At 37.5% G+C, this 72,089-nt stretch overlaps 1 protein-coding gene across 4 annotated transcripts; it reads left to right on the plus strand.

Annotated features, from left to right (window-relative positions):
* The first annotated feature begins 18,701 nt into the window (after positions 1-18,701).
* LOC306842546 (ubiquitin-conjugating enzyme E2 Q2-like) lies at positions 18,702-35,748 on the plus strand. Of its 4 annotated transcripts, none has more exons than XM_079373481.1 (13): positions 18,702-19,092; positions 21,902-22,006; positions 26,972-27,094; positions 27,638-27,694; positions 27,793-27,927; positions 29,511-29,595; positions 29,668-29,728; positions 29,830-29,920; positions 31,825-31,883; positions 32,061-32,109; positions 32,419-32,514; positions 32,649-32,715; positions 34,568-35,748. In XM_079373481.1, the coding sequence occupies exons 1-13, from the start codon at positions 18,934-18,936 to the stop codon at positions 34,597-34,599; spliced, it is 1,119 nt and encodes a 372-aa protein (XP_079229607.1). In that variant the 5' UTR covers positions 18,702-18,933; the 3' UTR covers positions 34,600-35,748. The 4 variants fall into 4 exon arrangements, with proteins under 4 accessions (XP_079229607.1, XP_079229604.1, XP_079229606.1 ...); XM_079373478.1 differs by having other exon boundaries at positions 18,730-19,092; positions 27,790-27,942; XM_079373480.1 differs by having other exon boundaries at positions 18,730-19,092; positions 27,790-27,927.
* The last annotated feature ends 36,341 nt before the right edge of the window (positions 35,749-72,089 follow it).

The following is a 72,089-nucleotide window of genomic DNA, read 5'->3' on the forward strand; positions in this document are numbered from 1 at the left end:
AAAACACCAGCGATGAACTCACTCATGTTTTTAGGGAAAGGTCATCACTCACTTGACCTTCTTTAGCTGTGGAACCTGTTTATAAATATATATATAAATATATATATATATATTTGAAAATAAGGAAAATGGACAAACAAACAAAGAAAGAAAGAAAAGTGCAGAGTTTGTTCACATTTTTCTGTATAAATAGTTGGAAATTTAAGCCTAGAACAACCAATCAATTACTCTGTGTTTTTAATAGTTCACTGTAAAAAAATAAATAAAAATCCATTTTAAGGTAATTTGTTTAACTCAAAATCTCACTTGTGAAAAACTTGACCACTTAAGCAGATGAGTTATATTTCATAGTTCAATATGTTATAATTTCTACAAAGAACTTTTGTAAAAAAAATAAAGCTTCTTTATTGATGGTTCCATGAAAAACCTTTAACAACTATGGCATATTTACATGGCAAGGTTCTTTATCATGAAAATAGTTCTTCAGCTTATTAAAATGTTCTTCACATTAGGAAAAACATGATTCTTTTCACTGAAAGGTTCTTTTGGGAACCCAAAATGGTTCTTCTATGCCTGGCATCATTGTGAAAATCCACTTTTAGAACCTTTATTTGTCATTAAGAGTGTATAGTACCCTCAGCATTTTAGATTCTCTCATTTCGCTCATTATAGATGATTTTCTGTCCTGTGCTGATGTATTCTGGATTTACAGAACTGAGAAGCTCATCAATAGCCAATAGGCTTTAGTTACGCCAGAGACAAGAACACTGATTCGCTTGTCATTTGGAGGTGGTTTGGGGGAGGAACATACCATTACAGGGCATTTGATTGGACAATAATCGTCAATATTTTTACCCCCGATTTCATAGATAAGGTTTAAACCTAATCCCAGATTGAAATCTAAATCTGAGCTGTTTCAACTACTCTGATTGACCTTAAAGTATAGCAGTTCCTTTATTTTGTCTCAAAATGCACACCAGTAATGTTTTTTTCTAAGGCACGTTTATAAACAAATGACTTAAATATCCTAATTGAACTATGGCCTAATCCTGGTTTAGTCTAAGCCCTGTCTGTGAAACAGGCCTTAGTGTTTATTTCTTATGTGCTGCTATGTTAAAAGTTTGTTTCATATTTATATTTGCTTAATTTTCCCCAGCCTTTAGGAGTGCATGAGCATGTGCATGACCTGAATGTTAACAGACGCAGACTAAAAGCCACAACAACTCAATTAAAGACCTCATAAAATTAGTTTATGTAAGAAAACAGAGAAACGTGTCCGTGTGCACGTGTGTGTGGGGTGATGGAAGAGAAATGAGTAATCAGAGAACTGCTGCTGTAGCAGAGCTGTGGCCGTGTGGACATTCAGAGCGAGATATATATCAAACGGGCAGTTCATTACCTCGAGTGCTTGGCTCCTATAGCAGAGACAGCAGCAAATACAGAGATATTGATTAAAGCCTGAGCAGGAAAATCCACTCGTACAGCATGCGATGGGATGAACACGCGACTGCACTGTGTCTCTGTGTGTTTATGAACTTATGTGATCAATAAAGACACCGTACATACTGTGTGTGTGTGATTACAGTAATGGATGTACAGCAGCAGCGATAATCATGCGAGGTGATGGCGATGATCAGTTACCGTATGGACTGATTGACATTTATTTGAGGAGTATAGAGGTAATGCTTGCAAGCATGTTTAATTATTTATTTCATTTATGAGCAAAAAGAAGCACCTTCTCCTTCCCAAACAGCCCTCAACATTTTTGACTGGCTTTCATGTATAGCTTAGATTTATAGCTGGATTATTAAATTTACACTTTTTAAAGATCATATTGGCTGGTTTCCTTTTATCACAATATCACATTTAAGGGTTGAGTTTTAAATCATTTCACTATTTTTGTTTGAGTGGTTTAAATAAAAATTCCATGTGTGAAAAAATGACTAGTTTATTAAGAAACATGACATTATTTTTTTTAAGTATTTTTAATTTTTGGAGTAGGTTTTACTAGAAAATACTATTTCAGTATTTTGACTTCAAAATTTCACGTTCAGCTCAATGTTACTTGTTTTAATTATTTGTGAAACTTGCTATCAATTTCTGAGGGAAAATTGTTTCACCATCAACTTTTTTTAGTGCAAGTGTCATAATTTTTTTCCCCTTCTCTAATCAAAATGCTTCAAATTAAAGATGTTGAGTATTATTGTTTCAACTGTAAATTAATTTGTGTTCTTAATTTCACTTAAAAGAAATGGATTTGATGAATTGTTTTGAGATTTTATTTAGATATTCTCATATTAAAGCATTTGATTCTGTGATAAATAACAGAAATCTCTATTGTAAAGGAACATTGCAAAAGATGGTTAAAACAATCGATATTGACTTGAGTTAGATTATTATCTCCATCTTGTTATGTATCCTGATCATTTTTGTGTCATTGTGTAAATAATGAAGAAAGTTAATGAAGTCTGGTCTTGCCTTTGATAGAAACATTTTCCTTTTTTTAGATTACAACTCCACACTGTCAGAAAAAAGAGCAAAGATTGTACTTTTAGACACCTTATTTAACCCTTAAGGTGCATTTACGAAAGATTTTCACATGCATACTTTTATTTATTTATTTATTTAATTTTTTTAAGAGCCACAGAATTTGAAAAGTTCTACATAACTAGATCCTAATTCGTTGTTTGTATATATATATATATGTTCCTGAGACACAAAGTAAATGAAGAGAGGTTAGTCTCTTAATAACTGTCTCTGAAAGTGAAAACACTGAAGTGCACTTCATATTTCTTAATATCCAGCACTCTGTCCTCTATTATTGTGTTAATTTGCTCTCTCTTCTCACCTGTCTGATCATGATTCAAGCTCTCATCAGCATCTGAGATGCATGGATCCATTAGGCCTTTAACAGGTTTTAAAGATTGCTGCTGAAACACATTGATGGGCTGATCAGTGGCACTCATGAAGAGCAGAGACTCCAAACGCTTCCTCAACCAAACCCTTAATGACGGATTCATTCACTTGTACCGCCTGCTGAAGTGCCTGCCTAGAAATACAATCAAATTCACAACATCTTTTCATTTGAAAACACATAATTGCAGGCACAGTCCCATTAGAATATGATATGTTATGTGATATTTATGTTATGTGATACAGATCATTCATGAGAGTCTGTCTTACATTAACAGGCCTGTAAAGCAGATTCTGTTTGACATCATTCATTGCCACAGATTTACTGACAGCTTTAGCTGTTTCATACTGAGCCAGTCACTCTCTCAGCCCTGAAATACACACCTAAATACATTTAGATGTGTGTGCAAATGTCATAACATGGACCAAAAAAAAAAAAAAAAAAAAAAAAAAAAATTCTCCAAATATCTTAACTTGTAATTCCTAGAAGAAAGAAAGTCATATAGATTTGAGACTGATATAATAACGATGCCAAAATGTTTTTTGAGTGAACTGTTCCTTTATGATTAAACAAGCCTTTGTTTCTGTTTCTAGTTCCTTTTGTTCTAAATGAAATGAAGCTTTTATAGACCAAATAATATCTGGAAATGCCCCATAATGACAAAATCTTCCGTCTTTAAGGATGTTCTGTAAGACTTTACAGAGTATTTTACAGCGTGCTCTGAAGGCGAATGCAGCAGCGTTTTATGTTCATACTGAACATGAGCGTCACACCAGGCTATTAGAAATTATAATGCAACCAGTAAAAGTTTTACAAGTCCACTGCATTGATGGAGAGCACTTATCGCAGTGGAAATGGTGACAGAATCACTATATGAGGCAGTTAGTGCTGTGAGTGCAGTTTAACTGCGGCACAAGGACAGAACAGAGCCTTCAGAACAACAGAAAAACATCCACGTGATCTGGAAGTGACTTTAAGGGCCAATCACAAAACCACTGATCTTAATCACCCCACAGCACACTAAAGCACTGCAAAAAATGTTTCTTCCTTAGTATTTTTCTCTTGTTTTCTAGTAGAAATATCTAAAAATTATTGCATAAAGATGCATTTATTTGACAAGTAAAATCACTTAAGATATTATGTCTTGTTTTCTGAAAACATTATCCTAATTTAGTTAGTTTTTGCTTAAAACAAGTAAACATATCTGCCAATGGGGCAAGAAAACTGATCTTAATTCAAAGGCTAAACAAGATTATTTTTCTTGCCCCATTTGGCAGATATTTGATAAGTTCACCTGAAAATCATCATTCTGTCCTCATTTAGTCCCCCTCATGTCATCCAAACCTGTATGACTTTCTAATGTGGAACATTGAAGAAGATATTTGGAGAAATGTCTCTTTGTTTTACTTGTCTCTAGTGATGTCAAATTCTATTCCCATTTCCCATTTCAACCAATCAAAGCACAGAAATCAGCATCAGTTATATATGCAACACATTGTATTTCTCAAACTGATGTAAACAGAACTCAGTCGAAATCTTTCACAAGACTTTATGCACAAACTGAGCTTTTTGATGTCTTACTGATGGAACTAATGAGGTTCTGTCCTCGGGCATAAAGGCACAGAATACAGCGGAGAGGTTAATGCGTGCTGCACGTTTCATGTCAGTCTTGCTCCTGACTTCATTTTGAACTTATTGATCTCATTAGGAGATGTAATAAAGCAGAGTCACTCAGGTCATGTCCTTCACTCCAGTCTGACTCGCTTTGACGTTTCTCGTCACTCGGACTGCTTTGTCTTGCCAATCTTGAGCTGAATTACCTGTTTGCTTGACTCCTGGACGGTGTCCAGTCTTAAAATGTGTCTGTCCTTAAGGAATCGGTCCATTAGTGCAGTGCTGAATGAGGTCAGGTCTGTTAAACAGTGATAGTCTGTGTGATTCACGTCTGTCTCATTAGTGTCTGTCCTTAATCAATCAATCAATCAATCAATCAATCAATCAATCAATCAATCAATCACTTTATATTTCAAGTTATTCAACTACAGTCATTCATTTTAATCTCAATCTATTAAACAGAACATTTATTAAATGTAGAAGTCCTTCTGTTGATTGGATCTACTTAAAGTGAGTGAGAGAAATAAGTTTAAAAACCTAGACAATATTGTACTATATTTACCAATTATCCTGTATTGTTTATAATTTAATGAATTATTATTATTATTAATTATACTGTAACATATTACTGAAAACATACTGAATGTTTAGGTGGAATAAAAAGAGGACATTTGTATTATCTAATGAAATAGTTTTTTTTTCAAAACTGGTGGTCAATTTAGTTTTTTTTATTAATCGTTTCTGAAAGAAGTCTCTTCTGCTCATCAAAGCTGCATTCATTTGATCAAAAATTCTGTAAGAACTGTGAAATATTATTACAAATTACAGTTTTTTTTCAATTGCTACCTGTCGGGGAGTCTCTGTCACCTGTCATCAGTCACCATCACCATCACCTGGAGCACTGATTACCTGCACTTTCCTCAGCTCGTTACACTCCCTTTATCTCTGCACTCCTCTCAGATTGTCTGGATACCGTTCACGACCCTGAACTATGCCAGACTCCTTACCTGTTGTTTCAGTCCCTCCAGCGTTCTCCTATGTCTCCGTGATCCCAATTATCCACAGCACCCGTTCATCCCCTGGATTCCTGCAACAAACTAACCAACGATTATCAAGAGCTAAAAACCCCAGAACTTTCTATATCCACTCGTACTCCTCTGCCTTCAGTCCTCACCTTATCTGCATTGCCAATAAACCCTTCTATTTACCTGCATTCCTCGTGTCTCTGGCTTGTTTGGGACACTAACGACCATTGTTCAATACTGAAACCACATTTTCACAACTGTTCATACAGTCTGCATTACCAACATGAATCTTGGCCAGACAGTTGATCTTGCCTCCAAAACTCACTCAGAGCTGGCCATCTGTCCAGGGGGTTTTCCTGCCTGTGACCCAGGAAAGGCTCCAGACTCATGACCCTACATAGGACAAGTGCTAGGGAAAATGGATGGAATAAATGGATGGATGTTCAGTACTGTGAGGGTTCCAGCCCTCTCTCTCTCTGCCACTCTTTTTTTCCCCATCAATGTGTCTTCCCTGATCCATGATCCCACACCAAATCATTCCAAAGCCATCCATTTATCAAAAGATAGCCAAAAAAGAAAGACGACGACTAAAAACAGGATGTTTGGCTTGGCTTTCAGCAGAAATTGCATTTAGTTGTGTTTGGAATAATTAATCAATTTCATAATTATTCTGCTAAAATTGTATATTTCAATATAATTCCTGCAGAAATGGACAGATTTGCTATCGTTCTGATTTGAATGTGCTTTTATCAGTTTTGAAAGCAGTGTGTTAGCATCTGAAAAATGTGCTGAAAATGTACAGTGTTTTGCAGGTTGTGGAGTATGAATGACAAAAGTGTTTGTGGATCTTGAAAAATGATTCTCGGTCTGGTCCACATATAGACTTCTGTATCGCTGAATGTGTGATCAGTTTTGAAAATGTGGTTTCAGTATTGAAAAATGCTTTTTAGCAATTGAAAAAAACTGTAAAGTAGCTGTTTTCTATGTGAATATGTGTTAAACTGTAATGTATTTCTGTGATCTGCAGCTGTATTTTCAGCATCATTACTCCAGTCTTCAGTGTCACATGATCTTCAGAAATCATAATAATATTTACTGCTCAAGAAACATTTATTATTATTATCAATGTTAAAAACAGCTATGCTGCACAATATTTTTTTTGTGGAAACTGTGATAGTTTTTATTTCTCAGGATTCACAGATGAATAGAAAGTTCAAAAGAACAGCATTAATTTGAGGTTTAATTTTTTTGTAACATTATAAATGCCTTTGCTGACACTTTTGATCAATTTAATGCAACCTTGATTAATAAAAGTATTAATTTATTATTATTATTATTATTTTTTACTTGCTCCAAACTATGATTTGCACAAAGATATTCGGCAGCACAACTGATAGTGATAATGAGCGTTCTGGCAGTAGGTGTAGTGTGTGTGTGTGTGTGTGTGTGTTTCCCTGCGGTCTGTGTGTGTGTGTGTGTGTGTGTGTGTGTGTGTGTGTGTTTCCCTGCGGTCTGTGTGTGTGTGTGTGTGTGTGTGTGTGTGTGTTTCCCTGCGGTCTGTGTGTGTGTGTGTGTGTGTGTGTGTGTTTCCCTGCGGTCTGTGTGTGTGTGTGTGTGTGTTTCCCTGCGGTCTGTGTGTGTGTGTGTGTGTGTGTGTGTTGTGGACTGACTGCTGTCTGTGAGATTGGATCGGTCCGGCACTCTCAGACTCTGATGACCAGCTGTGAAACACTCTTCCTCTCCTCTTCTCTCACCATATGTTCCTCCTGCTTCTCATTACTGTACCTGTGAAAACTCACAGAGAGAAACAGCTTTCATCTCAAAACTTTACATTTATTTTCTTCCAACTACAAGCAAAAGGCACAGAGACGATGTCAGCAAAACAGAAAGAAATTCATGAAAACACTGTAAAACATTTCCTTAACAGTTCAGTTCAGTTGCTGCTTTATTTTATTTTTTTAAGTATAATCAACTTACTCGTACAAGTTATTTCAACTTAAAAAAGCCAGCCTCAGAAAGCACATTACCATAGAAGTATAATTACTAAAATTTCAATTTTTGTAAACAAATTCCAAAAACAATCATTTTACACTCTTATGTTATTATTTCTGATACTTATACTTCTAATTTCTCATCATTGACAGCAAATCTGCAGTAAGGTGTATCAGTAAATCATTTCAGTCTTTTCATGGCTTTAATTGTGTGTGTGTGTGTGTGTGTGTGTGTGTGTGTGCACCTGGTATTCATCACGTCCTGGGGACCAAATGTCCCCACAAGGATAGTAATACCAGTAAATCTTAATCTTGTGGGGACATTTTTTGGTCCCCATGAGGAAACAAGCTTATAAATCATACAGCATAAAGTTTTTTGAAAATCTAAAAATGCAGCATGTTTCCTGTGAGGGCTAAGTTTAGGTGTAGGGTTGGTGTAGGGCAATAGCACATACAGATTGTACAGTATAAAAACCATTACGCCTATGGGATGTCCCCATAAAACATGGAAACCCAACATGTGTGTGTGTGTGTGTGTGTGTGTGTGTGTGTGTGTGTGTGTGTGTGTGTGTGTGTGTGTGAGTGTGTGTGTGTGTTTATCAGACATTTTTGGAGACTGAAATCACTCAGTCATGATGAACTGCAATTGTTTGTCTGGAAACTACTTTGTGTTTCCTGAAAAAAAATAACAGCACAAAGGTTTGGACTGAATTTTTTTGGAATAAATAATTTCAGTAATACTTGCATAGAAAAGCATTCAGCAGATGCTGTATACACTAGTGTGACACCTGTTTACCGTCATTGCCCCCTATTTTAGAGTTTAATGTGATTTAACACAGACGCTTTGAGAAAGTCACAGGTCATCACAGGAAGGGAGCAGATGCTCTCAGCGTGAAGCTCCTGTTTCTGAAAGACACACCACTTCTTCATCAGAGTCCAGCCGTCTCTAGAGAGACTCACACCGACACATGGGTGTGTGTGTGTGTGTGTGTGTGTGTGATTTATTTGTTATAAAGATCGCATTGATTTACATTACAAGCATCAGAATTTCAGCACAGAAATATCCGCATCTGCACCAAATTGCATAGTTTGAGTCTCTGAATAAAATTGAGCTGTTTTTCCTCCATATTCTCACTCTATCAGAATATATGAGTCATACAAGCCTAATGCATCAAATATGATACAAAATATGAAACACAAAAGCAAAACTATTTTTTCCATTTCACAAAGTAGATGTTATTGTATATTTCAGGGTTAAAAGAGAAAATGAGTTTGTGTTGGTGTCGTCTCTGTTCTTTCCTTCATTGATGTCTCTGTCCTGTTCTCTCTGATTGCTCTGCTGTAAATCCTGACTAAGCTCTGATTTAAGCCAGGTCTGTGCTCTTAGCTAATTGGCTTAATCCAGGTCTGTGCAGCTCGTGGTGGTCTGACAGGCCTCTCCAGGCCTCATAAACTACATTAGCTGTAGCGCTGATGGATTGCCAGAGCCGCTGCTGGTCAGGAAGGAGGTAACACGCTTCTGTGCTGTGTTTAATGCACACTGCATGCTATTCTGAAGGAATCGTTAGTGAAACAGTACAGGTATAACAGATGGGATCATGCTCATTACCTTGTGTTTGATTCAGCAAGTGCCACCTCTCGAGCAATAAAAATGCTACTATTACTTTTTTTTCAGTGTATATTTGCTAAATTTTCAAAATTATATAGCCTATATTGTTTTATAAAACCCTGAAGTCCAGAAGTTTCATCCAAATTTATAATCTTACAAATACATTTTCAATAGAAGCAGTAGCAGTAGGCCTAATTTAATTTAGTATTTTATTTAATAATATTTTTTATATATTAACTTTGTGTGTGTATTATCAGATAATCTGGCTGTATGATTAATAAAGAGTAAAGAAATTGAAGGCATTGTATTGTGGGATACAGTGTGTCATCTCTGTAAGCTCTGTTGTATATTTGTATATTATACAGTGCAAACTGCATACTATATACTGCAGCAGTATATGATTGTATGATAGTATGCTGTTCCAAACAGATGAATCGCTGTTGTGGTTTATGCTCAGACAAACATTACAGCAGCATGAGACGAGATCTGACAGATCACAGACACGTGTCCATGTCATCCGTGAGCAAAGCAAACAGACTTTGGCACTGGATCTGATTATGGCTGTGTTTACTAGGTTAGAGACGGACCCACTGGCCCACATTGATGTGCTGATAAACATTATTCAATCACAGCGTCCCAGTGCACTGCATTATTCCATTAGCCAGCTGTACTGCTCACATACAGCCATATCCTCATAACACAAGCATTAGAGACTGGGCTTCACATCACCTGAACGTTTGCAGAATAATCATGTTCTGTGAGCCACATGAAGAGAAAGAGCTTCAGTCCAGCTGATCAGAAACTGTGGTTGATAAGATAAGGTCATCTGCGCAGCTCGTGTCTGAGGTTGTCGTGGAGCAGCTGAACTTTTACAAATTGCATTTACATATTAATGTCTCTCATGAGTGTCATAAAAGCACGTACATGTTGTTTTTCGTTAAACTAAATGATGGAGCACTTCCTGTCCACAAGCAGTGGCATCTTTTAAAATCAAATGGGACTTTTGTGTCCAAGGGACTGATTTTTATTCAAATAAACAGATTAATTTTTTTTCACCCTCTCTTTTATATGAGCATCACATTAAAACTCTTACCAACTTTTTACAAGTATTTATTTATTTATGTCACTATTTATTTATTTTTTGTAAAAAGTAGAAAATGCATTTTTCATTTTGTCAATTTTTTTGTCAATTATTTATGTGCATTTACTGTTGTACTTTCATCCCAGACCCAAACTTTCAATCGTTTAAAATAATAATAATAATAGTAAATTAGGCTAATTAATTAAAATATGAAAAATAAAATTTTATCATTTTAAGCTGTGATTCTTTTTGTGAAAATATTTTTAAATTTTGTCTGTTTAGGACATAATTTTTAGCACAGCGAAAGCGTTTTATTCCATTATTCCAAAAATTAATTTCCAATGTCATTTCCACCACAGAATTAATGGTGAAAAGACTACATTTTCTTTTGATGTGTTTATATCTATATATTCAAGAGATTGTGTGTCTCTGCCGTAATTGAGCCTTTGAATCGATTGTATTGATGGATTGAGGTTTCTGAGATACATGAAGACTGAAACACAAGGGCTTTTGCTCAAATACGTCACTGGTTTATCAGTCTGTGATGGTGAACTGCATCAGGATAATCACTCAAAGATAATGATGATGGAAATATAATGACAAAAAAAAATTGCACAGCAAAATATTAAGAATATATTGCATACTGAAATATGCATAAATAAATAAAGTGAATGCAAGTAACACACTGATATAAAAGTGGGATTTTGCGGTAGAAAGACTGTATTTTACTGTAAAATGTACCTCAAAATCTGTTTTATTTACAACAGCAAAAATGACCAAAACCAGTCTGTCAAATGATTTCATGGCTACAGTCGTTAGGGCCACAGGTCTGTAGTCATTAAGTCCAGTAATGTTGTGTTTCTTTGGGACGGGGATGATGGTGGAGCGTTTGAAGCATGAGGGGACTTCACACAGCTCCAGTGATCTATTGAAGATCTGTGTGAAGATGGGGGCCAGCTTTATCCCCTTTTCTGTGAGCATCTTCTTTGGCCTGACGGAGCCGTCTGAGCTGCTAGCAAATTTCACAAAAAGTAACACAATTAATTAAATGTGAAATTCTGAAGTAGAAAAAGTAATAAAACACATCCAATAATCTTAAATGTATATACATATAAATATTTATATATATTTCCAGTATCAGCACGAGTGTGGAGTCTGATCATCAGACGCTGTAATGTTCTGGCTGTAGGACGAATGAGGCGGTAAGGCCGTGTTTTAATTAACCTGCTGACTGAACGCTCAGAGGATGCCATACTCACATATAAATCACTGATGGCAATCCCAGTCTGCCTCTTTATTAAACCAGACTCCATATATTCAGCTGACAAACTGCATGTCAGCGCTGAGATCATAAAGAAGCGGCACGCACTCGTTCTGTACGTCAGGCCGTGTCTCGTGAGGCGGATGGGATTTTCTCTCACACTGTCTGTGTTGCTTCACTTTGCTGCTCTTCTGCCCAATAACTGAGCATGCTAAAATAATGCCTGGGATCGTTTAACTGACGTGTGATTGTATTGTACACAGTTATCAGACATTTGAAATGTCAAGTGTTTATGGAATTAACAGATTTCTAATAGACACAAAACACTCTCACACACACACACACACACACACACACACACACACACGCACGCACGCACGCACACACACACACAGACACACACACATACACACACACACACGTTGGTTTTTGTGGTTTATGGGGACTCTCCATAGGCGTAATGGTTTTTATACTGAACAAACTGTGTGTGCTATTGCCCTACACCAACCCTACACCTAAACTTAGCCCTCACAGGAGACTTTGTGCATTTTTAGATTTTCAAAAAAACACCATTTAGTATGTTTTTTAAGCCTTTTGAATTACGGGGACATAGGCAGTGTCCTCATAAACCACCTTCATATTGTAATACCTCTGTCATACCCATGTCATTATACACATTTGTGTCCTCATAAACCACATAAACATGCACACACACACACACACACACACACACCACACACACACACACACACACACACACACACGCACGCACGCACACACACACACACACACACACACACACACACATTTTTAAATACATAAATAAAGTAGAAGCCACTGATTTAGTGCTGTTTTGTTAGATATCCACTTAACACAAGACACACAGATCTATATGTTCTTTAACACACATCTTTCCTGCAGTTGATTGTGAGCAGCTATAAAGGATCGAGGGAAAGCATGGAGTGTTTCTCTGAGCTGGGAGTTTAAGAGGATTCCTCAGCATTATAGCCTGGAAACCTCATTTCACAGCCACTGCTCAGAACGGGAACCGAGATGTGGTGGATCATGAACATAACATTAAAATACACAGGGCTTGATGTGAAAATCATTAGAAAACAGGTAAAAATGAAACCTCCAAAAATGCCATAGCACGTGACATTTGAAGCACAACAGTCTATGAGTTTCTGGAAACGTATATACATACTTAAAAGAGACGTGAGGTCAGTGAGAATGTTAATGCATTTCAGATGAACCTGCTGGAGAATAATATCAAAGAAGGTCAACCTTCATATTGTACTTCATTGAGCTCGAAAGAACCAATTTCATCACTGTCCAGCTCTCCGGCAGGTTTTGGCTCGCTTAAATGTCACAACGTGTCAAAACCAAACACTAGAATATATGAATTAATGTAGCAGCTCTTATAGTCTGTGAAGTACAACAATAACGTCCTGCAGCATATGATGACAGCCCAGGCTCTCCTCTCCTCTCTCTGATTGTTTCTTTAAGGAGTCTGTGAGGAAGAGTGTGTTTGCTCCTTCATCCTCTCCACATGCAGCACAAATCACAGCCGTGGCCTTTACATCTGATTGCCTCTCGTCTCACATCTGTCATCAGCAGAGGCTCATAAAGGAGGTGAAAGGGTGTCTGCTCCACATGGAAGAGAATAGACGTTATTCTGTTTTACACAGCACACAGACAGACCCGCTATTGCTTGTCTTTTTATTATGAGAAGTGAGAGTCACTCGCTGAAACCTTTAGTGCTTTTAGTGCTGGACATGTGTAAGGAATAACTGCACTATACTAATTCTGCTTGAAGGGGTATAGTTCATGTAAAAATAGATCAATTATTGATCTTCAATTTGGTCCAAACCCACATGAGTTGATGTTTAGGAGAAAGTTCAAGCTGCTCTTCCCGTGAAATGAAAGCAGATGGAGACCAAAGACTTGCACACATAAATGTTTGGTTTTCTCTGATACATTCTACTTTTTGTTGCACATTCTTCTGATTTATCTTTACTATAATGTTATCTATCTGGCTAACATAGATAAAGTTTTGTCAGAACCGCCAAAAAGAAAAAAAGGAAATAAAAGAAGAAAAAAAGTTATGAAAGCATTGGTAAAAATGTGTCACTAAAAGCTTCAAATCAATGATTTATACGCTTTATTATTTCCAGCTTAAGAAAAAATTTAAAAACTTTTAATGAATTAAGTTAATATTTCTAGGAATTGGAAAAATAAAGATAAATAGTTATATATAGTTCGAAAGTAAGTCAAAATATGATTAAAAAAGAAATGAATACATTTATTAATTTATCAAACATGCATTAAATTAATTAAATATGTTACGAGGCTTGAGTCATGGGGATCCATTTGCAAGCTTTTATTGGTAAAGATGGTCAGTTCACAGGATTGGCACAGGCAAGACACGAGGGTATTCCTAGGGCAGGCGTGGGTCGACGATCGGCTAGACAGAGGGGTAATCCAGGTACGAGAGCAATAATCCTATCGAGGAGCAAACAAAGTCCGAACGGCAAGGCAAAGGGGTAAATCCAGGAAACACGGGCAGGTATCAAAACACAAGTAAACAGGCAAGGCTAGACTAAGACAAGAAACTAGGAAAGGCTTGGTAAAGTGGCTATCATGCTAAACAATACTCGGCAGTGACAGAGAGGAAGTCCAAGGCTTATGAAGTGTGTGTGATTGGGTGATAGTTCTCAGCTGGGAGCCAGATTAGTGTAATCAGCTGTGTGTGTCGTCAGTGCAATGGATGATGGGAAATGCAGTCCAGTGTGCTGTGTGGTGTGAAAGTCCATGTGGTGAGCGGGTGACCTCTGGTGGTGAACGAATGGAAGTTCATTTGACAGTAAGGACATTTATTATGTTACAATGTTTTTCTATTATAAGTAAATGCTGTTCTTTTAAACTTAAAAAAAAATGTATCATGGTTTCCAACATAACTGTTTTCAACATTAATAATAAGAATTATCATTCCTTCAGATGCAAATCAGCAAATTCAATTTATATATATTAAATATATATTATATTAAATAGAATTAGTAATATTATTCACAATATTACTGTTTTTGCTGTTCTTTTTTTATCAACAAAATGCAGGCTCTGTGAGCGGAAGATATTTCTTTACATTATTACACCAATAAAAAAAAAATCATACTGACCCCAAACATTTGAAAAGTAGTACCTATAAATCTTTATTTAATTTAACATTATATGATATGATATATGCACTTCAATGCTGGTTTCTGTGAGCTGTCTCTGCCTTGCATTCAGTCCAGCACTGATAACGGCGTGCGCTGCATGTGTTTAATGCATGAAGCATCCTCTCTCTCTCTCTCTCTCATTCATCTCATGTGCAGCTGTTGGAAAAGCCTGGATCTGTGGATCGTAGCAGGAGTCAGGCCGATGCACCGATCAGTTCAGGAAACTGCCGTTTCCATCACGCCACATGCAGCAGGAGGAGAGGAGGCCTCTGATGAAATGCAGGAGTGTACATTATTCATGCAGATCTGAACGACAGCAGATAGCAGCAGTGATTTAGTGGCTTTGATTTCTGTCACTAACGCTGTAAAGCACTGCAGACACACACAGGGGTGATGACCCACACCCACACTCGTGTTTAAAGTCAATGCAAACCGATGAATCACAATCAACGCTCTGCAGCAGACAGGACGGGGCATGTTGTCACATGGGCTGATTTTGTATGTTGGTTTCAAACAACTGGTTCAATACTGTCTTAAACTTATTCATGCATTTTCTATGTTTTTACATTTGTCATCTTTTTTGACTGCCAATGCATTGCTTGTTTTTTCTTTTCATCAAAAACATGTGCTATACCCAAAACAGAAGGCTGTTTAAATGTCTATTTATTTAACATATTCTCTTTTCCTATTCACGGTGCATTGCATAACACCATATAGATTATATAGATTGTTTTGTGCATATGTTGACCTAATTTCTCAATTTCAGGCAAAATAACAATTTTATATTTGTATGTTTTCTTTTTTATATTTGTTTTAAAGTTTTAATGTTAGTATCTGTTTTGCTGGAAAGCTTATAGCCTATATATATATATATATATATATCATATATCATAATTTATCATTTATTTTATATAATAAAATATTACGGTTACACATTATTTTAAGGTGTCCTTGTTACAAAGTAATTATACATTTATGTACTGTGTAATATTAATTAACTACATGTACTATAGGGGTAGGGTTAGGATTAGGGTTACTTACTTGCATGCAATTATGCATAATTTAGTGTTATTATAATAGTAAGAACATGTAATGTGTAACAAGGACATTTTTAAATAAAGTGTTACCATTATTACATATTATTCTGATTCTGAAAGCTTATAAAATGCTTATGAATTGTAAATTCACATTGTGACAACTTACCCCGGTCTCTGTCATCCTCAGCAGCACCGGCTCTGTCTGTCTCTGACTGATGCTTCAATAAGACTCACAGACAGAGACAGACTCGTTCAGATGGAGGTGGATGTAGTAAAGCAAGCGGACACCAGGGATGTAGTTAACACACATAACAGCTGTGCTTTCACTCAGCATGTGCTATTGCTTTTAAACAGCAGTTTACAATAAGATCTGGTAACTTTTTGACACAGTATTGCCAGTTAATTCATCTGTGTTTGCTCAGTCAACGAAAACGGCTCCAAAAATGCTGAATTTACTCGTTTCTGAATGAATCAGTGTTTTGAACGAGTCAGTTGGAGCGAATGATCCATCCATCCATCCATCCATCCATCCATCCGTGTATATATATATTTGTGTGTGTGTGTGTTTCATAGCCCTCATCTGATGTATAGTCACACCACCAGAGTTTGTTTTATTTATTTTTGCTATTTTGATTTAATGTATTGTAGTTTACTTCATTTATTGCTGAGTTTACAATATTTTTGCAGCTCACTGACTCAAACAAATCTGAAAATGGTTGATATGGTGTCTAGCACCAGCTAGTGGAACATTCTAGAACTGAAATGTTCACAAAATTATCTCTAAAATATCAGAGATAGACAGTGCTGTTCATGTAAGATCATAGAGCTATTTATTATTATTTCATTGTAATTATTAAGTTAATCTCAGGTGAGCACCAGGCAGTTTGGTGCTGCTCTTTAGATTTCACACACACACACACACACACACACACACACACACACACACACACACACACACACACGCACACGCACGCATGCACGCGCACGCACGCACACACCCACGCGCACACACACACACACACACGCGCACACGCACACCTTTCTCCTCTGGACATGTGTTGCTCTATGGCTCACAGACCGGTTTGATTCACATTTAACTTCACCTGTTGTACTAAATCAACTGCAGATTTTAGCAGTAAAAAGTTTCAAACTTCTCATGCAAGTCCTCTTGTGTTTTGGTAAATGCACTCAACAAACTAGTACATGATTTATCCTGGGTGTTTGATCTGTAAATGCATGAACAGTCAGTGTTCTCTGTGAATTCATTCATTCTCTACAGGTGTGTTAGAGTCACACACACACACACACACACACACACAGACTCCTGATGATCGGTCTGCTCTGAGGCTCAGGTGATTGTTGTCATCAGTGAGACTCATGCACATGCTACTGTGCTTTATTTGCTTTAAAGCTCTGCTAAACGCTGACCTAGAAACACAACAAGTGCTTTTGAATAGGCTTTGAGAAGAATGCATCCAGCAGCGAGCGTTCATGCACATCTATATCTTAATGTTAAAGCTGCAAATATAATCATTATGGCTAAATATATATGTACTTAATTAACATTTATCATAATCAAACCTCACTTTGATAACGGTTAATGAAAATGGAACAAAATTTCCAATGTTTTCTTTGTTTTAATGTATGCATTATTATATTAATAATAATATTATTTGAATTATTGTATTGATTTATTAATTAATTTTAATAATTCCTGTTTTATTAGACTATGTCAAATACTATCAAAATAAAGTACTATCAAAATTACAATTGAATTCAAATATATTTCTTAGTTAATTAAACAATGATGCCAAATATTATCGACAAAACTTTGACTATTACACATTTATCATATTATGTAATTATCCTAAACAGAACTTATTAGTTATTATTATAATGATTGTTAAACCTTGCTGTGTTTATAATGAATAAACATGGGAAATAATCATTTGAATATGTTTTTTTCTATTTGTAGGAATGATTATTTTAGATAAACCATAATCAAAATTAAGTACTAGCAAATCTGTCAAATAAAATCACATAAAAAACCCTTAAATTAATATTAAACTGAAATAAAGATGTCATATATATATATATTAGTGCTGTCAAACGATTAATCACATCCAAAATAAATGTTTTTTTGTTTACATAATATATATATATGTGTGTACTGTGTATATTTATTATTTATATATATATATATATATATATATACACACACATACATGTATATATTTCAGAAAACTGTTGTTTATATATTAAATAAATTTATATATAATATAAATAATATTAATATAAATTTATACATGTAAATATGTTCTAAATATATACTGTATGTGTGTGTATTTATATATAAATAATAAATATACACAGTACACACACATATATATATTATGTAAACAAAAACATTTATTTTGGATACAATTAATCATTTGACAGCACTAATGTATATATATATATATATATAATCATTTCCCAGAATTATCATAAACTGAAATTATTAGGCTACATTATTATGGTTAATGGCCATGCAACACATTTTTAAGAATATTTTGAATATGTTCTACGGTGGCTGAGAGAGCTCAACACGTCTGCTTTGAAAGCTCAGCTTTAGTTTATTTTAACATCCTTATTATATGATTCCTTGGCCTTGTTTTTAATTTATTATTAGCCTAATATACTGATGAAATGCTGTGAAAGGTCAATATATCAAAAAACAAACACAAAACAAAAATCGTTTACTGTATATACACACAATTATTGTATATCATTTTTTTATTTTTCTTTGTTTAAATGTATTTTTTTTTTACCCATAATTCCTGTTTTTTTATGAGATATGTTATAGATAAACCTATATGCCCTCAAATGTTATTTTTACAAATGTTGTGAATTTAATTTGAAAGCTCAGACAATAATAGGCTTATAAACCCAAAACAACAACAAATAAAGTTTCCTCTTCGCGGTGCATGCTGGGACAGCGGGTCCTCCATCTTTAAACCCCAGAGAAGCACAGCTTCCGCTCGGCTCTACACACACATGCACATTTATGACACAATAAGCTGGATCTGCTTTGAAGCGAGGTGTCGGAGCAGCTTGATCTCATCCACAGAAACATCGCGAGAGCTCTTCTTCTTTCGTCCATCGCTCCGTTTTCTCGTGTCTCGCTCCGGAGATGAGTAGAAGATGTCTGTTTCGGGACTGAAGGCCGAGCTGAAGTTTCTGGAGTCCATTTTTGATCCGAAGCACGAGCGCTTCAGGATCCTGGACTGGAAACCAGACGAGCTGAGCTGCCAGTTTAATGTGACCGGAGACCAGCTGCTCATCATCCACTGCAACATCACGGTACTCCAGCGGTACTCTGTGTTCACCTGACGGTCTCTGAGGGGGGGGTCTGTGTTTACCTGCTGCTCTCTGGGGGGTCTGTGTTCACCTGGGGTCTCTGAGGGGGGTCTGTGTTCACCTGGGGTCTCTGGGGGGTCTACAGCATTAGAGCTCTGGCCGGGCTACAGAGGCAGCCCCTGATAGCTGGCGCTAGTCATCTGCTCTCATTATCATCTCCGTGTTGACCTGCTCTGTTTACTGAGAGACTGTGTCTGGGGGAGGAGGGAGGATAGAAAGTGCGCACTTCGGTGTCCATTATTGACCCAGTTCCGGCGGCTTGTTTTATTAATATTTCCGGATGCCATTTTCTGTTGCGCGAGAGCGACACTGACGTCATATTACAAGCCTAGTGTGCACACTATCTAGACTGCATGCTGTCAAATTTATGCAATAGTTAAAGGAAAAGTTAACCCAGAAATTAAAATGTGCTGAAATGTGTTCATCCTCAGGATCATCTGAGATCAGGATGAGTTTGTTTCTTCATCAGGTTTGTAGAAATGTGTCTCTGCATCAGTGTCTCAGCAATGGATGCTCTGCAGTGAATGGGTGCCGTCAGAATGAGAGTCCAAACAGCTGATAAAAACATCACAATAATCCACACCACTCCATCCATCAGTTAACATCTGGAGAAGACAAAAGATGAAACAACATTCATTAAGATGCTTTTACTGTAGCTTCTGTCTAAAATGCATAACATTGCTTTCTGCCGGCACCCATTCACTGCAGAGCATCCACTGAATGTTACATTTCTCAAAATCTGATTTGAGGGTGAGTACATTTTCAGCAAATTTTCACTTTTGGGTGAACTATTTCTTCCTTTAATGATGCAGTTATTTTTTTAATTATATCTACATTATAATTGAACGGGTACTATTGGAATAAACAAGTGCCAGCTATAAACCAGATCAGTGCATCTACATTCAAATTAAACCATGTGTTCAAACTTAAATTCATTTATTTCTATTTCAATATATATGACTAACTAATGGGCTACACATCAGACCGTTTTAAGCACTCTTATCTTATCTGCATGAAAATAAGCAACCCTTTCTTAACACATTCTTAAGCACTGAATGCCTTTAAAGACCAGAATCAGGCTGGAGCTTCTCTGTCGAGATCTGAATATGTCTGATGGGTTTGTATGGATCTGAATATGTCTGATGGGTTTGTGTGGATCTGAATATGTCTGATGGGTTTGTATGGATCTGATGGGTTTGTATGGATCTGATGGGTTTGTATGGATCTGAATATGTCTGATGGGTTTGTATGGATCTGATGGGTTTGTGTGGATCTGAATATGTCTGATGGGTTTGTGTGGATCTGAATATGTCTGATGGGTTTGTGTGGATCTGAATATGTCTGATGGGTTTGTGTGGATCTGAATATGTCTGATGGGTTTGTATGGATCTGATGGGTTTGTGTGGATCTGAATATGTCTGATGGGTTTGTATGGATCTGATGGGTTTGTGTGGATCTGAATATGTCTGATGGGTTTGTATGGATCTGATGGGTTTGTGTGGATCTGAATATGTCTGATGGGTTTGTATGGATCTGATGGGTTTGTGTGGATCTGAATATGTCTGATGGGTTTGTATGGATCTGATGGGTTTGTGTGGATCTGAATATGTCTGATGGGTTTGTATGGATCTGATGGATTTGTATGGATCTGATGGGTTTGTGTGGATCTGAATATGTCTGATGGGTTTGTATGGATCTGATGGGTTTGTGTGGATCTGAATATGTCTGATGGGTTTGTATGGATCTGATGGGTTTGTGTGGATCTGAATATGTCTGATGGGTTTGTATGGATCTGATGGGTTTGTGTGGATCTGAATATGTCTGATGGGTTTGTATGGATCTGATGGGTTTGTGTGGATCTGAATATGTCTGATGGGTTTGTGTGGATCTGAATATGTCTGATGGGTTTGTATGGATCTGATGGGTTTGTATGGATCTGATGGGTTTGTGTGGATCTGAATATGTCTGATGGGTTTGTGTGGATCTGATGGGTTTGTGTGGATCTGAATATGTCTGATGGGTTTGTGTGGATCTGATGGGTTTGTGTGGATCTGAATATGTCTGATGGGTTTGTGTGGATCTGAATATGTCTGATGGGTTTGTGTGGATCTGAATATGTCTGATGGGTTTGTATGGATCTGATGGGTTTGTATGGATCTGATGGGTTTGTGTGGATCTGAATATGTCTGATGGGTTTGTATGGATCTGATGGGTTTGTATGGATCTGATGGGTTTGTATGGATCTGATGGGTTTGTGTGGATCTGAATATGTCTGATGGGTTTGTGTGGATCTGAATATGTCTGATGGGTTTGTGTGGATCCATATTCACACTGAGAACTTATAACAAAAATATTATGCATGTTAAGAAAATTAATTATTTTAAAGATAAATCACGGTCGCACCACCGGACTTTTTTTTTTTTTTTTAAAGCTATGGCCAGTTCACCTAGATGAAAAAACACTAAAATCACTTAATTTAAAAGTTTAATATGAATTTATATGCGCACAACATTCTTAATGTTTTAACAATTGCAATAGATATTAGTTTGCTTGTCAAATATCCTTTAACGTCATTGACCCAAATAAATCCAGCAGGATTTGTTTACAACATTAAGCATTTCTTGAGGAAATTGGTCTTGTCTAAACTTTTCCCTGGTCGTGCACGTCAGCTTTACAGTATCGCTTTGCACTATGGGTAATGAGGGCTCATCTCGCTGTATTCTTGCTCATCCCCTGCCCTCTGGTGTTTCAGGAATCCTACCCATCCACGCCGCCGATATGGTTTGTGGACTCCGATGACCCGAGCCTGACTCAAGTGCTGGAGCGTCTGGAGGAGGTCAGGAGGAGCAGCACACTGGTAACAACACTTCTTCATCTGTACAGCAGAATAGGGTTGGGAATCCTCACTGGTTTCACGATTCGATGTCACCAAGCATCACGATTATATCAGATGTATTTTGTGCATTTTTATCAAATTATATAAGCAGGCTACTTTTTAAAATTATTAATAAGAAAACACTAAAATTGTTAAGAATTTAATAAACTAAATATACAGTGCCCTCCAAAAGTATTGGAACAGTAAAGACAAAAGTGCTCTGTTGGCTGTGGAGTCAAGACATTTACAAATATGATTAAAATATGAATATGAGACAAAACTACAGAATGTCACATTTTATTATTAGCTGTTTCAACACATACATGTTTTACCAAATAAAAAGAACAGCACTTTTAGAGTTCATCCCTCTATCTGATGTGAGCAGAAGTATTGGAGCAGTTGCCTCACAGGTCTTTCTTGATCAGCTGTGTCCTGTTGCATTAATTCTTCAGATATTAAAAGCAGGGAATGTGTCGTATCGGTTATATCCATTACTTCTGTATTCTGAATCTTGCATTCGATGATGACACACACAAACCAGGATGAAGACCAGGGAGCTGACTTTGAGAGAAAAACAAGCAATTTGGATGCTAAAAGAAAAGAGGAAGTCAGTTAGAGCTCTAGCAAAAACAAAGGGCATGGAGAAATCAAGAGTTTGGAGACCACCAGCAACCAACAACGACCTGATCGGCTGAGAAAACAACAGTAGTTGATGACAGACAAATCATACAAGCTGTGAAAATGAATCCTAAAAGACGTGTCTGTAAAATCACCAACAACTTCCAGAAAGCTGGGGTGATGCTCTGACAAACTACTGTCCTCAGGACACTTTGACACAGAATTACAGATGCTACACAGCAAGATGCAAACCTCTGACCAGCACCAAACATAGAAAGACAAGATTAGAGTTTGCGAAAAAGCACAAAGGTGAGCCAGAAGAGTTTTGGAACTGTGCTTATGGACCGATGAGACAAAGATGAACCTTTATCTAAGTGATGGGAAAGTGTGGAGAAAAAGAGAACTGCAATGATCCCAAGCATACAGCCTCATCTGTAAAGCATGGTGGAGGTGGTGTCATGGCATGGGCATGCATGGCTGTCTCTGGAACAGGCCCTCTCAACTTTACTGATGACTTAATGTATGATGACAGTAGCAGAATGAATTTGGAAGGGTACAAAACCATCTTGCCTACCAATATTCAAGAAAATGCCACCAGATTCATTGGGAAGTGCTTCATATTGCATCAGGACAATGACCCAAAACACCCTGCAGGTTCAGTCAAGGAGTTTATAAGAGCAAAGAAATGGAAAGTCTTAGATTGCCCAAGTCAATCTCCAGATTTAAATCTGATTGAACATGAATTTCAGCAGCTGAAGAGGAGAGTAAAGGCAGAAACTCCCCAAAACAAGCAACAATTGGGATCGGCTGCATTAAAGGCTGGGAAAAGTATTTCAAAGGATGAGAGCAAGAGTCTGGTGATGTCTATGGGTCACAGACTCACTGCTGTGATTGTGTGCAAGGGATCTGCAACTAAATAATAGCTTTTAATCTTTTATATCTGCTTTATGTTCAACTGTCCCAATACTTATGCTCACATCAGATAGAGGGATGAACTCTAAAAGTGCTGTTCTTTTTATTTGGTAAAACATGTATGTGTTGAAACGGCTAATAATAAAATGTGACATTCTGTAGTTTTGTCTCATATTCATCTTTTAATCATATTTGTAAATGTCTTGACTCCACAGATTTTGTCTGTACTGTTCCTATACTTATGGAGGACACTGTAGCTTGAAAACACACAAGCAAATATAAAGTAATAAAGGAGGAAATGATGCAATTGTGCACTCATGATTTTTCTAGAATAACTTTTGCTGCTAAATTATCCACTAACCTAGTTTATAATAGTATTTTTGTCATAGATTATGATTATATATTTTTTTCACTTGTTGTCTGTATTTAGTAGATCATTTAACACACAATAGAGTGACAATCAGTTCAACACACAGAGGAATAGAAATTCTACATTGATTAAAATCATCGGATTGGAATCAGCCGATACTCAGAATTTTCTGGATCATATCGGCTCTGAATAAATGGCATTGTTGCATCACTAGTGGAAGCACAGTCAAGCAATGCACGCCGTGATTCTCTCTAGCGCACACTAGTGCCAATATAAGCTTGTTTTTTTCCAAAAATGTGGTCAGATCAAGAATTTAAATTTAGCGGGGGTGTGTTTTTTTTGTTTTTTTATTAACACTGGCATCAAACACAGACTGAAACTCACTCTTCAATATAAACCGACTAAATAAATGCTCAGTTTAACCTGAAGAAATGATTAGAGATGTTTATAGTATTGAATACTAAAATGTAGTTCTCAAAATGATGATAATATAATTTTTAAGGAATATCATACCAACCAAGGTATTTATTTTGTATTGGTGTTTTAATTTATACAGTTCTGTTGTCCAGTATCTTATTTGACAAAAAATTAAAATGTAGGCAAGTTTCGTTGTAGGCAATTTTAATTTGATTTACAATTTAAAAGATTGTGAAAGTTGTATTTGTTCATTTCATTAGACACCATTTTAATGGTAAATTTGCATGGAATCATAAAACCCAGAATATTAAAACAAAAAACATAAGAAATAAGATGTATTTAATGGGGTGCTAAATGAAAAGGTATCTACTATGTGAAGTTTAATTGTCAACAAACAAGATATACTTGCATTTGTTCTCCAGGTTTAACAAACATGCATTTCTATCCCCAGTACTGGTCAATAAAATATCAATATTGTATGATACGATAAGAAATATCGCAATAATATCTTCCAGCACTTTTATTGCAGATCCTTCCTTCCTTCCTTCTCATTTGAAGGTTGTGTGTGACAGCAAATCACGTAATTTGTAATATCTTCCGTGTGTGTGATCTCAATGATAGCAGAGCAGGTGTTCATCACGATGCTTTGAACAGCACTAAACGGTGATTACCAGCCTAGCTACGCTGTAATCGAGTAGAGCGTTACACAACACACTAATTGCTGTAATATGAGCGTGAGCTCGGACCTACGAGTCTCTTTGAGCTGGGCTTTTTTTAATCTAAAGCTTTGCTTCTGTCTGCTCTATTTATTGTCTGTAATAGATTACACACAGGACACACAGCACACTTCATGCCTGATTAAAACAGGACAGTGGACCTCCACCCAATCATCTACATCTAAACTCTGTGTGGAGTGAAGGATTAGTTTATTTTTATGTGTATTTGTTCTCTCAATCGTTGTCTTCGCATGTATCAGGTTTGACATCAAAAAATGGTATGAGAATTATGATTATGTGGCTTCTGAAGACTAAATATAGTGCACCATCAGTGTGTTTGAGTTGGACGGTGTTCAGTTATCTTAAGCTGTATGGAAAAGAGCTGCTTTAACATTCTGCTTAACTTCTCCTTGTGTGTTCGTGGAATGGGTTGAAGAATAGTAATTTTAGTAGGGAACTCTCTGACAGCCAGATGTTTTCTGATCATGTGGAGCTCCATTTGCACGCAGGCATTTGATATAGCTACAACATAAACGCATGTAAACAAATGCATTTACACACGAGGTGCTTCTGTTTCTGTTATTTAATAAGATATTTTATTTATGTAATATAATGGCCCTTTTTCACATTTCCGGGTTTCTCTGCAGCGAAGGTCGTCATAGTTGGGTTATCTTGAAGAGCAGTGAATGGGAGAGTACCATAAATATATTGTTTACATTCACATTTGCTCAAATAGCAAAAGAAAAACTCCACGATGATGTTTTCATGACTTTCAAAAAAGGAAAACATTGATAGAGACTGATAAGGGCGGTCAGAAGAGAGAACGATGTTAAATGTAACATCCCTCCCGTAGACGCTGCATTAGAAACACCCTCGCATTAACGTTTACTAGTGGGGTTTTAATGCAAAGGTGATATAATACAAAGTATAGTGTTATAAATGTACATGCATTTAAAAAATATATATATATATAAATATAAAACACTTTTGAGGATTTACGATGCTGATAACCGTTAAACACAGCAGGCCTGTCTTTTTTTTTTTTTTTAACTAACATCACTAACAACATTTTTTTAAAGATTTTAATGATTTTGTAAATGTTTTTGAAAGATGCCTTTTGCTCACCAATTCTGCATTTATTTTATCACAAATATAGTAAAATTGTGAAATATTATTAGAATCTAAAACAGCTGTTTTCTGTGAATATCAACAGTAATGTATTCCTGTGATCTGCAGCTGTATTCTCAGCATCATTACTCCAGTCTTCAGTGTCACATGATCTTCAGAAATCATAATAATATACTGATTTACTGCTCAACAAACATTTCTGATTATTATCAATGTTGAACACACTTGTGCTGCACAATATTTTTGTTGAAACCATGATACATTTTATTTTTCAGGAATCACAGATGAAAGAACTTTTTTTTAATGGAAATCTTTTGTTATAAATGTCTTTACTGGCACTTTTGATCAATTGAATGCGTCCTTGATGAATAAAAGTATAAATTCTTTAAGAAAGTCTTACTGACTCCAAACCTTTGCACAGCAGTGTATGTGTATTTTTAAGTTGAGAACCCTTCAAAGCCGCTGATCTGGCTGCTCTCTTTATTTCTGTCAGCTTTTCATTACATACAAGTGAAATTTCATCAGCTCCTGTTGTCTCACCTCACCTGCACTGATGACTTAAAGAGGATCATGTGCACAAAGTACCCATCGAGTCCTGTTATTCTAACCTGAGAAATGCAACCAAATCTTGATATGCATGTCATTAACTGTTCATAACACTGATTGGGGCCTGATCAATATTTGACCCACATTTTCAGCTGTCTGTCACGTTGGGTGTAGTTTTTGGCCCTAGCTAGCTTTTCTGCCCCTGCTGTGTGTAATGCTCTTGTGTGTTTGTGGTTTCAGCTCTTGCAGCAGCTGAAGAGGCTGATCTGTGATCTGTGCCGCCTCTATAATCTTCCCCAGCACCCGGATGTGGAGATGCTGGACCAGCCTCTCCCTGCAGGACCCGTCAACCAGGACAGAAAGGTCAACCGCTGCGCTTGAGTCACTCTTGCTTTCTTAAATGCTCATTTAGTCAAAGTCCTCAAGCCAAACCAGGCACTAGGACTGGCACTAGGCCAAAAAAATTAATATTTGACCAATTCTCGTGGTTTTTTTTTTTTTTGTAGTTTTTTTTTTACGATTTTTAACTAGTCAACTTGAAAATGTAACTACAGCATGATTCAAGTACCTATTTCTTTATTAACCCTCTAGTTAAAGACAATTCTATTCCAAGTGCAGCACACATGAAGCTGTCAACATGATGTAAATGTTAAACAAATCACTTGTTAAATATCTGTGAAGAAAAGATGCATGAACTATAACTATACATATTGTACAAACTTGTCCTATACATTTGTGTCCCTGGAGCACAAAAGCAGTCGCTGGGGTATATCTGTAGTAATAGCCAAAAATACATTGTATGGGTCAAAATTATCATTGTTTTGCATGACATGCAACAATATTAGCAGTACATAGAGTCGGCTTGTGTTTTCTGCTGTGGTTTAACATGAATGTTTTCTTCTGTAGCTGGGGACGACAGATGAGGTCACATCAGAGGAGGAAGAGGAAGAAGAGATGGGAGAGGTTTATGTCTGTCATTCATGTCTTCTGTGAGGTCGTGAGCGTCTCGCTCTCTCTTTATATATGTGTGTGTGTGTGTATGTGTGTGTGTGTGTCAGCAGGACATTGATCTGGAACACTACGAGATGAAAGAGGAGCCGGTGGATGGGAAGAAGTCTGAGGATGATGGCATCGAGAAGGAGAACCTGGCCATCCTGGAGAAGATCCGCAAGAACCAGCGGCAGGACCACTTGAATGTAAGTGCTCACTCGGTAAGGGGACTTTCCTTGTGTTTGGGGGCTGATGGGGGTCAAATACAGGCTTTTGTTTCACAGTCTGATTAGATGGAGATGTGATGATTATGCAGAAGTTTGGTTTGATGTTCATTTTGAAATTAAATGTTCATGGAGTGCTCTCCTTCTGGTGGATTTAGCTGTTTTTAATCTAAAGTGTGTGTATGTATATATGTATGTGTATATTTGTCATCTCCCCAAATGTGTCACTACCGAAACAATAATAATAATTTATTTAGAAGGGTTATATTGACCTATTAAGATTTTGCTTTCATCTACATTGTAAATATATTTTTTTGCTATTTTATAGAATTTTCAGAGGTGAATCAATAACAATTACAATTTTTAACAATATTTGATATTCAATAACAATATATCCTGTTACTGCCTTTATCCCTCATGTTGTGTTCAGTCATTTTGACCAGGAGATGGTTTTCTTTTCCCTGAAAATGCTAGTTAATGTTATGGCTTTGGGCTAAGACCTACTAACTGTGCTCAGACATGCTATAACAGCTACACAGAAAAATGTGGATAATTTGTGTACCTTTTTAGAATATTTTTCCCCATCTCCTATGCTTCTTGTTCACATCTGTGACGACGTTTAACACTCTTCTGCGCTGAAAACAATTTTGATATTTCCAGTCAAAAATTACCAGCCTACAAAAAATGTCTTGTAAGTCTCTGATTATGCTATATTATCACCAAATATTGGATTTGATCTTTTTTTTTTAATCAATTGTTTTCTTTCAATTAGCACCGGTTGTCTTTCCTTCTAGAGCTGATTGATCGTAGGCCTCATGGATCTGAGCTGATGCATCTCAGTTTTTGAGTGAATTTATCCACAAATAATGTTTTTTTTCACTCAAAACTGACGTTCATAAGCTCAGATCAAAGTTGATAAACAGATTAAATCCAATATTTGGTGATTTAATATGGCATAATGAGATATTTTTGAGCTGTTTTTAAAAGGCCAGTCATTTTTGATGGGGAACGCACAATTATGCAGAAGACGTTCAAGATTTGAAACTGTTACAGATGTGAATAAGGAGCATATCATTATAAATCTGACATGTCAAAAACAGGTGAAATGTCTTTTGAACATCACAGTATTTCTCATGGAGACTGTTTTGAAAAGGTTTGTAGCAAAGTCAGTCCAGAATCCGTAAAATGCATGTTAAACATTCTTGGTTTTTAGTTATTTTCACTATTGTGTATTTTAATCTTGATTTCACCATATAAGCTCGCATGCATTAAAGGACATTTGCCCATCAAAAGATTGAAGAATTCAATAATGACCATATCATAATCAATAGTGCTACACATTTAATTTGGTAATTTGAGAGAATTTCTGGATTGTTTTTAATAAAAAACATAATGTAAGCTTCATAAGACCTCAATCAAATAAATATCTGCTGAAAATATCTCACCAGACTTTCTGAGAGGCCTTTTTTTACCTCTCATTAGCTGAAATGAACTGGATTGATTTGAGTTCATTTGTACGCTGTCTGTGTTATGACTGACGGGGTGTGTTCTGTCGGGTCCTGTAGGGCGCCGTGTCTGGATCTGTTCAAGCGTCAGATCGCCTCATGAAGGAGCTCCGGGAGATCTACCGGTCTCAGAGTTATAAAAACGGTAAGGTAGCTGTGACTGTGAGTGACCGAATGACCGGCGCCACTCTCTGATCTGATTTATTCTCTTCTCCAGGCATCTACTCCGTGGAGCTGGTCAGCGACAGCCTGTACGAGTGGCACGTCAAACTGAGAACGTAAGAGCACAGTTCCTCTGGGTTTCCACCTTATTGCTGAAGTTTTAGGGTTGGTACAGTTTTCAGGAAGCTGAAGGTGTTTGTGCTGCTCTTGTGCTCAGTGTGGATCCGGACAGTCCTTTACACAGTGACCTTCAAGTGCTGAAAGAAAAGGAAGGGATGGACTACATCCTCCTCAACTTCTCATACAAAGTGAGTGAGACCAGACCAGACCAGGGAAAATATTCAAGTCTATCATTCTTTTTTATTCTCTTATATATATGAGAGAGGGATAGTTTTCACACATAGTAGTAAAATGTGTTTTAAATAAAGCAAGCAAGTGATCTGAAGAAGGTGCAGTGGACCATAAAACCAGTCATAATGGTCAATTTTTCAAAATTGAGATTAATACATCATCTGAAAGCTGAATAAATACGCTTTTGTTAGGATCGGACAATATTTGGCTGAGATGCAACTATTTGAAAATCTGGGCCTGTATTCTAAGAATCCTTTCAGAGAGCTCCTAATTTAGCTTAAATATTTCTTATCTTAAGAGTGATTCAGGACCAATCTGAGAGCAGCTCTGAGCGAGGAAAAGACAAAAACTGTGATCTTAGTGAGGAGGCGGGCTGACCCCGTTGCTAGGAATGACACAGTCTTTTGAAGACTATGATTGGTTTGTTGTCCAAGAAGGAAATACGTAAAAGAGCGCTTTTAAGAGTAGGGTATATTATAAGCCTTCACTTTGAAATTACAGGCGGAATTTTTTCTGTTTTACCGTGTTTTCTCTCACTCTCACTCTCTCTCACACTCACACACATTATATATGTATATATACTCTTTATCTTTTATTTACCATGCTGTCATACCGTATTTTATAGGAAATGAACAGAAACATAAGTGCTGTAACAGACCCAAATCATCACTGCTGCATAGTTGCATTTTTCCGGTTGCCAAATATGCTAATGTAGTGATTACATCCATTTCTGGCGCTACGGCATATCAGCACGGTGTTGGAGATGTTAGCGTGTCTTTAATAAGATCATCACAAACATGATCCCTGCACGATCTAATGTGTAACGTCTTATTAACTCACTCTCATGCATTGTGTGCAACACATTTCTTCTCCCTCTTCATGTTTCGTCCATTTTCTCCGCTGCTAAAGAAACTCTTAAGCCTCTTAAAAGTCCTCGTCCGTACTCCTAACAATTTTGGACCTTAAGACCTCTTTTAAGGGTTAAGATGCTTTCTGAATTCTTTACTAGGATCTTTTCTTTAAATTTAAGAGGAAACACCCACATTTCTGAGAATTGTGTTACTAGGAGCAACTCTCAGCACTAAAATGTTTCATGAATACGAGCCCTGGACTCTGAGGGAGCAAACAAATCTGAATACTGAGAAAATCTCCTTTAAAGTTGTTCAAATGAAGTTCTTAGCAATGCATATTACTAATCAACAATGAAGTTTTGATATATTTACGGTAGGAAATTGACTAAATATCTTGATGGAACATGATCTTAATATCCTAATGATTTTTGTCATAAAAGAGAAATGTATAATTTTGATCCATACAATGTATTGTTGGCTATTGCTACAGATATACCTGTGTTACTCATGACTGCTTTTGTGCTGCAGGGACACATTTATTCTGGCAAAGTGTATTAAATATTTTTTTGTTTTGTTTGTTTTTTAGTTTTTTTCATCCAACAAGTTACTTAATTTTATTTACTTTTAATAACATTTTTATTGTATTATTTGGGGTTTTATATATATGTTTTTAAGGTTTATTTCCTGGTTCATTGTAATTAAGAAGGTGAGTTTTACGGCAGTGATTCAGACAACTGTTGTTTTTACCTCCAATAATCATTCAACCTCATTATTGTACGAATACTTAACACTTTTAAAAAGGTTTTTAACCAAATAAATCCTTTTTTTTTTTTTTTTTTTTTTTAGAAAAACAAAAGAAATCTTAAAACATTTATAGTTTTATTTTTAAATGACTAAACCTGGCTCTCGCCATGAACATGGCATTACAAGTAAACAGAGCTAGTACTTCTCTGTGAATGTAGGTTTTATTCTTTCTCTGTAATAAAGAATCTGTTCTCGTCTGTCTGCAGGATAACTTTCCCTTCGATCCTCCGTTTGCACGCGTGGTTTCTCCGGTCCTGTCTGGAGGGTAAGAGGCTTTTCTGTTTATTCCTTATGTTAGGGGTATTGTGTTAATATATATTCTTTTGACTTTGGGTTGCATCATTTAGAATTGGAGTTTGTATAATTCAAGTCTGAAATGCTGAATGCTGATTATATAAAGATGTGAAGGAATCCCAGTTAACCGGTTGTGGTGTTATTTTAGGTATGTTCTTGGCGGAGGAGCTCTGTGTATGGAGCTGCTCACTAAACAGGTGTGTTTGTGTCAAAGACACACGATTCATAACTTCCTTCTGTACTAAAGATGCATTTAATGATCCTCAACCTGACTAAAACAGTCATATCAGTCATGTTGTTTATGCATGCATTTGTCCCTAATGTCCACTTATAATGTCAGGCAAGGTTTTGAGACGCCAAATATTCAATGTTTTCAAACTGCATCAAACTGCTGTATTTATGCTGCTAGTTACTGCTGTCTGTTCGGCTAATGCTCGTGTGTCAGAGGGTTGTTCTCGTCTCAGTTGTGTGTGTTTGTTGACTGACGCTCGTGTGTTTTCTCTCAGGGCTGGAGCAGTGCCTATTCCATAGAGTCTGTCATCATGCAGATAAATGCCACTTTAGTCAAAGGAAAAGCAAGAGTGCAGTTTGGAGCCAATAAGGTAAAGTTGCTTTTGTCTTTCGGATGCAAGTAGCTGATAACTTTAACTGCAGAGTAGAGCCTAGAATGAACATTTTTCTGTAAATACTGTTATGACACGCTTGTCTTGTTTTGGTTTGTCTGTGCTGTTTGCAGAATCAGTACAATCTCGCCAGAGCGCAGCAGTCGTATAAATCCCTGGTGCAGATCCATGAAAAGAATGGTAAGAACTACACAGTTGACAAATGAAGCTCATATTCATATCTGCTGATGGAAAACATCAGGTGTAGATATTTCCATTTTAATATCATAAAAACAGTTCTTGTATCGCTCTTGTAACAAAAGGTTTGCCTAAGATCATCTGATTTAACCAGTTAATGACCAAAGAGTCATTTGTGAGTTTTAAAGACCATGAAATGATATGAGTGTAGTTTTATTTCCTGTTGACATATTTCTGCTGAAACAAGTATTTATTTATGAAAAGTCTTTAGTTCATGAAGCATTTTAAATAAGGTGACTTGCTAAATGTTTGTGGTCCATTTCTTAACCCTCATAACGCATTTGGGGCTGTTCTGACCATAAAAAGATGGTTATAATTTTTTATTATATTGGTGTCAAAAAGTTCTGTAAAATATCTATTTTGTTGCTAAACATGGATGTCACCCATTGATGAGTCATTGCAGCATCAAAAATGTGTCACTTTACTGAAAGTGAAAGTTTGTGCAAGTAAAATTAATTTAAGATTCAAGATTTGTATGTCTCACACTCAATTATACAATTAATTATTAATTTATTTAGTTTGAAAACTTTTTGGAAATAAATGTATGTTTCATACATTTGGACAATTTATTTCTGCAATCATGGAATTTAATTAAATCCTATGCTTTCCAATAGGGTTAATACTACTAATTCACTGATTATAAAATAATTAAAACATAATTTGATCTAGTATGGTGTTAAATGAGAAAAGTATTAAGTAGACATTAAATAGTAACTTTAGAAATAAATATTTGATTTGATTTAACATAACATTTATTACACAATCGTTTAGGCGACAACATCCCGACATCAGCTATGGAACATAAAAGAAGATAATTAACATCTCAGTATTGTTCTTCATGTAATGTAAAGTCACTGGTAACCAATACAGCTTCGTTACAACAGTCTTCACAATACCTTCTTTTGTGTTGCGCTATAGAAACTAAGTCTTACAGGTTTGAAACAAGATGACGGAGAGTAAAGGACTATTTACATTTTGTGGTGAACTATCCCTTTAATTTTTTTTTTTAATGTATATAATACTCTAAATAAGAAACTAAAACTGCCAGCAGGTGGCGGTAAGATTCTTTGATTCGTTCATTAATTGATTCGTTCAGACGGCTGATTCATTCAGGAATGAAGGCTCTCTCTATGAATGGGGCTTTGAATCATTGATTCACACGATTCATTCAAAGAGCAGGTTCCTTCAGAAATTAGTCTTGTGGACTATGTAAACATCTTTTATGTAAAATATCTCACTTTATTTACTAAATAAAAAAAAACAACATGCATTTTGTATGATCTCTCTTATTTTGTTCAAATTATGCACAGATTCTGCAAGGGGTTCACAAACTTATGTGTATATATAGTATCAGTATTTTGTGCTTTATGCATATGAAATTAAGAAAATTCTAAATGCTGTAACATGGAAATAACATTAAAAAATTAGTATTTTTGTCATTCAGTCATTAAGTTGCTGATCAAATACATTATGGTTTTAGATGAAAAATATAAAGTTGTAGAATAACATTGTTACATAACAGTTGTTCAGGTCCAAACAGATCCACAATACAAGAATAGAAAACAGTTTTGAATGCATTATGAGGGTTAGGAAGTATTTTAGGAGTGTGTGTCTGTGTTTTGTCAGCTGGCAGCTTGTGATCTGAAGCTTCTTCAGGAAAGTGTTTTATTTGTGGATCTGAGCTCGTGCCGTCTGTGACTCTGCTTTGATGTGGATTGGTTTTGTCAGTCTCTGTGGATGAAGTTTCCCGAGTGAGTGTTTGCTGTATAAATGTGTGTGTGTGTGGTTTTCACAGGCTGGTACACACCGCCCAAAGAGGACGGCTAGAGCCCAGCATCCAAACATGGACAGAGTGTCTTCAGATGGACATCTTTCTGTCACTGCTTTTCTCCTCTCATCCCTCGTTTTAACCGGAGCCGCTTCTTCTGACACTTCTCTTTCCCTGCGAGTTAAAACGGCTCGATTCGACTCCAGTTTGACCCTCTCAGACGATGCCATGATTCCAGCAGAGCGATGCCAACATCTGCCACAGAGCCCATGCACAGCCTGATTTTCTGCAACGTTCCTCCATTTGTTTTGGTTGCATACTCAAAAAAAGTTTTTGCCATGTTCAGTCAGACTTCACTGTTGTAAATGAACTCCACGATCAAGTCCAGATGCGTTTGGATGAATGAAAGAGCAGCAGGAGCTTCTTCTGTCTTCTGTTTCTTCATGACTGCTGATGTGAGCGGGTTTGATGTGTTCATGCCACTGCAAAGCATTTCTACCAGTCTTGTAAACCGCTTCTCCCTCCCAGTATGGCCAACAGAACTGTCTGGATTTGTAGAATTGTATTTACCGTGTTTTTGAAGCCCCTGCAGTCTCTGGGTGAAGCTGAGTGAGCAATAATGCCTTAAAAAGGAGGTAAAAGGAAGCGAATGAGCAAAAGTTAGTGTTCCTCACAATCGTCTGCAGTATTTCTGTTCAAACCGACATCATTAGAGATGGATCTGATGGCTGTGAACACAAGAAAACAGCCCTTCTTTTGTGTTAATATCCTTCAGAAGCAGATTGATCACTCGACTCTGTTCTCGTTCCGCTTCTTCTCCATTGTATCAGTTTTACTCTAAAAGCACTGGGATTGATCAGCTGTGTTCTTCAGAATCACACGGGCCGATGTGAACCGCTTCACTGCTTCATTTAGCTGAATTACAGAAGTAAACGACACCACTCTGACATCAAGCTAGTTTGAATCCACAGATGTTCTTCCGGCTCTGAGTGTCTGGAATGAGAGGTGAATGGTGACTGATTCTCTTCATTCATTCGTTCAGACGGTGGAGTGTTTGATGGAGAGGGTGGGAGGCTTCGATGTGTTACGCACTGTCAGCATGCTTCGGTTTTATTGCATTTTTCCCCCATTGTAAGTGTAATTTTGACCATGTACAGTACGATTTGTAAACTTGCATCAAGTTTATGAATAAAGAATTTTAAGAAATACATGAGTGTCATTAAGTGTTTAATCACAAGTGAGAAGTTTTACACAATTGAAATTCAACTGCATTGCTTCATTTTTAGTCATAATTGTGAGCAATGGGAACATGTTTTGTTTCGCAGAAAGACATCGAATGTTGAAAAAATTCCGTAAGATTTTATTTTCAGGCATTTGTGAGGAAGAATAAATGCTAAACCAAAAATAAATGCATATTCCTAATGCTTAGATTGATTTTATCTAATAATACTTGGATTTTTACATTACAATATAATTGTTTAATATTTTGAATTAGATTTTTCCAATATTTTCCGCTTCATTTTAACGTTTTAATAATTATTAAAGTTTTATTTATTTGTTGTCTATTACATGTATATGCAGTTTTATTTATTTTTTTACATTTATATTCACATTTATTTTAAGTCGTTTTAGTAGTTCAACATTAAAGAAAAACGAGAAATTACCTTGGCAACCAGATTTTTTTATTTTTAAATATTATTTTAACAATGTATGTATTTAGTTTTAGTTAACATTTATAGTTAATGGTAATAACTCTGTTGTGCCTGTTTATTTTTGCATGTCTTGTTTTCTTGCTGCTCGAGACTGGTTTGCAGAATGAATGTGACGCACATGGTCCTTGTTTCTCTGTATAACTTTACTTGCTTCACATGAAATACAGCTTGATTTACTGTTCCGTATTTAAGATCAAAATTACATTTGTCTCATGACTGCTGGGACTAAATGAGTTCTTGTGCTTCTAATGTGCATCAGTTGTTTGTCCACCAGGTGGCGCCATCAGCCCATGAAAATGACAATGAGGCTTTATTTGCATGCATGATATTCTCTTATATTTAATGGCTGAAATTATATATTCTAGTCGAGATTATAGTTTCTGCATGCTCACAGAACTACAAAACCACTCTTTTTTTAATTTATTTTTTTATTGATGTTCCAGCCGTTCAGTGCGATGCTTTTAGGAGATCTTCTGAGAACAGTCTAATCAGTCTGTCTAAATGTCCTCTTTTATCTGAGCGCTTTATTGCAGTCGACTGTATTTCTCTCTCCAGTCATTGTGCTTGAAATGCTTTCAGCTGCTCTCAGGACGCAAACGCTCTGCTCTCAAGCTCCAGAAATGAAAGCACTTTTTTTTTTTTTTGATCTGAAGAAGCATGGACTGGATTCGACTCTGCAGAGATGCTCCAGGAGGTCAAGATGCGATTGTTGAAATAACTCCAGTTAAACGTGTGTTTGGTGTGGTTTAGCTTCCATCGCTGACCTCTACAGCCAGAGAAGGCCTCGCATTAGATGATTTTAAGGGTAAACCTCTGAAGGTCTTTGGCTAACTTGATTGATGAGAGGATTTGGTGACACAGAAACCTGATCTGGTTTGACCGGAGGTCAGATCTACATCTACATGACCTCGAGCAGCTCTGAGTCTGATAATGAGCTGTCATTCATTCATTGAGCAGATGTTCAGTCTGTGTCTGTGTCTGTGTGATAGCAGGAGTACAGATATCAACACCGCTGATTCAGTCATAATGAATATTGGAAAATTGAATTTCTGTCTCTGATATAAACTTATGATGGTCATCATCTCTGAACGGGTCACCCTGCGCTTCATATCAGACTGACAGTCTATATATATATATATTCCCCACTGTATGTAGCCTATATACAGGTCCTTTTCAAAAAATTAGCATATTGTGATAAAGTTCGTTATTTTCTGTAATGTACTGATAAACATTAGACTTTCATATATTTTAGATTCATTACAACACAACTGAAGTAGTTCAAGCCTTTTATTGTTTTAATATTGATGATTTTGGCATACAGCTCATGAAAACCCAAAATTCCTATCTCAAAAAATTAGCATATCATGAAAAGGTTCTCTAAACGAGCTATTAACCTAATCATCTGAATCAACTAATTAACTCTAAACACCTGCAAAAGATTCCTGAGGCTTTTAAAAACTCCCAGCCTGGTTCATTACTCAAAACCGCAATCATGGGTAAGACTGCCGACCTGACTGCTGTCCAGAAGGCCATCATTGACACCCTCAAGCAAGAGGGTAAGACACAGAAAGACATTTCTGAACGAATAGGCTGTTCCCAGAGTGCTGTATCAAGGCACCTCAGTGGGAAGTCTGTGGGAAGGAAAAAGTGTGGCAGAAAACGCAGCACAACGAGAAGAGGTGACCGGACCCTGAGGAAGATTGTGGAGAAGGACCGATTCCAGACCTTGGGGGACCTGCGGAAGCAGTGGACTGAGTCTGGAGTAGAAACATCCAGAGCCACCGTGTACAGGCGTGTGCAGGAAATGGGCTACAGGTGCCGCATTCCCCAGGTCAAGCCACTTTTGAACCAGAAACAGCGGCAGAAGCGCCTGACCTGGGCTACAGAGAAGCAGCACTGGACTGTTGCTCAGTGGTCCAAAGTACTTTTTTCGGATGAAAGCAAATTTTGCATGTCATTCGGAAATCAGGGTGCCAGAGTCTGGAGGAAGACTGGGGAGAGGGAAATGCCAAAATGCCTGAAGTCCAGTGTCAAGTACCCACAGTCAGTGATGCTGGTGTTGGTCCACTGTGTTTTATCAAGGGCAGGGTCAATGCAGCTAGCTATCAGGAGATTTTGGAGCACTTCATGCTTCCATCTGCTGAAAAGCTTTATGGAGATGAAGATTTCATTTTTCAGCACGACCTGGCACAATATGCTAATTTTTTGAAAAGGACCTGTAAGTATTGAACACATCACCATTTTTCTCAGTTAATATATTTCTAAAGGTGCTGTTGACATGAAATGCCGTAGTTCATATAATAGAAAGTCTTTTCAGGCATTTTTATAACAAGAATCATTAGATTCATTAAAAGACTATTTAAGGATCACTGTTCAGGCCGCAAATATATAAATTGTCATGTTAAATCTTTACCAATCTTTGCTACTGTCCTACTATACCCATTTGTCAGCAAGAGCTTTTTAATGATTTCAAATATAATAAAATGTAGTATGATCACTTAATCTTTTGCATAAATATATCTGTTACCACTGAATGATGAAGGAACATTTTCACCCATACTTTGATATTATTATTTTCACAAAAGTTATTTGAAACATTAAAGCAGACGCTTTACTTGCATGCTTTCAGTGTATATAAAATCTCTTTTGTCAATTACATTAATATTTAATCCGTAAATGTCATTTCTGAGCATTTGTGCTTAAACGGAGAACCTGTTTCTTTCCTCAAATACAGGCCTCACACATGTTTACCATTTTCAATATTTCATCTTCCTCTGAGGATTGTTGAATTGACGTATTATTTCAGTCAGAATCGCTTTAGAGTTTATACGCTGACAGAAACAAGACAAGGCAATGAATTAGTGAAAATCAACATGAATTCATTAAAACCTGTCACAACACTGCCAGCATTGAACCAGTAAACGCTGGAACAGACATGAAGGTTTTCCCTCGACCACAGCAGCTGTTTACTTATTTCTGATCTATGCGTTCATTATTTGAGCCCTAATTTGACAGAAGCACAAATTAAATCTCAGAACATCGATATTGAAATGTTGAACTGTAATCAATAGACCCATCACACCAGAGAGGACACGTGTATCCTCATATATCCGGCTCAGTAAATGATGAATCCCTTCAGCAGAAGCAGTATATTGTTCTAATGATGATAGTGAATTATGAGCACAGCGGTTCATCTACAGATTCTCATGCAGATCTTCACATCTCTGAGCTTCAACTCCGTGACATTTTCCCCTCCAGGAATGAATCTCCTTGTGCTCCATTAAAAAATGAGCGAATCAGTGTTTCCACAATCAGACAATGACCTTCTGAGGCGTTTCATTCACGAGTCTGCGATGTGTTGGTGAAGCTGAGAGGGTCAGGACTGTAAAACACCAGAGCACTGATTCAGTTTCACTCGCTGGAAGTCAGCGTGGATATTAATGGCACATCCATCTGTAATTCTGTTTGCGTTCAGAGAGCTTTTCCCGGGGTCCCTTGAGCTAAAGCGCTCTATCAGAGGTCTGACGCTGTAAAAAGCTTTTTATTACTGTTATAAATGGGATAGTGGATTTGTAAATGCCTGCAAAAGTTATGAATGCAGATGTTGGAGTGCACAGTAGACGCTGGAAACAGTATGGATATCAGCTGATGTTTTCCTACATTTAGTTTCTGCAAATGTATTGAGTTCCAGCATGCAATTAAAACTTACTTTGACCATCCTCACCTTAATACTTACGTTTCAAGAATACAGGCCCTGATCTCTAGAAAAAAACTAATTAATATACAATAAACATATAATACATGTACAATGCAGTAAATGTCTAAAACAAAACTAGTCACATTTATGATTACAACATTTACAATAAAATATGAAAGGTAAATCAGATGCAGCATACATGTTTAAAAAAGTAATTAATATGCCCTTGTTTAAAAATTACTGCAATTTAGCACACTTTTAAAATACATACTATACTTCGAATAGTATATAATACACTTTATAATGCATAGACAGGCAATATATAATATTGCAATTCAGACATCATTGTATGTTATTTGCTATTAAATAGAAGTGTATTATAGTTTAAATGTATAATAAATACAATTAGCTGGATTTATGTATTTTGACTCACTTAAGTAGGACTTCAGCACATCTTTATTTACATCTTCAGTTACATTTTATTTTAAGGTATCCTTGTTACAGTGTAATTATATATTTAAGTACTGAGTGATATTAATTAGCTACATGTACTAACTATATGGTTAGGATTAGGGTTTGTCTTAGAGTTACTTGCATGTTATTATGCATAATTTTTGTTATTATAATGATAAGTGCATGTAACATTTGTAACAAGGACACCTTAAAATAAAGTGTTATCACATCTTCTATCGTCACTTTATTTGATTGTCTTTGAAATATGGCTAAAGTTACTGCTGAATGCACTGACAGGCATTAATGGTCAACTAAAATATAATTTAAGTCAAGTAAACTTTATTTATATAGCGCTTTTAACAATACAGATTGTGTCAAAGCAGCTTTACAGTATTAAACAGGAAAATAGTGTCAATAAAGCAAAAGGACAATAGTAAACACTCAATTTTCAGTTAAAGGCAGTTCATCATTGAATTCAGTGATCTCAATTCAGTATCTGTGCAATCAAGTCGACGATATTGAAATGAAATGTCCCCGACTAAGCAAGCCAGAGGCAGCAGCGGCAAGGAACCAATTCTTCTTATGATGTAACGAGTACATCATGTGTTATGAGGAGTGTCCCCGGTTCCAGTTGATCTAATTAATGCAGCCTAACAATCCTTTAACGGATTTGAATAATAGAAGTGTATTAGTGTGTTATGTGTAAGCCAGGTTAAAGAAATGGGTCTTTAATCTAGATTTAATCTGACAGAGTGTGTCTGCCTCCAGAACAGTGTTAGGTAGATTGTTCCAGAGTTTGGGTGCTAAATAGGAAAAGGATCTGCCGCCTGCAGTTGATTTTGATATTCTAGATATTATCAAACGGCCAGAGTTTTGAGAACGCAGCAGACGTGGAGGACTATAATGTGATAAGAGCTCGCTCAAGTACTGAGGAGCTAAGCCATTCAGGGCTTTATAAGTAATTAACAAGATTTTAAAATGTATACGATGTTTGATAGGGAGCCAGTGCAGTGTTGACAGAACCGGGCTAATGTGGTCATACTTCCTGGTTCTAGTAAGAACTCTAGCTGCTGCATTTTGGACCAGCTGGAGAATGTTTAAGTGTGCAGAACAACCACCCAATAAAGCATTACAATAGTCTAACCTTGTCATGAACACATGAATTAAAGTTTTTGCATTTGACATTGAGAGCATAGGTCATAATTTAGATACATTTTTGAGATGGAGAAATGCAGTTTTACAAATGCAAGAAGCATGGCTTTCGAAGGAAAGATTGCTATCAAACATCACACCTAGATTCCTGACTGATGAATAAGAATCGACAGAGCAGAAGTCAAGTGTTAGTGTAACAGAGCCAACGAGAAGTGAGGTGTACGGATCCATGTGCAAGCTTTTATTAAACAGAGACGTGGTCAAAACACAGGCAAGGTTAAACATCAGTTAACAGATATGTTGAGGACAAGACACGAGTATTCCGAGGGCATGCGTGGGTCGTCGAACAATATCCAAAGGGCTCAGACAAGAGGGGTAATCCGAGAACACAAGCAAAAGTCCAAGCAGGGGCGAACAGAGGCCAAACGGAAAGACGAAGGGTAAATCCAGGAAACATGGGCAAGAATCAACACGAGAAAACAGACAAGGCAAGACAAACACAACTAAGTGGGTTCCGTATCGCAGCTAAAACTAGGAGAGTAATAAACGCAGAACAATATTGGAAATAAACAGAAACACAGAATGGCTCGGTAAGGCAGCTAACACTAGGGGAGTGCTATACGCAGAACAATACTCGGCAACTAGATCAGGAACTGAATGTTTTTTATATGGTGTGTGTAATAGTTCTCAGGTGAGCGTGTGATTAGTGCAATCAGCTGTGTGTGTGTGTCGTCAGTGCAATAGATGATGGGAATTGTAGTCCGTGGGTGACATGCAACAATAGTGTAGTGCAAGAGTCAATTCGATGGAAGGGTGACCTCTGGTGGCTATCGGGCAGAAGGCCACAGACCGGATTCGTGACAGTTAGACAGTGTTCAAGGTTATTACATGCAGAGGTTTTAGGTCCGACAATTAACAACTCTGTTTTTTTTTTTTCAGAATTTAGCAGTAAGGAATTACTCGTCACACAGGTTTTTATATAAACTATGCATTTCATTAGTTTTTCAAATTGGTATGTTTTGTCAGGCCGCGAAGTAATATAGAGCTGAGTATCATCAGCATAACAGTGAAAGCTAACACCATGTCTCCTGATAATATTTCCCAAGGGTAACATGTAAAGCGTGAAAAGTAACGGCCCTAGAACTGAGCCTTGAGGTACTCTATACTGCTCTTGTGATCGATATGATACCTCTTCATTCACTGCTACAAACTGATGGTGTTCAGATAAGAACGATTTGAACCATGCTAATGCACTTCCACTAATGCCAACAAAGTGTTCTAGTCTATTCAAGAGAATGTTGTGGTCGATAGACTTTAAAGAAATTTCTATTACAAAGGTCACTTTTTAAAAGTCTACTTAAGTGTGTAAAGAAACAGTCATGAAAGCGTCTCTCTGTAAGGCACTTAAGTATCCTTTTATTTCAGTAATATTATATCATCTATGTGCAGTATTTTAAATGCAATACAAGCACAAATCACGAGGATGTACAAATAACCAGAGGTCTTGGTCAAAGTGTGGTCTTCGGCTCTACAGTCGTGTAATTGGCCAGTTTGGCTGTCTGGGTTGGTAATTACCCAGCATCCCCTGCAGGTTATGCTAATGAGCGGCCGCTCTCATAAGTAGGCTATCTATATGCAGAGGCTCCTGTAATGGATTTGCTCATTTATTAATGTTAATGTGTTAATGTTCACTGATGAGGAGGGGAAAGAGATATGATGACAGCGCTTAGAAGAGCCAGATACAGACATATTTCTACAGATTACCTGAGCTTTTAGATGCGCAGCAGATTTCATGATGGATTGTTGTCATTCTCGTTCAATATCTGTGGTCGGCTGCGTCTCATTCCTCATTCGCACACACACACACACTACATCCAACAGGCCGTTTCTTAGCACTTAGCTGTGTTTCTGTGGTTTATCTGCGGTTCCTTCACCTCGCTGTTGATCCCGGATACCAGCCCATTTCCTCTGAAACCAGAGATGCATTGTGGGTAATAAAGGGCCATGGAGTGCATAAGTGCAAACCTGATCCAGTGATTCGGGTCAGAGCCTCTCAGATGACTCTGATTGATGGAACGAGCCGCATTAATAGAGTTACAGCAGAGGATCCACGATCCACTCAGACCCAGTGAGGACAGAGGAGAAGTCGACTCTGGACGTCCAGCGGGAAATAAGAACAGATAATCCAGGGTACATCTGTCTGACCTTTAGTGATGCAGAGATTTTCTAATATACACAGAGAAAAAAAATCTGTTTCCACTTTCGTGATGACACTCAGCAGCAGCAGCACAGAACACAACCAGACCCGTTTAGATTCATCACCTACACTCAATAAACAAGAATTTTAGACAAATTATTGTGAGTTACTTAAATGAACATAAATAGAGATACTTACATGACTGTTTCCTAATAATAATAATACGTTTTATTTATATAGCACCTTTCCACTTTACAATAAACATCCAATATGTGAAGATAAGAAAAATAAATGAATACAGGAAATAATGAGTACACCGGACATCAGAGGAGTAATATTTAGATGGGACAGATGAAACAGAAGTCAACTTAAGAATGGTAACATTTTGAAAACAAGTAAGTTTTGAGCAACAATTTAGACAGGTTGAGTATAGGGAAGGAGCAAATAACGAAGATAACAAGGAGCCATGCAAAGCTTTAAAAGTAAGCATGAGAATTTTAAACTTCATACGATAGGCCACAGGGAGCCAATGGAAATCAGCTACAGTTGGGGTGATATGGGCCAAACACTTGGTGCAGGTGAGAATACGAGCGGATGAGTATTGAATATACTGTAATTTAGCAATGGAGGTAACAGGTAAGCCAGTGAATAGGGCATGGATGAGAGTTTCTGTATCTTTAGCACTAATGAAAGGACAGAGCTAGATAAATGAAAGAATGCTGATTTAGTGAGAGAGTTAATATGAGACTGTAAAGAAAGAGAGGAGTCAAACATAACAGCAAGGTTTTTGATGATACTAGATGGTGTGATGAGAGTACCAGTAATACCGCAGGTATAGTCAGCAGGAACTGGTAGTGAGTGAAGGGTTCCCATAATGATGATCTCAGTTTTATCCATATTAAGAGACTTTTAAGTTTGTGAAAATTATAGTGGAGCAATGCTTTTATTTCTTGCACACAAACACAAAAAATAATTGGTCAATTTGTGTGAATAGAGAAGGCCTGCAAGATGTGTAAATTTGAATGTCATCTGCATAAAAATGATAGCTAAAGCCACGATGCTGTAGAATCTGACCCAATTGTAAAATATAAATGATAAATAGTAAAGGCCCAAGAACGGAACCCTGGGGGACGCCTTGTTTCAGGGAGGCAGTAGGACATCTGCAATCCTGAACAGAGATGTAGAACTGTCTTTCAAGGAGGTATGAAGAGAACCAAGAAAGAGCAGTATCAGATTTACCCACAGCCGAGAGGCGAGAAATAAGTAAATCATGAGAAATGGTATCGAAGGCAGAGCTGAGGTCAAGCAGCAGAAGTAGAGATAGTGAGCAAGAAAGTAATACATTGTTCACTACCTTTACAAGGGCAGTTTCAGTACTATGTAGAGGACGGAAGCCAAACTGAAATGGGTCAAAGAGATTAACACACTTACACTTTTAAAAGGAGACCCTTATTTGTTTAATAAATCTCTTTAAAAGTTTTATTTTAAAGTGCATTTATGTCATTATGTTTTAATAATCTTGTGTCGTGTTTTAAAGAAGTTCACTTATTTTGATGTGTTGCCACTTGTAAACTATAAAATGGTAAAAGTCAACATGCTTTTCCATTATAATTCATCAAATTAAGTTTACCAATTTGTTAGCTTTACAAGATTCACCACAATTTTATTTAAAGTCAGTTTATGTTGAAATGACTTGTACAGCCAATCTGATTATACTTTAAACATTAAGGCAGCAAATGAACCGAAGTAAAAAATGCTGCTGCAATTAGTAATAACAACTGAACATTTGTTGAAATAACTTAAATATCCAACTCAAGTGAACTAAAGTTAAATGAACTCAATTTTAAGTCAAGCATAAACACTCACTTTTTTTAAGTTAAAAAACACGTTATTACTTATTCTAATGTTGAACTATAAGTTGTGATAACTAATCACAGCAATCATTTTTAAACTGAATAGAAATGATAAAGTATATTTTAGTTGATCAGTAACGCATGTCAGCACATTATATTTCAAAGACAACAGAAGTAATTATGAAATTACATACACAGATTTATTGAAGTCCTACTTGAGTGTCAAAAAAGCACAAATTACATTTTTATATAAAACATTACATTCAGTTTGCACTTGTGTATTATTTTAAGTTATATTATTTAAAGACTTGATGCTGTCCATTAAATATCAGAATAAAATAACACTGAATATTAAAAATAAAATGTGTATATATATATTATTATTATTTTATTTTATTTTTTTATGTGAGTGCGGTAAGTAAACCACTGGTGGGTTGAATTCCCTAAAAGTGTAAACACTGTATTATTATATTGTAAAAATCTGTTTGAATTAAGCAGCTCTTGTGATCTGGGGTATTTGTGTGATCTTAATCAGAGCCTGTGTCTGGTCGGTCAGCTCACAGCACGACTCTCACGACTCTTTGAGATAATGGCACGCTTCACATCATGGGCTGCTAATATAAGATCCATTCCTACAGAATGCGCCTGCATGCAGCGCTGGAGATGTCCAGCTCTTCCTTACAGAAATGACATGAGACGCTTCCCCTCTCTGAAGTGGAGAGTCACTCTATATATTGTCTTAATGCATGTTATTGAGAACAATTCATTCAACAACAATTTGAATGACTTCTCCTTGGTGTTGCTTGAGCCACCTTTTGATGTTTGAGTCACATTATGCACAGGATTCAGTGTGCATTAGTAAAAATACTGCAGAAATCTTAAACATCGAGATTCACAAACGGTTTTTGTCAGCCGAACCCTTTTAAATGCAATATTTTCTTGAGGTAATCCTTGAGATTTTAAGCAAATATTTTAATAACTGATGTCAGCTAATGCTAACGACATGCAAATACACAAATAAAATATTTAATGTTTTGTTTTGTTTTGATTGTTTTAATTTTTAAAATTCATTATGTATATGGCTGCATGACTTGACAAACTGAAAGGATGCCTGTAATCTCATATGAAAACTATATCCATGTAAAAGCATGTATTCAAAATGGAAATCTTTTGTAACAACATACAATAAAAGTTTGGGGTCAGTACATTTAAAAAAAATAAATGAATACTTTTATTCAGTAAAGATATGTTACATTGATAAAAAGTGATGATAAAGACTTTATTATGTTGCTATATATTGTTGACATATATTTTGAATAAATGCTGTTCTTTTTAAATTTGTATTCATCAAAGAATGCTGAAAAATAAAATGGAACACACACACATCCCATATATGACCTTACTATAAATGGTGAGAAATTATATTAGAAGACATTATATTTTTTATTTCACAATATAATATGTCTATTTGTACAAATGACGAGTGTTTGTCGAAAAATTAAAAAAATAAATAAAATGATCTGATGAATTTGAAGCTGTTGTAGTTTACATATAAACTCTCCTCCACCCCTCGGTTTATTAAATATTGATGGACAGACACAGTATCTGTTCAACGACACGCTTGACATTCATCTGTGAGCGTCATGAAGGTGCTTTATGAAGCGCAGTGCCACTAAAACATGAATCTGTCTCTCAGACGCTGGCTTTGATGTGGCTGATATTCCAGGGTCGCATGAATGCAGAGGAACGGAGATGAAACATCACTGCACTGATTGATTTAAATGGACGCCTGTGGATGTGTGAGACGGGATCCGCTTTAACAAGCTCCTCCATCACTCTGCTGTAATCACTGCAGGACAGTCTGCTGCTGTCCAATCATCTGAACACACACGAAGCTGTTTCAATCAGAGCGAGCTGCGCTTTATCTAGCATCATGCTGCAGGACTTTATGAGCCAAAGCTGCAATTTATAGTTGTTTTCTTTCAGGAAGTTTCCAACTGGCCTCTGGTGAACACTAATTAATTGTTAATGCATCACTGTGGAGTAAAGAGTAATGAAAACACTAACAGAAGTGTGTTTGCTGGGCTCTCTATCAGTCTCTACAGCATCAAGATGTTTATCGTTCTGACTTTAACCCACAGTTGTTTCACGCTGCTGTCAAAACTCCTTTCAAATTGCCTGAATTTGCATCAGATTTATATTCTATCTTATCCATATTAATAAAGTTATTACATTTAGTCATTTAGTAGGCGCTTTTATCCAAAGTGACTTACAAATGAGGACAATAGAAGCAATCAAAATCAGCAAAAGAGCAATGATATGCAAGTGCTTTTTATGCTTTAAAAACATTTTGTCCTAAACATTTCTGTAACTTTTAAAAAATGTTAGTGCAAGCTGGAGAACGTTAGGTGGGATGTTGATTTTAACACAAGTCTTAAATAAAAGATCTTTCATCTGCATCTCTGCAGATGTTTGCATGTGTTTGGAAGCGTCTGCATGTGTTGTGTGAGCACAGCAGAAGAGGCTTTAATAATACACCGTATATACAGTGTCTGTCGTGATGCAGCCGCTGGAGCATGCAGCTCTCTACACAGGGGACTTCTCCTCTGCAGAGGAGATATATAACCTGCAGAAAGACAACGACAGGGACTCTGATGAACCCCACTGAGCCGGTCTGGAGGTGTGTGTGTGTGTGTGTGTGTGTGTGTGTGTGTGTGTGCAGCACTGGAGAAGAGCTGGGGTCTGAATGATGTCCTGATTGATGATCCTGCTGCACACGGACCTAATTTCTCAGCGGACGCTTCCGGGCGCTTCCATTTGAAAGCATAATTCATACCTATGTGGAAATTAGGTGTCTTGGCCCGGGACGCTCTGAGAAAACTAATAGAGGATATGATATAGTTTATGGACAAGTGAAAGTGAGGCAGGAGTCTTCATCTATAAGATGAGGGTTGTGAATGAATATGGAGCATTTCTGCATCTGCGTGATGGGAAGTTATGAAGTAAAGGAGTTCAGTCGAGGTGAATGAGTCTGAATTCACATGCAGACAGTCACAGAAATCCTTTAGAATCACAAGCTGGATATTTACAGTAATATCTCACTGTTACAGGCACAGGTGTGCAAAGCAGTATTACTGCGGTTCAGCTGGAGATCATGTTAATACTGTGATCATATTCATATAGTATGTGAGTACTGCTGTCTTAATCACACTGTCAATCTGAGCAAACCACACACATGCTCATGTTTCAGATGGATAAAAACTCTTCTGGAACTCAGCTAACACAATAATGCTTTAGGCTGCATCTCTGAAGACTTCATGAAATTATCATACATTTGATGTTTGAATGCAAATGGAAGAACAGGGGCAACAATCAAACATTTAGTTTTTAATATTAATAAAAACACATCCTAAAATGTGTACTATTCAAAAATACTTTACAGACTAAATATTGTACATTTCTGGTGCATATTTTCTTCCTATTTGTCTCAATCTTTGTATTTGTGTTTGCTCTCTATTATTGCATTGTTTGGTTACACTTTATTTTAATAGTCCACTTTAGACATTCTACTAACTATAAGTAACTTTGCAACTACATGTCTACTAATTCTCTAACGACTGCTAGTTGACATGTAGTTAGTAGAATGTCTAAAGTGGACTATCGAAATAAAGTGTTACCCATTGTTTTTATGGTTATTTCCTATTTTGTGATTATTTCCTATTTTGTGATTTATGTACAATACAATAACTTCAAAAATCTGTTTCTCTCAGGGTATAAGGCCTCTGTGTATAAGACACGGTTCAGAAAGACATGATTGATTGAGTCAGTGTGGAAGAACTTGACTGGTCTGCAGAAAGACAAGTCCTGATCCCAGCTGAACTCCTCTGGTGTGACTTTATATGCAGACCTTGAGCCAAAAACTCATCACCAAACACCAGTGACTTGTATAGACACTATAAAGACCAAAGTGTTGGGACGCCCCCTTCTTTAGAACAGCAGAAGTCACTAACAAAACTGATGGAAACATAATTCATGTATTTAAAAATTGTATTTCCATCTCTGTTGCAACAGTTGTGGACGTGTCTAAAATGACAGCACCCTTATCTACAAGTCATTGGTGTTTGGTGATGGGTTTTTGGCTCAAGGTCTGCATATAAAGTCACACCAGAGGTGTTCAGCTGGGATCAGGACTTGTCTTTCTGCAGACCAGTCAAGTTCTTCCACACTGACTGAATCAATCATGTCTTTCTGAACTGTGTCTTATACACAGAGACACTGTCATGTTAGAATAGAAAAGGGTCCTGTCCAAACTGTTGCTATAAAATTAGAAGCACACAATTCCCTAGAATATCATTATATGCTTCAACATTAAGATTTATACTCATAGAAATTACTAAAGTAGTCAAACCTGTTCATTAGAAGGGGGTGCCAATACTTTTGGCAATATAGTGTATATATATATATATATACTCTAATATCTAACTCTCACTACATCACAATACAACTGTGTTTTTTTGTTTGTTTGTTTGTTTTTTTGGGGCAAAATATCCAAAGGGTTGCATCGTGCATTACAGTACATGAAAATGTGGCCTTTTCTGAGTAAACTCTGTAGACTGGCATGTTTTCTATAGACTGTAGTATTTGTCTTGTGAGTATGGTTCATATTTACTTGAAGGCTACAGCGACTGCGCTTCCTCTCCTCCAGTGTCTCTCATGCGGTCCAGATGCTGGCCTTCATTAAGCGACAGCAGAGCACTTCATCAGTCTCAGCACGCCTCCTTCATCCCTACATCCTCCTCCTCCTCTCTCTACGTCTCCTTCACTCCTCAGTTATGCTGATTGGACAGATTGAGAAGGTCCTGCAGCTTCATCCCGTTCTCGTTTCCTCTCGTTTGCTTCCCTGTTGGTGTCATTATCTTCTCTTGCATTAACCCATTACCCACAGTGTCAGAATCAAGCCATGGTCCATACGCCTCTACATTCAGCTCTGTGTTATGATAGCTTTGTGTGAGGAATAATATTACAGTCACTCTTCCTCTGAGAGCCTTGGCCTCCTTCCTCATTCTCAGACTCATTTCTGAGGTTGAGCTGATGTGTGTCCAGGTCAGCTTTAACACTGATCTGTGACCTGTGGGTCAGTCCAGCAGAGTCCAGCAGGAGGCCTGATCTCAGAACAGTCAGGCAGTCAGTTCCAAGTGTACATCTCATGATTCTCAGCTTATATCTTGCAATTCTGATTTGTGAAAAAGCAGAATTGTTATGTATAAACTCTCAATTCTGAGGAAAGAAAAGTCACAATTACTTCTATCATGGAAACAGGCTTCCTTAATATATAGATATATATTTTGAAGTATTTATGTTTCAAACATTTAAAAGAAAATTATTGTAAGCACTCAAGTTGCAGAGAAAGAATTAGCATTTTTATAAATCTTATCGCAAGATTTTTCATTTTGTATCCTCGTATTGTTAAAGTAACTTACGTGAAAATATGCTTCTCGCATATGAGTGCTTTACAGACTAATAACTGTGACAATGAGCAGTTTGGCTTTTCATGGAAAGGACCATTGCTTTCTCCATCTGAACTCATATGTTTTTTCTGAGAGATTATTGACAAATATTGTAGGTTTGAAGTGGTTCCACATGACTCGTCCTCTCTGTTTTTCCTTAGGCTCCTTGTATAACAACAGTGACACAAAAGTCCATTCTGCTTCTTTGTTCTTCACCTGTGAAACATCTTGAAGCTCAATAAGATTGATAGTTGAGTTTTTGCGATTGGCTGGTTTTGCGATCGATCTGAAAGGAGAACGGCGCTCTGCATCTTTGACACGAGCTCATGGAAATCCCTCTCTCTCTCTCACACTCATTCACTTTCTCATGTTCTCTTGCTTCAACAAAACCTCAGTCCCACAAACCTGCCATTAAAGTTTCAGGGCATCAATTCTCTCTCTTTCATCTCACATGCGTCCCTCATAGTTTATTGAATATATATCCAGAATGAATCATTATCCAGCTGTAGGTTCAGTCAGCCATATGTGCTCTCATTCCTGGTGATCGAGTCAGAAATCTACCTTGATATGCATCACACATTTGCCCCCTAATGTGGTTACAGACCCAAGGGCACTTGGACCGGTCATTTTTACAGTGTAATTTTATCAAGGTGATAACGAGACATTCAAACGAGAAAAGATACTATATACAGTGCTGGGCAAAATGATTATAACACTAGTATTTCCAGCAGCTAAAACTGGTGTTAAGTCAGTTATTTGTATCTTCTGCTGTAGTGTGTCAGTAGGAAATATCAGTTTACATTTCCAAACATTCATTTAGCCATTAATTGTAATAATCCAGTGAGATTTTTGAGATCTGATCTGATCATCCAGTGTGTCTGGAATGACATGAAGAAACAGAGCAAACTGTATATATACGCACCTGTGAAATATTACGAAATAATGATGGTTTGAAATATCCATGAAGAATACACAATCATCACATAAACTATTATTATTATTATTTTTTATAAAATACATTTATAATTCATTATTTTCATGGAATGACTCAGACATCACACAGCAGTTCTCAAACATTTCTCAAAAAAGTGTCAAAAACACAATGTTCTTTGTATTTCATGGCATTATGTCGTCGCATGCTCTGTAACCATGAACAAGCATCTAGTGATCGATCCATAAATATCTACCGTGTTGTTTGCTGGACATGTTTTTGTTTTAGTATTGATGAGCTGAGAATTGCAAGGGAGAAGCGAAACACTGAAAAATGTATTTGCTGTCGGATTAAATTAAGTGCCAGAAGGCTTTTCAATTAGCTGCATTTCATGTGTCACTTTGCATCAGGACCAGATCGAGCCGAGTGAATGTGTGCTGCTGCTGCGGGGAGAACATGAGGAATAAATACACTGAGATTCACACTCACACCTACGATCGGTCGTGTCAGAGGCCTTCAGCTCACTGGGACAACAATGAAAGTCACATGCATGGACTCAATGTGGCGATAGCATGGACGATTAAATGGTCTTACAGAAGTAGTTCATCCAAACATGGAAATTTGCTTAACATCTTTCTGCTCAACAGATTTGTAGAAATGTGTCTCTGCATCAGTGTCTCAGCAATGGATGCTCTGCAGTGAATGGGTGCCGTCAGAATGAGAGTCCAAACAGCTGATAAAAACATCACAATAATCCACACCACTCCAGTCCATCAGTTAACATCTGGAGAAGACAAAAGCTGAAACACATCCATCAAGACGTTTTTAATGTCTAAAATACAAGTCTATAATCCATAATATCTCTTCCTCCAGTGAAAAAGTGCATCTCTCACATCAAGATCCAGCCACATATTAGTTTAGAGCTGTTTTGTCTTGTAAACAGTGCTTGATCTGCAGATTTCCTCTCCTGATTCAGACCAGAACACTTTTTTCACTGGAGGAAGCGTTATTATGGATTATAGACTTGTATTTTAGACATTAAAAACGTCTTGATGGATGTTGTTTCAGCTTTTGTCTTCTCCAGATGTTAACTGATGGACTGGAGTGGTGTGGATTATTGTGATGTTTTTATCAGCTGTTTGGACTCTCATTCTGACGGCACCCATTCACTGCAGAGCATCCATTGCTGAGACACTGATGCAGAGACACATTTCTACAAACCTGATGAAGAAACACACTCATCCTGATCTTGGATGGTCAGTTAATTTTCATTTCTGGTGAATTTGTATTCATCATTTTCATTATATGTTGTGTTTGTTGTGTTTCTGCAGCCATTATACTGGCCCCAGACAAAACTGCAGCAATTCTGACTAAATTCAAACAAGTTTCTTTTTTTTTTTGGAATGAACACCTTTGGTTGAGCCAGTGTGGTTCCTTCCTCTCCAGTCTCCTGCTGAAACAGATTCATACTCTAAAAGCAACTGCAGCCCATGTATAATGACAAAAGAAGAGCGCTGGGAAACACGTGAAGTGAATGTAAGAGCAGAGAAGCGCTGTGAGAATAACATTATGCCAGATCATGAGTAATGCTCAGGTCAGATTCGAATCCTGTTGCCATGACTTTAGTTAATTGGAAACATTGCAGAGACACATTTATGAGTTTACACTATACTGTGAGAAAGATTTGACACTAAACTATTGGCACAATTGCTTTAGGTATGACATCACCAGACTCAAACACACAGACACAAAAACCATTCCTTTGGTGTAATAAAGCCAGCCCTGACTGATCAATAAACGCCTCTTGAGCCATAGCTCCAAAAGCATTGTTTCTTTGATGAGAAACTCCCTTTTCTGTCCCATTATTGATTGAATGATTGAATGTCAAGTCTGTGTTTTATTATATCTTGATAACTGCTGTCTCAGAGCCTGGCCTTCTGCTGTAAAACTCGTTTATATCAGTCATAATCCTGGTTCAAACCAAATCAGATTGATTAGTCACAATGATATTGGCAAATATGGTAGGCTTCAAATTGTGCACTTTGGTCCTGCGCCAGCTTTTATCGAAATAACAAATAGCTTTCTCCAGATATTATAGGCCTCCATGATGTCATGGTTTGGCTGATAGTGGCATGAGCAAACATATATTTATATTTATTTATAAAACAGCCTTCCAATCTGGCTGTCAGTCTGTGCATTAGACAGCTGACTGTCTTCATGATTCCTGAATCACTGAATCATTCATTTAACCAATTTATTAGAAATGACACGGTAGTAAAGTGTTTTACGACTACTATTAAACTGTAGTAGTATGTTTTATTGGTGCATTTATGTATATGTATTTTTTAAAATGTTTGCAACTGCTTTTTATCACTTAATTAGAAGTATCATTATTACTATGCTGTCAGTTTTGCAATTTTATAGTGAACTTGTTACAATGTAATTATACATTTAATTACTGCGTAATATTTATTAACAACATATACTTACTAGCGTTATGATTAGGGTTTGGCTGAGGCTTAGTTGCATGCATATACTATGGGTATATGCATATATACATATATATATGCATATGTATATGCATATATACATATATAAATATATGGGTGGTGATGGCGCAGTGGATAAGACACATGCCTTTGGTGTGAGAGACATGGGTTCGAATCCACTGTGAGACACCAATGTGTCCCTGAGCAAGACACTTAACCCCTAGTTGCTCCAGAGGTGTGCGACCTCTGACATATATAGCAATTGTAAGTCGCTTTGGATAAAAGCGTCAGCTAAATGAATAAATGTAATGTAAATGTAAATGTACTATAGCACGTACAGTAACAAGGACACTGTTAAAAGTTTGGTAACACTTTAGAATAGAGAACACTTATTCACTATTAACCACGACTTTTCCCTCAATAAATTCCTAATTTGCTGCTTATTAATAGTTAGTAAAGTAGTTGTTAAGTTTAGGTATTGGGTAGGATTGGGGATATAGAATAAGGCATTAATATGTGCTTAATTACTACTAATAAATGGCTAATATTCTAGTAATATGCATGCTAATAAGCAACTGGTTAAGAGACCCTAAAATAAAGTGTTACCAAAAGTTCATTTTAAAGTGCAAAGTTTGAAAACCAAAGTGTATAAATAAAGCTCTGTGAAAACTTTAGTTTGCAATAAGTCTGTCCCTTCGGGTAAACAAAAGTTCTACATAAACTGGTGGTCTTCATGCACCCTTGAACACTTGGGCTAAATAGAGTAGTAAATACGAGTATTGGAACAGAACCGCTGTCTTTCTGAGTGAGTCGTTGTATCATCCACTCAACTGATTTGTTCAAAACGCTGATTTATTCAGGAACTGTCACGGCTCAACTAATGATTACAGGAAGCACGGATGCAAGCACAGACACTTTAATGAGTCAGACAAAGAGGGAACACAAACACAGATGAATAGTCTCTTTCGGGCGGGCAGGTGACACAGGAACCAGACGGACAGCGTGCCGATGATGTGACGTGAATAATCCCGTGAAGGTGTAAATCCAGGTGAGACGAACCACGATGACGAGACAAGGACCAGGAACCAGGTAGCAGACGAAGACGCGGGACACACTCAGACGACATCAACCAACGATCTGACAAACAGGAGAGAATGCGGTGAGACTTTATAGGAGGATAGATTGGCAGCAGCTGGTGCGGGAAATGAGATCAGCTGGCGCGCTGATGAGCGGTGACGTCAACTCACACACACACCACAACAATACACGAGACATGAAGAGAGCAGTGAATTCATGAATCGTGACAGTACCCTCCCTCCTAGGAACGCCTCCTGGCGTTCCCAGGCTCCCTTACCTGTCGATTGTAATCATCAATAAGGGAGTGATCCAGAATGTCTCTAGCAGGTACCCAACTTCTCTCCTCCGGACCGTAACCTTCCCAGTCCACCAAGTACTGGAATCCGCGTCCCCTCCGCCTAGAGTCCAGAATACGATTGACCGAATAAGCGGGTTCCCCTTCTACGAGTCGCGGCGGTGGGGGAACCGGGGCTGGCGGATTTATGTGTGCATAAAACACGGGTTTAATTTTGGACACATGGAAAACGGGATGAATCCTCCTGTACACTGGAGGGAGATTGAGGCGGACTGTCACCGGACTAATGATCTTGGTGACAGCAAACGGGCCAATGAATTTAGGAGCAAGTTTATTAGACACGGAGCGGAGAGGAATGTTCTTAGTAGAAAGCCACACTTTGGAACCGACGACGTATACGGGAGGTCTAGACCGGTGGCGATCGGCCTTGGCCTTGGTGCGTGCTCCCACCTGGAGTAGAGTCTCGCGGGCTCTAGTCCAAGTGCGATGACACCTCTGGACAAAGGCGTGGGCGGAGGGAACCGCGACTTCGGATTCCAGACTAGGAAAAATTGGTGGCTGGTAACCTATACTGCATTCAAACGGAGACAGGCCCGTAGATGACACTGGTAACGAATTGTGGGCGTACTCCACCATTGACAGTTGTTGGCTCCATGAGGAAGGATTCTTGGAGACCAGACATCGCAACGTTCTCTCCAAATCCTGGTTGGCTCTCTCAGTTTGACCATTGCTCTGGGGATGAAACCCTGAGGACAGACTAACAGTAGCACCCAGCAATTTACAAAACTCTCGCCAAAATTTGGACACAAATTGGGGTCCTCTGTCGGAAACCACGTCCTTCGGGAGGCCATGTAACCGAAAGACGTGGTCAACGACTGTTACCGCTGTCTCCTTGGCTGAGGGTAATTTGGGCAAGGGAATAAAGTGGGCCGCCTTCGAGAATCGGTCCACCACGGTCAAAACTACCGTGTTACCCTGAGAGGGTGGGAGGGCGGTGACAAAATCTAGAGCGATATGGGACCAGGGTCTCGAAGGGACCGGCAGCGGTTGAAGGAGCCCATCTGGGGGTCTATTGGAAGTCTTACCAGTGGCACAAACTGAGCAAGCCAAAACAAAACTGTGAACATCACGAGCCATAAGTGGCCACCAAAATCGTTGCTTGACTAAAGATGTAGTGCGACTGACTCCTGGATGGCAAGCCACATTGGAACAATGACCCCACTGAATAACGTCGGACCGTAATCCCTCCGGCACAAATAACCGGTTCGGTGGGCAGCCGACCGGAGGCGTTACCCCTTGTAAGGCTGTTTTGACCTTCGATTCGACCTCCCATGTGAGTGTGGAGACAATTAGTGTCTCTGGAAAAATGCACTCGGGAGTAGACGGGCGATCGGAACGGTCAAAAATACGTGACAAGGAATCGGGTTTGATGTTCTTGGAACCCGGGCGGTACGAGAGAGTGAAATCAAAACGTCCGAAAAAAAGTGCCCACCGAGCCTGCCTGGAGTTCAATCTTTTGGCAGTTCTAATGTATTCTAAGTTCTTATGATCGGTCCATACGATAAAAGGTACCCCCGACCCTTCTAACCAGTGACGCCATTCCTCCAATGCTAACTTGACTGCCAACAACTCTCGGTTACCAATGTCATAATTACTCTCGGCAGGGGACAAACGATGGGACAAAAACGCGCATGGATGCATTCTGTCGTCCGCCGGAGAGCGCTGGGATAGCACTGCACCTACCCCCACCTCTGACGCATCGACCTCCACCACGAACTGACGTGATGGATCAGGGGTGACTAAGATGGGGGCTGAAACGAAGCGGCCCTTCAGTTTGGCAAACGCAGCCTCAGCTGCGTCTGACCACCTGAACGTAGTCCTGGGGGAGGTCAAGGCGGTCAGAGGTGCGGCTAGTTGGCTGAAATTGCGAATAAAACGCCGGTAGAAGTTGGCGAAGCCCAGAAACCTCTGTAGGGCCTTACGGGAATCTGGACTTGGCCACTCCACCACAGCTTTAACCTTGTCAGGATCCATGCGCACTCCCTCGGACGACACAATGTACCCCAGGAAAGGGACAGACTGAGACGACATCAACCAACGATCTGACAAACAGGAGAGAATGCGGTGAGACTTTATAGGAGGATAGATTGGCAGCAGCTGGTGCGGGAAATGAGATCAGCTGGCGCGCTGATGAGCGGTGACGTCAACTCACACACACACCACAACAATACACGAGACATGAAGAGAGCAGTGAATTCATGAATCGTGACAGGAACTGTGTGTGTTTTCTGAAGTTATATCACACAAGTGATATCACAGAATCAAGCTGCCTCCTTGTTACTCCAATAACCTCTCAGAAATATCTCAGATGTTGTGAAATAGATGTATGATGCCCCTGAGGTTCTGCTGATCAATGTTGGTTGGTAAAATGCTCACAGCATGCATACTAATGACATCTATGTCTTTTCATCACTGTATATTGTTCACCGTGCTCTTCAATATGCTTCCGTTTTGTTCTGAGGACTCGTCCTCCAGGTGGACGGCTGTATAAACTTGATTATCCTCTTCGCCGTGCAGTCTTAAAAGTCACTTTGGGATTAGGAGCATGGAGAAGCCGGCAGCTCTCGCAGCCCAGACTCTAAATTGATTATAAAAATGCCAGAGTTTGTGACATTGTTCCGTCCTGAGGGAGAGACTCGCGCATACAGAGGCCTACGGCTTTTACTGTGGGTCTGAAGGTCTCCTCCCTCTGGAGGGAAGACGTGGTTAAGACAGTTTAGAGAGCGCTGGACTGTTACGCTCTCCCATCGATTGTGCTGTTGACCTGTTTAATGCGGCTCGTGGAGAGAAACAGCTGCTGAGGGGAATGACAATGCTGAGAGACAGCGAGACTTTTTAGATCCTCATTAATGTGCAGAGCTTAAAACAGGGTTGAGTGGAGACTCACAGGGAAAGTCAAACACTCGTATAAACACATACAACATGCTTTTAATCACCATAGAATAAACAGGTAGAGGCCTACTCCAAAGTACAATCTGAGGCCTTGCTTAGATTCATTCATATATATATATATATATATATATATATATATATATATATATATATATACAGAAACAATTAAAACAGATTTCAGCTTTTATATTATTAAGGTCAAATTAAAACTAGTTTCATTCCTTATTCATTTATTTTTTTCTGTATGTATATATATATATATATATATATATATATATATAATTGAAGAATATGCTTGAGATTATATGGAAAGAGACATATACATATCAACAGAATATTGTGTTGTTTTGTGTGCAAGTATCATTCAGGCTGTAGTCTTGTCATATTATGGCGAAGAGAATGAATCTAATCTGTGTAGGACATTACACTCTGTCAATCAAACACTGACTGATGCACACAAAACAAATCATTTCACCCAGTCTTACTTGTGTTGAACTATTTACACTGTTGCTTCAAAGAAGCTATAAAGAGAAAGAAGAAGAAAAATGAGCACCTTAGGTGGTTTGTGTGGAAGACAGGAAGATGATGGAGGAGGAATATGTAGAGGAGGGTCATGCAATAAAATACTCATATATCTCATACAGCATTCGATTGCAGTTTGTCCACGATGCCTTCTGCTGGAAATGTCAGTGACACAACATAACGAGAGAGGCACTAAACAAGATGTCACGCGTGCAAGACTAATTACAGCCCTCACTGCACTGTGCTCAGATGGGAAACAGCTTATTTCACCCATGGATTATTGTGTTGAGGTGTTAAACGCATTCTCATATTCACTATTTATTTACAAACTTTTATTTACATCAGTTGCGTGAACAAACCAATTCATTAAATCAAACTGGTCTTCACAATGCTGCTTTATGACAGAAGTCACTGAGCGTGTTTGATTATCAGGCTCGGCTTCCAAAAATTGTTGAAAAATATATTTATGCAGCATTTCAACACACTAAACCACTAGACTAATTGTTGGACAAAGCAGCTTATTACTGGAAAAGGACGATTGGCGTTATGTCATTTATAGCCATACTGTTATTCATCAGAAATATGAGCTTCAAGATTCAAGATTTTTATTCGTCACATACACAATTATTAAGAGTATAACCAGCAGTGAAATGTAAGTCAGGTCCGCTCTAGTCAGTGAATAGCAGCCTTACATAATTCCCATTGCTGCTGTCCATGTGTGTGAGGGAAGAGTGGAGGACTTGTTACTGGAAAAGCTGAACTGTTGTGATTGGTATAGAATGCAGTGATTCATTTTGCAAGAGATGTGAGGCATTTTGCAATTTGTGTGTCAGATTCTTGGATTTGTGTTTAAAAAAGAGGCTAAGTTTTGAAAATGCGTGTAAGCAGTTGAAAAAACTAATAAATTCTTGAAAACAATTCATTTTTTGTCCATTTTTATACCTGTGAGAAATGCTGACACAAAATCATACAAGACCAGAAACGTAATTTATTTTTTGTTAGACCATTTAGACCATTTCAGTCTTGGTAGATTTATGTAATGTAAATGAAAGAAAGAGCTCTGCCATAAATCCACAGACACAATAAAATGATGAAAAGCACAGCATTCTGACACGATTCAACGCTTATCATTGGAAAAAAAAAATTGCTTGTTATTGGAAAAACTTTACTATTTCATCAAAAATGTCATGTTATATCAATATATGTTGGAAAACACAGCCTGTTACTGGAAATGTCAAGCCACTGAAAAGCATTACTTTAGTGCATCAATCGATCCTGACAGTTGCGTCCGCTGCATCAAACCTCTACAGACCTCAACATTTATGACTGCTACGAGGTACGAGGCATTTTCAGACCTTTCCAGACCCTTCGGACCACAGTAACAGTCTCTGATGCTGATGTTGATGACTTCCACTCTCTCCATCAACACCAGTGACCTTTAGTGCGGAGCAAGCAGGTGTGTTGACCGAGCAGCATATTCCTGTGCTTCTATAATCCCGAGTCAACACCATTTCCCAGCCCTCCATCACATGTATTTGCCCAGTAAACGCTTGCTGCGGCCAGCTTGTTTACCCCCATCCCTCCACACACACAAACACAGCCGTCCATGTGAATCAGTAGCTCACACTCCTTTGCTGCTCAAAACGCCAGTGCAGTTAAACCAAACGTCCTTGAGCGCCTGCTTTGAAACGGACCGCAGACGCATTGATTCTCTGCAGTGTGGAGGTCTGCTCGGTTTATATGGAGGGTTTGAATGGGACTGTAAGGCTCTGGCAGGTTTACTTTCTTCCCTAGACAGGTAATATTGCTTTCCTGGCACCCGCTGTTCACATCAGTCTCTCAATTTCTACTGTTTAATCACAGTATTAGGAGCCCAGTCTCATGAAAATGCGTATAAATAGTACGCCAAATAAAACCAAAAACTTGTGGTTTTACACAAAAATTTACTTGGCATGCATATGATACGCACGTGTTTGGCATGCATATAATACGCAGTTTTCGCGTGCATATGTTATGAAATTTGTTGCCGTGCATTACACAGTTTTCGTGTGCATATGATACGAAATTTGTTGGCATGCATATAATACGCAGTTTTCACATGTATTTGATACAATGATTTTTGCTGGGCATTTAATAAGCAGTTTTTGCATGCATTTGATATGAAATTTGAAGGCGTGCATTTGATACACAGTTTTCGCGTGCATTCGATACGAAATTTGTTGCCGTGCATTTAATACGCAGTTTTCGTGTGCATTTGATATGAAATTTGAAGGCATGCCTTTGATATGCACTTTTCGCCTGCATACGATACGAAATTTGTTGGTGTGCATAAGATACGCAGTTTTCGCGTGCATAAGATACAAAATTTGTTGGTGTGCATATGATAAGCAGTTTTCGTGTGCATAAGATACAAAATTTGTTGCCGTGCATTTAATACGCAGTTTTCGTGTGCATGTGATTCGAAATTTGTTGCCGTCTATTTAATACGCAGTTTTCATGTGCATTTGATATGAAATTTGAAGGCGTGCATTTGATATGCAGTTTTCGCGTGCATACGATACAAAATTTGTTGGCGTGCATATCATACGCAGTTTTCTTGTGCATACGATACAATATTTGTTGGCATGCATTTGATACAAAATTTGATGCCGGGCATTTAATAAGCAGTTTTTGCATGCATTTGATATGAAATTTGAATGCTTGCATTTGATATGCAGTTTTCGCGTGCATACGATACGAAATTTGTTGGCGTGCATATGATACACAGTTTTCGCGTGCATAAGATACAAAATTTGTTGGAGTGCATATGATAAACAGTTTTCGTGTGAATAAGATACAAAATTTGTTGCCGTGCATATGATATCCAGTTTTCGCATGCATAAGATACGCAATTTGTTGGCGTGCATATGATACACAGTTTACGCATGCATAAGATACAAAATTTGTTGCCAGGCATATGATACGCAGTTTTCGCCTGCATACGATACGAAATTTGTTGGTGTGCATATGATATGCAGTTTTCGCATGCATAAGATACGAAATTTGTTGACGTGCATATGATATGCAGTTTTCGCGTGCATAAGATACGAAATTTGTTGGCTTGCATATAATACTCAGTTTTCGCGTGCATACGATACGAAATTTGTTGCCGTGCATATGATACGCAGTTTTCGCGTGACTAAGATACAAAATTTGTTGCCGTGCATTTAATACGCAGTTTTCGTGTGCATTTGATATGAAATTTGAAGGCATGCCTTTGATATGCACTTTTCGCCTGCATACGATACGAAATTTGTTGGTGTGCATAAGATACGCAGTTTTCGCGTGCATAAGATACAAAATTTGTTGGTGTGCATATGATAAGCAGTTTTCGTGTGCATTTGATATGAAATTTGAAGGCGTGCATTTGATATGCAGTTTTCGCGTGCATACGATACAAAATTTGTTGGCGTGCATATCATACGCTGTTTTCTTGTGCATACGATACGAAATTTGTTGGCGTGCATATGATACGCAGTTTTCGCATGCATACGATACGAAATTTGTTGCCGTGCATATGATATGCAGTTTTCGCGTGCATAAGATACGAAATTTGTTGCCGTGCATGTGATACGCAGTTTTCGCGTGCATACAATACGAAATTTGTTGGTGTGCATATGATACGCAGTTTTCTCATGCATACGATACAAAATTTGTTGGTGTGCATATGATAAGCAGTTTTCGTGTGCATAATATACAAAATTTGTTGCCGTGCATTTAATACGCAGTTTTCGTGTGCATGTGATTCGAAATTTGTTGCCGTCTATTTAATACGCAGTTTTCGTGTGCATTTGATATGAAATTTGAAGGCGTGCATTTGATATGCAGTTTTCACGTGCATACGATACAAAATTTGTTGGCGTGCATATCATACGCAGTCTTCTTGTGCATACGATACAATATTTGTTGGCATGCATATGATACAAAATTTGATGCCAGGCATTTAATAAGCAGTTTTTGCATGCATTTGATATGAAATTTGAATGCTTGCATTTGATATGCAGTTTTCGCGTGCATACGATACGAAATTTGTTGGCGTGCATATGATACACAGTTTTCGCGTGCATAAGATACAAAATTTGTTGGAGTGCATATGATAAACAGTTTTCGTGTGCATAAGATACAAAATTTGTTGCCGTGCATATGATATCCAGTTTTCGTGTGCATAAGATACAAAATTTGTTGCCGTGCATGTGATACGCACTTTCCGCCTGCATACGATCCGAAATTTGTTGGTGTGCATAATATCCAGTTTTCACGTGCATAAGATACGCAATTTGAAGGAGTGCATTTGATACTTAGTTTTCGCGTGCAAATGATACGAAATTTGTTGGCGTTTATATAATACGTAGTTTTCACGTGCATAAGATACAAAATTTGTTGCTGTGCATATGATATGCAGTTTTCGCGTGCATAAGATACGAAATTTGTTGGCGTGCATATAATACGCAGTTTTTGCGTGCATACGATACGAAATTTGTTGCCGTGCATATAATACGCAGTTTTCGCGTGCATATGATATGAAGTTTGTTGGCGTGCATATAATCCGCAGTTTTCGCGTTCATACGATACAAAATTTGTTGGCGTGCATATGATACGCAGTTTTCGCATGCATACGATACGAAATTTGTTGGTGTTCATATGATACGCAGTTTTCGCGTGCATACCATACGAAATTTGTTGCCGTGCATTTGATACGCAGTTTTCGTGTGCATGTGATTCAAAATTTGTTGGCGTGCATATAATACGCAGTTTTCACATGTATTTGATACAAAATTTGTTTGCTGTGCATTTCATAAGCAGTCTTTGCATGCATTTAATATGAAATTCGAAGACGTGCATATAATATGCAGTTTTCACAAGCATATGATCCTTAATTTTTTGGCATGTATATGATACGTTGTTTTCACGTGCATATGATACGCATCTAACCCACAACCCTAATCCTACCCATTGCGTAGCATATACACGCCAAAGTCAATTTTTGCGTATCAATACCACAAGTTTTTGTTTTTATTTGGCAAACTATTTGTACGCACTTTCATGAGATCCGTTGGTATTAGACACTGCATATTGCTTTGTAAAGCTCAACATTCACTGCTTTCTCTGTCCTCTGCTCACAAACACTGAACCGTATGTGCATGCACTTTCCCCAAAACTTCTTTATCTCAGCCAGACAGAATCCCACTGTGAAGCAAACCAGCATCTGCGGTTGGAGAATGAGGACAGATAGTGGCGGAGAGACATGCATTTAAAATAAAATTAGCTTAAAAATAGTGAAAAGGGCAAAATGGTCCATTGGGAACAACTGAAATTGGGGCAAGTTTGGTCCAGTTAGTGATGGTGCCATCACTAACTGAAAAATGAATGCCCTTGTATAACAGAAGTGCACTTTAGTACACTTTATGAAAGACTGGAGTAATATACTTTAAAATAATATCTAATATGTAAATGTGAACTGAATGTAATGTTTTATACTCTTTATTGCATGTTATTTACAATTAAATGAAAATGTATCAATTTATATTAAATTCAGTTATTTGAACTTTAGAGTGTTTTGACTCACTTAAGTAGGACTTCAGTACATCTTTATGTGTAATTTCATAATTACTTCTATTGATTTTGATATATGGTTACTGCTGAATGCACTGACAAACATTTATGATAAAATATAGTTGAATGTAATTTCTATTCAAATTTACATCATATTTCCTTCTAAATTAAATAGTAATGCATTACTTTATTAGTTACTTGAAAAAGTAATCTGATTATGTAACTCACATTATTTGTAATGCGTTACCCCAGCACTGATTATACCTAACAATTCCTTATTTCATTATTAAGTGCATAGCATTTAAAGACGCCTAATATAAAATGGAACCAGAAACTCTGAAGTGTCTCTCTTTAAGTCACTTAAGTGGCCTTTTATTTCATTAATATGGTGTTATATGCAAGTACAGTTTTTCTTTTTTTTTAAAATATGCTTTTAAGATTTAAAGTACACTACAATTAAATTTATGCAAACGACTTACTTCATTCCCAGAAGACAATTTTACATTCTCATTCAAGCTTGAAACTGTGCAAGGCATTTCCACTTCCCAGAATGCATTGCGTGGAAATAAAGAGGGAGCGTACATGTCACAATTATGATGTTTAATGTGATTGTGAGCAAGACTGAAAAGAGGGAGACAGTGTGTGTGTAGACATGTGTAAAGCTTTGTTCTGTTGATTCAGAAGAGTTTGTGTTTTGGTGGTTTAGGGCTTTTCATTGTGCTGCAGAGAGGAGCATGTTTGTGCTGTTTCTGTCCTTACAATGAAAATCAATAGGATTCAAAATCCATAAAATTCCAGGCATTTTTCTGAAACATTACCTTTTGTGGTCTGCATTAGTAACTCATACAGGTTTGGACTGAAATGAGGTGAGTAAATGATGACAGAACAATCATTTCTGATGTTTCTTTATCTGATTCTCAGTTCCCAACCCAGTCACTGTGTTTTTTGTATTTTTTTAACTGGTCTAACTGGCAAAAATGTACTGTTCAACTAGCATGGTCATTATAGTCTACGAGCAAATGACTGTTCTGTTACTTAGTTCTTCTCTGGGAGACACAAGGTGTGAGTTAAACAGACGTACTGGAACAGCTTCATCACTGCAGCATTTCACACCGGCCCCACGGTCCTCCATCATTTTGTTCTGAGGCGTGGAAATCAGTCTCTTCACACCAGAGGCAATGTCTTTGGCCGTCCTTGAGCACACACACACACACACACACACATACACACACACACACACACACACTCACTAGAGACACACAGGCAGAGAGAGATTGGAAAGGGTGTGTGGGGCCAACAGGGTTTTTAAGCTTCAGGGACGACCATTTGTATTCCTCTCACACTGATGACAGAGGGTGTTTGTGGACGTGTGTGTGAGTGTGTGTCAGTGTGTCTGTGTGTGTGTGTGTGTGTGCGCGCACGTGTGTGTGTGTGTGTGTGTGTGTGTGAGTGTGTGTCTGTGTCTGTGTGTGTGTGTGTGTCTGTCTGTGTGTGTGTGTGTGTGTGTGTGTGTGTGTGTGTGTGTGTGTGTGTGTGTGGCGCGTGTGCGTGTGCGTGTGCGTGTGCGTGTGTGTGTGTGTGTGTGTGTGTGTGTGTGTGTGTGTGTGTGTGTGTGTGTGTGTGTGTGCGTGTGTGTGTGTGTGTGTGTGTGTGTGAGACGCAGTAGGAAGCAATCAAAGTCTGAACATCCACTGATGGGCTGCATCTGTATTTGTTTGAGACTTCAGATGATGTGAAGCTTTTATATGAATTTTGTGGCTTTATCTGAGGGAAACATGGTGGTAAGTTAAAGTCTGTTAGTGATTTATCTCTGTAATCACAAACAAACAGTTTTTTTTTATGTAATATACTATAGATAATACCACTATAATATAATATAAGCCCTTGTTTATTTTGAACAGTTGAAAAGAAAAATAAATAAATAAATAAGACGTCATCTGTGATCTGAATTTATGTCTGTATAAAAGTACAAACACACACACACACACACACACACACACACACACAATTCTCCTTTAAGTGCCTCAAACAAAACTTGTACATGCAAATAATATAATATTCATGAAATTAAATGCCACTCAAGATTTAAACAGAGACACTTTCATGGGTTTCTTAACACGCTTTTAAAGAGTGACCTTTGTAATAATGTCCAACTTCAAGTTTTAAAGTACATTCTAAATCATTGTGTTTTATTAATCTTTTGTCATGTTTTAAAGTTTCAAAGTACACTTATTTTGATGTGTTGACTAATGTACTAAAGCACAAGTAAAGCACTTGATTATCATTTTAACTAGTGTGTCATTTGATTTACAGTTAATATATTTTAAATGAATGCAAATGTGTAATTACAAATATATTTAAATACATGGCATTACATAAAATATTTTAGCTGATCATAAATGCTTGTCAGTACCTTTAACCATATTTCATAACCAATACAAGATACACTGAAGTGAGTGAAAAACACTATTTTAATTATATATATATATATATATATATATATATATATATATATATATATATATATATATATATATTATATAATACATTTACAATTAAATGTTTAACTCTTAAATTTAAACTATAATGTACTTTCATTTTATAGCAACATTTAATTAAGTGTCTGAAAAGATTACTTTCAACTCATGCTTAAGTATATTATTTATATTATTTCCACTTTTTAAAAGCATGCTGAAGTGTGTGTCTTATTCTTTCCCAAAGGTGTTCATCAAAAGTTTTGGGTGTGCATCTAACTTTAGCGAGAGAATGTGTTGATTATGAATAAGTGCATGCATGCATGTGGTCGTCAGGCTGCTCAGCTTGAGTTAGCGTGTCCTTGCAGCGTGTAGCGTGTGAGAGGTCAGTGGTCTGAAGACCTGCTGTCTGGATCTCAGGAGAACAGCTGATTCAGAGGAGAGAGGAAGGTGAGCCAGACAAAGTGAAGAAGAAGACAGAGAGAGATCTGAGGGCTGAAGCTGTGTATTGTTGCTGGAAGATCATCTGGACATACAGCACTGATAGGAGACCGGCCAAAAACAGCAAGAAAGTCTGCACATGTACCTGCAAAGATGTAAAAACTAATGGATAGTTGAAAACTAACATGCAAAACATCAGCGTGCTGAACAAATAGTGGACTACATAGTCACTTAACTGTATAAAGTATGAACATTTACAAAAATCTGGCATAGGTCTACACTTTAGCACACTCTTATAAGGTGTATTTATAGCAGACATGTGACACTGGAGCACAAAACCAGTCTTAAGTGTCACTTTTTCAAAATTGAGATTTCTACATCATCTGAAGCTGAATAAATAATATTTCCATTGATGTATGGTTTGTTAGGATAGGATGATATTTGGCTGAGATACAACTAAATCTGGAAATGTGAAAATCTGCAATCTGAGGGTGCAAAATAATTTAGAGATTAAAATTATTTAGAGAAAAAAACGTCTCTAAATATTGAGAAAATCTCCTTTAAAGTTGTCCAAATTAAGTTCTTAGCAATGCATATTACTAATCAAAAATGAAGTTTTGACACATTTATAGTAAAAAAAATTACAAAATATCTCCATGGAACATGATCTTTACTTAATATCCTAATTAATTTTGATCCAAACAATGTATTGTTGGCTATTGCTACAGATATACCTGTGTTACTCATGACTGCTTTTGTGCTGCAGGGTCATAAATAATATACTTTAAAGAATATACTGAAGTGTGAACAATGTAATGTTTTCAGAGACTTAACTGCATGTTATTTACAATGAGTTAAAATTTTTAGTTTAAGTTTTAGTTTAGTTTAAGTTTTTAGGACTTAAGTACATCTTTATATGCATTTGCATAATTAATTCTATTGTTTTTGAAACATGGTTAAAGTTACAGCTGGATGCACTGACACATTTATGATCAACTAAAATACACTTCAATATCATTTTTGTATTTAAAACTTGACCTGTATTTACAGTTTATTTCATTTAAAATATATTAATTTAAAATGTAATATTAAACAACACACTACAGTTAAAATAATAATCAAGTACTTTATATGTGCTTTAGTATGTTAGTCAACACATCAAAATAAGTGTACTTCTTTAATGCATGACAAATAATTATAAAAACAATTATTTAAAATGTACTTTTATTTTGACATTATTCCAGATTGCACTTTTTAAAAGTGTATTTAGAAATAATCACAAAAGTGTCTCTCTTTAATTCACTTAAGGTGCCTTTTTATTTCATTAATATTATATTAGCTGCAAGTACAGTTATTCAAAATACATTTAAGTCTTGAAGTACACTACAATCGCACACAGTCAAGCACACTTCTTTTTCACAAGTGCTGCTGAACCAGTTGAGCTCTTCTGTATTGTTTTTCAGCATCAAATTTCAACATTCATGAAGAGATCGTTGAAGACAAAAATAAACGTGCCTGTATGTGACCAGGAAAAACACTCATCCATCATATTCAGAGCTTCCTGTAGTGTGTGTGTGTGTGTGTGTGTGTGCCTGTCAGTTCCAGCTCATCCACCTCTTAATTGACTCTGGCTCTGCTGTCTCCATCTCTGAGGATCGTGACCTTTACGAAAACCGCTTGTCGAGAGTTCAGCGGCTCTTTTCTGGATAGGTGAGATGTGAAGATGAGACAATTAATGCACACACACACACACACACTTACACTCACTCATACACACACACACACACACACACACACACATGTCGTGAGTGGTTGACAGCTGAATGGTCTGCTGAGCTTCTTCTCTCTGGCACTTTTTTTTTTCCTGGACGACTCGATATGGCCGGCTGATTTATTCTCCTGTTTCATTTAGTTCAATTAAATATATTGTGCTGGAACGAGTCCCGCGGGCTCATTCTATCACCCAGCGCTAATTATTCTCAATCACAGCATCCTGACCATGACACTGCCTGCTCACTGGACTGCTAAACAGCATGAACACTTGTCCAAATGACAGAGAGACAGGCCTGCGTGGGGAGATGTGCTGCTTCTCATCAGACCTTGTGATTTACAGCACAGCAATGCTTGACGCTTTTCATGGACATCAGCCACGGGAAACACATGAGCATCTTTCTGTGTAACTAGGGAGCTAAGATTGCATGGTAACAGAAATGGAACCTCGTAAGTGATTCATTTGAAACTCGTGAACAACACAGTAGACTCAACTCACAGTGGGTTTCAATGCCATCAATAACAATCTAATCAGAATAAAAAATACTCTTCTGGCTGTGTGATTTTTTATTTTTATATTTTCTGTAGCACTTTCTTTCTGCAGTTTACACTGATACACCAGTAGGCGGCGACAAGCGACTGTGTTTATGACTGATTCATTGACTCATTCATTCAAACGATTCGCTCAAATCACTGATTCAGTCACTTGTGTTGTTCGGAGACGCAACGCGTTTTCATTGGTGGAGCAAAAAATATGTCCAAAAACGTATATATTATTGAACTGTTTTAAATATATTACTTTTTTACGAGTTGTCTTGCCATGTTAGATTTATTTTTATTTTTTGTGTTTATTTTCTGCTTTCATGCTGAGGCTGCTTTAGAGTTAGGCTAGAATGAGGTATCTTATTGGCATCACACCAGGTTTTGGAGCAGAGCTAGTAAATGGGCTCCGGCACAGTCGGTACTGATTGAGCTTCAGACTACTTCATATGGCATAGTGTATGCATGAAATGATCTGTAAGTGCTTCAATTCTGCTCTCCGAGATGAAGCATCTACAGATCCTGGTGTGAAAAGTGCATATTAAACCACCTCACCCTGATCCAGCGATTGAGCACGTAATGACTTCTGAGAAAATAAGCTGCTGTGGCCATATTTAGTCAGTGGCATGTTTGAGTGAAATTGAGCAGGCAACATAAAAATCGCCGCTCTTATCTACAGATGCCATGTGATAAATAGTTTAGCCGTGTGGGAAGGTTAATGAGCCTCGCGTTCATCAGGCAGGCCGGTCATCTTTGCCAGCTGGTATGTGGCCTGGAGTCTCAGGCCATCCATCATCCTCAGTGTCTAATCATCCTTCCGACAACAGCGCTTACATGCAGTCGGCGAGATCCGCTCTCTCGCCTTGACAAGCCACAAGGAAATGACTTATTTATCATTCACAGGCCAGTGATTGCAGGGAACGCTCTGTCTCGCACACACACTGTTAAATGGAGTTGAAGAGCACTTTCCTTTTTTGTCTATGTCTTCTTTATACTCTTTTATACTAGCAGTGGAATATAAAATTGCAATGACGAAAAAGTTGTCATGGTGATTTTCTCTGGATAATAGGATCCTGCTGGAGACTCGTGATTTGATCTTCACTGACCATTTCATACAGTGCAATGCTCTTAAATGGCTTCCAGATAAGTTTACATGTCCTTGGCCACCAAATCAGTCACTGCTATTGCTACTATTAAACCAAGAAATCACAGTCTTTCCACTGTTTGGTGGAACTTTTTTTGATTTAGATTTTTAAATGTCTGATATTATATAGTGACTTTTATTTTATTCTACAGCAGCTGATTTCAAGCTGTACAGTTTTTACCCATTCATTCAGTCCTGGGGAATAAAACCCATGACCTTGTTGTTGCTAGCACCATGATCTGCATTTACATTAGTTCTTGTTTTTTTGCCTAGGAATCAAACCCTTGACCTACTGTTGCCAGCACCATGATCTACTCTTTGAATTACAAGAAGGCACTTTAATTGTGTGTTTGATTGTATTCACAGCTCATTTAAAAACAACTGTGATCACTGTTAACAAGCGTTAATGCACCTGTCTTTATTTACGCATATATTACAATTTGATGACACTGTTCATTTCCAACATTGTGGCTTGTTTCTCTCATGCAAATTTGATTTGCCTTACACAACATGTGGCTTACTGGGTAATGGATGCATGTGAACCGATATTGCTTGGCTTTTCTATGGTTTATTTATACAGTCTTGTTTCCAGTTGCTGTAGTTTCCAGTCATAATGAAAACATAAGACTCTAAGAGCACTATGAAGATAGCACTGCTTTTACAAACACTGTCTGCTGTTCATGCTGTTTCGGTTTCATTTTTCTCTAACAAGTTCTTTCTTCTGCACACAAAAACTAAAAGCAAAAATAAT

The sequence above is a fragment of the Barbus barbus genome (assembly GCF_936440315.1).
Source record: "Barbus barbus genome assembly, chromosome: 23".
Taxonomy (NCBI): Eukaryota; Metazoa; Chordata; class Actinopteri; order Cypriniformes; family Cyprinidae; genus Barbus; species Barbus barbus.

Coding starts and splice junctions, on each gene's coding strand:
- LOC306842546 (XM_079373478.1), top strand. CDS start 18,934: ATGTCTGTTTCGGGACTGAAGGCCGAGCTGAAGTTTCTGGAGTCCATT. Junction 22,007..26,971: donor TCAGGAGGAGCAGCACACTG/GTAACAACACTT, acceptor TTGTGGTTTCAG/CTCTTGCAGCAGCTGAAGAG. Junction 29,921..31,824: donor TCCTCAACTTCTCATACAAA/GTGAGTGAGACC, acceptor GTCTGTCTGCAG/GATAACTTTCCCTTCGATCC.